Here is a 72,089-nt window from a genome sequence, read left to right on the forward strand (position 1 = left end):
CGGGCCTTGAATTTGAGCAGTGTGCTGCTTTCGCTGTTTCTGTGGGTTTAGCTCTGAGGTTCTCAATCCCAGGTTCAAGAGCGAGCTAGCTGCTGTGTTTCACTGACCGGCAGTTCACTGGTTGCTACAACCTGCACCGGCTTCTCTTTAGAAGAGGATGTTGTGGACAGGTCCCTTGACTTGTGGACCAGGCTGACAGGATGCTCCTGAGCCGTGGCCCCGCTGTGTGCTGGTTATCCTTTCTTCTCACCATCTCCAGTGTGCTTTGAGACTCTGCACGTGATCCATGTAGAGCTGAGATGGTTTCCCAGTTATCTAAGTGCGTCCTTTCCCAGAGCAAATCTTGTGACTGGGATAATTTGCTTCAAAACATGTTTTCTGAAGTCTGTGATTTTACCTTGAAAGAAGGTTGCAAACATTGTGTGGGAGACTGTCTTTCACAGTGAAGTTGTCGGTCATAAAAAAATTCACACCACTTCATTTTGTATGACTAAAAAGTTAAATTATGGTTTTCCTCATCATGGTTGATGGTAAGAGTATAATGTTGCTATAGTCAGTTTAATCGTTTTCATCAAGAGTGATCCACCTATGCTACTCAAGTCTACAGTGGCAAGCGTAAAAAACACTAAAAACATGTTTTCTACAGCAGATCTTGTACCAAAAAATCAATTTGTATCAGAAAAGACATTATTTACCTAATCATTCATAACTGAAAAGAGCCACATGAAAAATTGCCGTATTTCAAAAGGCAATCATCAAGGCTTCAAAATATGTATAATCTCATTTCTCCACTCTCGTTTTATCTGCCTTCTCTCCCTGAACTGGAAAACTGCTGTCATAACTGTATCTATTTCCTGTATAAGCTATTAGTCAGTAGCATTACATCCGCTTAAATGTGATCACTTTTCTTTTCTGTATGTTACTGATATGCTATTATCATGTAATACTGCTCATCCATCAGAGGTTGCCATGTTTTCTGCGCTGATTGTAGAATAGGGGAGAGCTGAAGCGTACTCTAAAAAAAAAGGTTCAGAGATTACAAAATATTTCAGTAACTCTCTCTACGTATATTATGTTACTCATGTATGTTACAGAGCAAAACCTTCTCATGGTGTATTTCAAGGTTGTAAAGTGAAATGTTTCTCTGCTTTTAATTCCTAAGCAAAAGCACTTTAACCATCAGTTTTGAGCATAACCATCTCAATTCCTCTTTATTTAAATGGCAGATTCAATAAAAACTCCATCTGGCTTCCATAGGAAGCTTGCACAAGTCCTTGGAAATTGATTTTTTTTTTTTTTTCGTCTTTTTTTTTCCCCCCGCCCCTTCTTCCCCAGGACACAAGGAACTCTGGCCAGGATTAGAACCTCTTCCTGCAGCATACTTGCCAGATGGCAAGTTTATTGAATCTGGTTTTAACTTACTAGGGCTTAAAGGAATGAACACAGCTCAGAGAAGTGGGTGCTATGTTTCTACTTCAAAGGTCTCCTTCAAAATCAGCCTCCAAAGATTTATATGCACAGTGTGGTGGTGACCTGGGCAGTCTGTTGCATACCTCTCATCTCTTTCAGTGCTTGAAATGGAGTTAGAGAGTGACACAAACCACTTTACAAAATCCCAGTAATTTCAAGAGCAGCAGCATTGGGTGAATCTTGTTACATGGCTAAATCAATTTTTTTTTTTTTTTTTAACCATCTAAGTTTCTACAGTGTTGTAAAGTCTCTTCACTTGAAATACTTGTTTTCTAAGTAAAACATGAAAGTATGTCAGATACACTGGCATCACTTAAAACTATCCTTAGGTGTCGTCCTTCATATAGAAGTATGCTCTGTACTAAAAGCTAACACTTTTGATGGATGGAATTTAGTTTCAGCAGCTTTTAGGTTTGAATCAGGGAGAAAAAGATCTTGCTTCTACTCAAATCTCTTACAGCGGCTTTTCCTAATTTCTTAAAGTGGCTTTTGTGAAAAAACATTTCTGGTTAATTAGTGATGCAAATTGTAAATTATTTTATGAAGGAATCCTCTTTTCAAAATACGAAGCATTGTTTTGCATTTGTTATCTACAGAGAAATCAGATTTTTATATGACAGGATTTTTTCCCCTTTTTTCTGAGAATGGAGAAGACTGCTCCTGTGAACTCATGCCAAAGAATTTCAGAGAGTCTGCAGCATAAATACTAACTTTTTATTTCAAATGCAGAGCAGTCAGGATGCTGACCTCTGCTGACATGTAGTTGCATGCAAAGTTTTGGACATTTAAGTGACAATGTCTGTCACAATTATTCATGTGCCTTGTTAAACACTACTGTGTACATACTAGCATGCAGTGTGGGTCCAGATTTGTAGAGCAAAGCATATAAAGATTAACACCCTTGTTTAAGACAAGGAAATAAATAATTACAACTCAAAATACCCTGGCTTTCCCTTTTCCAGTTTCACGCTTTACACATCAATACTGTTTATATGTATTCTACTTCCTACATGCTCCTTTTACAGGCGGTGATTTCATGTCTCTGCTATGGTGCCAGTTCTTGCACCGTGTGATGTGTTTGTGATGCTGAGCACATGGCATCACTCACATTAGAACTGTTCACCCAAGTCTTACAAATAAGAAAATAAGTAAATATTCCTCTGTCCTATTGCTAATGTTGTATAAGACTCATTTGTATGCATCAGTGGGTTAATTTTTTAGTTTTGAGCACTGAATTTCCAGTGTTGAATTTCCCGTGAGGAAGTTTTCATAATTCTAGAATGAAGATTTTATAAAAAATACCTCAAGGAAATCTATTTGCCTGCACTGGGACTGGGCTTGCTATTTGGATATCACCTTAGCCCTCTTGTTAATGAACCAGTTCGTCAGGACTTCTAGTGGTTCATATTCACCAGGTTTTCCTGCACTTCAAAAAAGATAGACAGAGTGACTGGAAAAATACTTGAAATTTATTACAAATGTTCAGGAATCTAACTCTTACAAAAAAGACGGTGATAGCACCAGAATCAGAAGTAATAGTTTTCTTCCAGGCAGGGGATGTCAGGAGTTAATGCTTTTCTAAGACTCTCAAAAAGATTATTGTGGGCTTCCCTTTGAATTAATTACTTTGGAGCAAATTCACCTACCATATTACTTTGCCACTTATTCATATATTGCAAAGTATATGTAGAAAAAATAATGGGCCTCTGTAAATCTCATGGATGTAATTGCATCCAGGGATGCTGATGATGTCATGAATCATTGCAAGGTACAGTGGGTTCTGTGGTATTTCCAAATGAAATTAGAGGTCTCTTGTTTACAGTTTGTTTGCGATCCTTTCCATTCAGTAGACCAGTGTATGGATCCAATAATAATAAAAAATAAATACATGCTATAGCCTGATGCTGTTTTGAAGATGTTTTGGCATTATATCCTCAATTTTACTGCTGTATTACCATCGTTTCCAGTCGTATCTGGCTTGATTTAAGCTAAGATAGTCTTATATTAGTAACATATGGAGATTGTTATTATTTTAATTTGTTCAGCAGATGTGTGAGCCTTTTATATGCCTTACTCCTTATCAAATCAGATTAAATGAAGCAAAATTCTGCAATATGCAAGTATTCTTTCGTATGGGAGCAAGTGCTGACTGTCAGTGCAGGTGAAGTACGAGAGTGATAGTGCCAGTATTTCAGTGCGCATGAGTGCAGTGAGCATCACTTTGTACCTTCCTTGCTTGTCAAGCATTCCACTGTGATCATATTTGCAAGCAGTAGAGTTGGACGGGAAGCACTGGAAAAGGGATAGAGAGACCATGGCAAAGTGACCTGGTAAGACAAGATCAGCTGAAGAAACAGGCATCAAGGGACAGCTGAGCACTCCTAAATGTAAATGTCTGCAGTGTCAGAGGGGGAAAAAGTCAGAGAAGAATAATGGGTCAGTCACAGCCATTGTATTAAAAATAAATGTACATTTCCCTCCCCGCTTCAGGCAAGTCGGTTCACAGCTTTCCCGTCTGTCGTATTTGAAATACTTATAAGACTTTCATATCAATGTTATTTAAACAACTCCCATTTTCTGTACCAAAAGTATCATGCAGGCCTGTTTAGAAAGGCAGGGAGCCACAAAAGGACTCCTACGTAAGAGAGTTTTTACGTAATCTGAGGAAAAGCGTGCGAGCCATTGATACGTTTGTGTTGTCTCTAATAGAGAGTGTGTTTAGGCTTCTAAAGCGTGTGATTTCATCAAAGTGTTTTTCCTTCTTTGAGTATCATCTGTGAGATAATGGAATTACAGCGGGGAGCTCCAGATATGAACTTAAGTAAAATTTGGCAAGCAGAGCTTCATTAAATGTTCTGCTTAAGCTGGGCCATGTTTACAGCAAAGCAGTTTTGCTTTCAACAAGCAGATGATTCTGTAACTTGAACATAAACTATAGGCAGAATTTTTGGTGGCTATGTCCCTGGCTTGAGTGCAGTAAAATTATATTTATTTACACCAGATGATCTGCCTTTTTCCACATCTCTTTTAATGCTTCTTTAATCCTTAGAGAATGAGGCCTTTGGTTCTTTGGAAATGCATCTCTGAAGAAAATGCCAGTGCAAAAATCATTTAACTGGGAGCAACTCTCCTCTTGTGTGCCTTCCTTTGCAGCTGCCTTTGGTCTCTACTTCCCCAGGAAAGAATACTCAGAGAATGTCTACATTGATCAGCCAGCAGGTACGCCGCTCCTGCGCATCCATGCCTTGAGGGATTCACATGGGGAAATGGCCCACTTTCATCTGTGCCAGAATCTCGTAATTTCTCGAGCAAGATCCCATGAAAATCATTGGTTCCAAATCAGAGAAAAAACAGGACTTCTCTACCTCAGCAAAAGCCTGGATAGAGAAGACTTTAACATGCTGTGTAAGTATGAGAAGACCAGCTTTTTTTGTTGAAGTATCTGCTGTTAAAGGAAAGTACATTCAGATGATGAAATTTATCCACCAGCATATGAATATGAGCATCAAATTTGGAAAAAACTACATCTGCACTTTTAAAATGAGGAACCAGACCCAACGAAACCCACAGCAAATGCAGGGAGCCATATGCCAAAGTAAACAGTGACCTGGGACAGATCCAGTTGCTCACACTGTGGATTCCAATACGGTGGGAAAGCTGGATTACTTGAAATATTTTTTTCTCTATTGCACAGCTGTATAAGTCACAGCTTTACATTGAGATTTGCAGTTTGTTCATCTACTGATGCAAATTAAGCCAATTCCACTGTGTTAGTCTGGGTGCTTAATGCCCAGACCAATGCAGTTAGATTAGATCAAACTCATATAAATGGTCCTCGAACTCTGGTAACGTGGATTCACGAAGTACATTTGCATGTAGCACCAAACAGCCCTTGGAAGAAATGGTTAAGTGTACCTCTCTCCCTCTCTTGAGATTTGGCTTTGTTAGAGAAGCTTACTATTGAACTACAGAAATGAATTATCTCAGTTTTTCCCCCTTCTTTTATGCTCTAGGAGTAAATTGGTTTTGGTGATTTTGATCTATGAGGAAATTAGGTATCATTAGATGGTGAAGGAGGAAATGGGTGAGGAGTTAATGGCATACTGCTGCGATCGGTTGCAGAAGTTCTGCTGTTGCAGAGAGTCTGTAGTAACTGCCTTGAGTTTGTAAAAGCCATATATCAACGCTACCCTTTGACTTAAGTGCCTTGATGTTTAAATGTTCAACTGCAGACACTTACTGCTTTATTTTTTAAGTGCTGAGTGCTTGATATCTTACCCATTTTTGCTGCTTTTTTGGTACTCGGTGTTCATGAATATCAGATAGCTATTTGTAACTGAGCAAAGGAAGAACAGCTATCCAGAACTTGACAGTCTTGTTTTGTTCATATGGATCAAAATGACCTAGATCATCTTTTCAAGTGAATTAGATCTGTTACAGAGATGCTATCATTCTGTCTGTAGTCAAAGCAAGGTAATCAAAATAATTAAGGCTTGAGGCTGTATTAGTAGATGCCACAGGTTGATTTTAACTTCTATGTGATCTTTCGACCAGCTCTTTATATTTTAAAGTGATGAAGCAGTTTGTTCTCTAAGCATAAACAATTTGGGCATATCCTCAACTGGTATAAACTATCAGGACACTGTGACTTAAATGACAGCCCACTCTGCTCTAGTCCCTCCAAAACCCAGTCCTATCAAAAAGCTGATTGCTGATAGTGACCTGGTTTATGTTAAGTGTCTTGCGGACAGAATGCTAATACTGTTTTGTGAGGTTCTACAATGTAAAATTGGTAGTAACACCTACAGTTTTTTGGTCTTTACTGGGGTCATTAAGATTAAGATTTAAAGTCTTCCAACCAGCAGATGATGTATTCAAGAATTGTTTTATTACATAATACGATGATATGGTGGTTTGTGGAATAATGGACTAGAACGCAAAACGGGTAAAAGAAATGTTGGCTTGCATTCTGTAAAATACTTCTTCTGGTGTTTTTTCTCTGAAGCTGTAGGAAACTCAATGCCATTATCAAAGGTGATGCTGTATGTCTTCCTTTCGTCCCACCCTTTCCAAGAGAAGGAATGCGACTCTGCTACGCGCACCACGGTTTTCCTCTCCTTGATCAATGCTACCGCACCAGCTTGCAGTTCCCTGACAGCAAGGCAGCTTTGCTTCACAGAAATGGATCTCTCTTTTCACATCAAAGAGAATAAACCACCTGGCACATTTCATCAGCTCCAGTTACCCTCGGTTCATCATCTGTGTCAGAATCTCAGCATTTCCTACAAACTGCTGGCAGGTAAAACTGGGACTGAGCCACTCACGTACCAGCAGTAGATGTAAACAGCTGCACTGTTAAGATCTCTTTTATAGTAGATCCTCTAGATTGACTCTCTAAAGGAAATTCTTTTGCAAACGTGAACTGAGCCCGAAGATTTTGCCTTTGAGATATACAAAGAGCATGGGAAGGAGGACTATCTCCTTCCCTAAGAAAAAAAGATTGGGTTTACGAGTTTGCACCTATTAAGAGCAGACGGGGAATATCCTGAGCTTTAAATTGTGCTGCTTCTAGACTGTAGGATCTTCCCATCTATTCTATGTTTTCTGCCTACCCTAATATAGCCCCACAACTTCCTTCTGTTTCACTTCTGAGCCTGCCTGTTATCATGCAGTCATGATGTCCAAATGGATTTACTGGATTGCAAAAGAGTATTAAAGAAGAAAACTATGAGAGTCCTATAATGGGAAGCAATTGTCCCTATTTATACTGTGGCTATGTTTTTCAGCTGACGGTATGCCCTTTCGATACAATGAGAACACCACTGGCGTGAGTGTGACGCAGCGCCTGGATCGAGAAGAGAGAGAGAGATATGAGCTGATTGCCAAGTGTACAGTGAGAGAGGGCTTCAGGGAAATGCAGGTTGAGGTGCCCTTCCTGGTGAATGTGTTAGATGAAGATGACTCTCCTCCCTTCCTTCCCAATGGCACTGATACCACAGATGCAGTCGTGGAGTTCAACAGGAAAGAGGTAATATTCTCCTTTATTTAGTCCCTGAAGTAGGAGCGCAGCGGCGGGAGGCAGGATGACTGGGAAATGCCATGCTTTGGGTAACGGATCTCAGCAGCAAGCACATTGACCACACCGTGCTCTTCCGAGCTGTGACTGTAGAACTCTGAGTCTGCAGAATTCTTCTCCCCTGAGTTATATTTTATTCAGACCCCAAAGTAGGAAGGGTTTGGGTCAGGATGCGTTAGCAGTTCCTGAGGTCAGGATGGACCATTGCTAGGACTGTGGTCAGGATCGCTATATCTCCCCATACTGAGCTCTACTCTGTATTTGTTACAGTATGTCCTGGTTTTGGCTGGGATAGAGTTAATTTTCGTCCTAGTGGCTGGCATAGTGCTGTGTTTTGGATTTAGCATGACAATAATGTTGATAACACACTGATGTTTTAGTTGTTGCTAAGTAGTGCTTACACCAGTCAAGGACTTCTCAGCTTCTCATGCCCTGTCAGCAAGAAGCTGGGAGCCTGGACAGCCAGGCCAGCTGACCCAAACTGCCCAAAGGGCTATTCCATACCATATGGCGTCATGCTTAGTACAGAAACTGGGGGGGGGGGGGGGTGTTGGCTGGAGGGGCAGCGAATGCTGCTCAGGGACTGGCTGGGCATCAGTCAGCAGGCGGTGAGCAATTGCATCATTCATCACTTGCTTTGTGTAGTATTATTAGTAGTAGTACTACTACTACTATTTCACTTTATTTCAATTATCAAACTGTTCTTATCTGAACCCACTTTTCCAATTCTCTCCCCCGTCCCACCGGGAGTGAGCGAGCAGCTGTGCAGTGCTTAGTTGCTGGCTGGGGTTAAATCCATGACACGGGGTTGCTTCCCCCAGGTGACTAAAATTGAGAGTTGTTACAATGGATGTATGTGTGTATCCTTCCCAAATATGCAAATCCATATAAGATACCAGAACTACATTCAGGACATTTATTAGGAAGCTGTACCAGTTAACAGAAAGTTAGGAGGAGCGATGGTCTGCTGCAGACAAACATTGCACCTGCAAAGGTGTTAAAGTTTCCAGTGTCAGGCTGTCAAGGGAGAGCTCCAGGATCTTATTTAATGGTGGCCTCCCACTTTTCCCTTACCGCCCTAAGGTGATCTTTCAAGAGGTCTAAACCCTTGGATGTCTTGGTCTGTCCCCTGCACTCATACACTGCTTGCTTCAGTAAAGAAGTATACAAGTGGGCTCTGGCTCTTTCCACCGGAGCAGCAACCCTTTGTAAGTCAATGGTATAGAGAAGGCACTTCTTTTGGGGCCTAAATGATACATTTTTCGTGAGAGGACTTCTGTTTCACAACAGCGGCATTTTTTTTACAGTCAGATTTCCCTTCGAAGTATGTTTTGCTCGTGTTTGTGTCTGGAAGGGAAAAAGGAATGCTTTTGGGAGTTTGCTGCCACCTCCTGACTAGAACAAGTGTTGACAAGACACCTATGAACACATCCCATTTGCCTGGTCATAAAGTAATTGGTTTCTACTTTTGAAAATTTTGAGATTTGGGAGTTTGATTTAGCCCTGGATGATAGAAAGTGAAGGTCTCATAAAAATGTTTTATAAAGTAAAACATTCTCTTTGAAATTACATGCCTGCAAGGCATTCAGAACATAGTGAACCTCACTGTCATTTTGCAGTGGAAAAAAAGCATTCTGTTTGGAAACTTTTGATCTTTTCTAGTAACTAAGTGAACTTGAAACAACAGAATTGGTAATAAAAATTTTAAAGGCCTTGTGGCTTCAGTGTCCAGGTAGAGAACAGCAATCTAGTAGACTAAGCAGAAGACAGCCAACCCAAGCCACTTCTGTCATTTCAGGTAATGAGTTTGACCTGTCTGAATGTATTTCCTTGTCTTTTAAGTGCACATATTACCTTCTTTTTTAGTAGTATTGTAAAATAACATTGATTTAAAAAAAAAAAACCAAAAAACCAAAAAACCCAAGAGCTGTGCATGTGCACTCATTTCCTACCTCAAAACTTTAGCACTCTGTTTAGACATAGACTCAAATGATTATACGACAAGCTCTTTTTCACTGCCATCTTCTTTTGCGTTTCTAACTCAGATCCAAATAGGTGTGAAATAGCAGTGACCTGAAGCTTAAAATGAATTTGAATGAAAGTGGGCTCGAGTGAAGGTTGTAAGGTTTTATTTGACCAATATTTCAATCTGCTAACGCGTATCGGGAAGAAAGCTTAAAGGTCATTCAGCAATGTCATTTATTATTTCCTTCTAGGGAACTGTCCTTGCAACGCTAACTGTATACGATGCAGACACCACACCTATTTATCCCCTTGAAAGCAGCAGAAAGAAATACACAGGAACCATCATTACCGATGATCCCTGGATAAGTGAAACATTTCGGGTAGAGCACGTCTTTGATGAAATCCACTTCAGCCCAAATGGCAGCCAAGTGAGGGGAACTCAACATGAGTACAGTAAGGTCTCTTTCTTCAAATAAAGCAGAAGTTGCTTGTTAGTAACTGACCAATAAGCTCTTGAACTTTTCCAAGCATTTTGTAAATATTGAGCCAAGGAAAGCTGAGAAATTTCAAGCCAAGCAAATGCTGAGTTTTAAACATATACTGAAAACATGGAGCTTGTGCATCTCTGGGATAGGGATTGTGTGGGATGATATTGTGTATGTTGGTAAGCAAGAGGTTCTGATTGTAGGATTCTCAGCATGGCAGCTGGAAGGGAAGAGGACCTCTCCAAACATCCTGAATGGTACAGAGCATAACCCCATAGGAGCACGTTTTTGTATTTAACTTGCTTTCTGTTTCCTGTTAGGATTAACTTTGATATGTATCATTTTGATATAATTTTGTTGGGATTACAATATCAAAATATACATTTGCAGATATTGTGGGTCACTAATAGACTAATCTTTTCTTTTGCAGAACTGGTACTGAATAAAAGTATTTCAGTCACAGAGCATCGTTCCTTCCAGTTAGATGTTTTGGTGAATGACACAGAATTTCATGGCCCAGAAAGATCAGTGATGCTGCATTTCAATGTCTCCATCCTCCCTGTCAGCATTCAGTTTCCAAACATGACTTACCAGTTCACGGTGAACAGAAATGCTGAACGTTTTGCACAAGTAAGAACTGTGTTAATTATACCTTCACTTTCTCTTAGAGACAGACCTTAGTAGATAGATCACTGGGACGAGATGCGTTAAAGCATTGGTTGTTGCTGTTTTAAGTAGAATCAGTGAAAAATGTGGTATCGATATGACTGCTGCTGGATGCAGTGGATAGCAGGTAGACTGGACACTAGCTCTCCCATCACATAATAACAGAAGAGGGGCTACACAAGGGAGTGTTAATAGAGAGAAACAGAGGCAGAAGGACTTGCAACCGTGAGTGGTTTAGGCATAAATAACTGGAAAAATATCAAGGGTAAAAAAAGAAATTTGTCCCAGCTCTACGTATTCCAGTATGTTAATGGCTTTTCTCTAGATAATGGCTAGTTAGTAATTAATGTATTTCCTAATTTAACCCTCATTTTAGCTTAATCACCACCATTGCCATTAATAATGCCTTCCAGAAACACTTTCTAACAGGTTGACATTAATCAGATAAAAATTACAATGTAATTCCTATGGAACATGTACATTAATAAGGAACTAGTTCAATATAATTAATGTTATGGTAGTGAATAATATTAAAAACATCAGTGATGAGCCATTTTGGGGGAGGTGCTGGAAAGTATAGCTCATAACTAAATAAAGCTATAAAACTGCTGCTGTATTTGTAGCAAAGAGAAGGATTGAAACTAAAATATGATCATCCCAATTGCAGAGAAAACCAATTCATTAAAAGACTTCTAAGGGAGAATTTAGTTTTATTCATCTTTAAGCCTCTGGCTAATTGTAAAAAGAAAGAAAAAGGAAAGTTAGATGTATTGCATGTTCTTATGTTTAATCTGATGAAATGCAGTATGGCCTGATAGCTCGTCAGAGTACAGAACAGGCCTTACACAACCAGTAAGAATGCTACTGCTTAGTCAAGGGACATTTTACCCGTAGTCTGCACTGAATATCCTAAATGAGAAAAAGATACCAAGTGTGCTCACACAGGCTCCCGACAAAACGCTACTTCTTTATGACATTTTCTGATGCCTTGTGGCTACAACTTTTAAATTTGCAATCCATTAGAAACTTCAGAGCATATTCTGTGCTTTTTTTTGCAGATCACAATATTTTTGATGTTAGGTTTGTTTTTTTTGTAGCACCAGATTGTGAAAGCTTTATTCTCAGCAGTTTAAGAAACTCTTGCCTGGAGATAGGGTGGAATCGGTGGGTTTCCCCATAAAAGAAATAACGGCATAGGTGTGTAAGATACCCATAGTCTAACATCTAGAAATGGGCCCCAACTGTATGTATGTCACAACTCGACTGTAATTTTAAAAAGTGTGGAAACTTAACTGTTAGGTGTGTATGAATATGTATGAATTAATTCATTTTTATGTGTGTGTGTATATGTAAGTATACATATGCGCACAGATTTTACATATAGGTGTATGCGTACAATATTACGAATTAATTAATTCCAAATTATATTTGGTTAAACCATGTTTATCTGTGCATACCCTAGATTGCCTGAATGCATTTGTTTGAAGTCTGGCAGTATATAGTTTTCTAGTTCCAGAATGCAAACCAACCAAACAAAAGAACCAAAGAAAACCCCAAAAACCAGTTAACTTTTAAAGCTGCTAGTTTTGCTTGTTGTCAGGACAGTCAAACATCTGAAAGGGCATTTTAGGGTTTCTGGAAACAATGGCACTTTCCCACTAACTGTGCAGTTTCACTGGGTGGCAGTAGCAGCAGGGAAAACTGTTTCTGGCAAGAATGTCTCCAAGTCTGTGGGAAGAGATCTCTCTTTGTGCTGCCTAAACACAAATTCACAAAGAGATTTTGTTCTGATTCTTGACCAGCAAAATGCAAAACTCATCCTGCCTCTGGTCTCAATCAGTTACTGTCATCCACTTATTTCTGAGGCTGGGTTTGAATTTACAGTGTGCTTAAGTTGAAGCACAAGTCAATGGAAGCAGGTTAGTCCTCAGCACTTCACATTATTAAAGTCATCTGCTTAATTATCTGTGATGTGCCAGAGCAGTAAGGAAAAGTACTGGGCCAAATCAATATGAAGGCTGAGCTGTCTCTTGCCCTAAGGAAAACACAAGAGCGTGAAGAAATGATTAACTGCTGGGCTGATGCCATTTGTCTATTTGAGCAGCTAAATGAATTGAGTAACAGAAGCATGGCCTGATGGTACAGGCTTGCCCAGTGGCATTTAACTTATCAAAGGACTTAAAGCTCTATTGACATTTACTGAGGCAAATGATGAATAACATCAGCTGAGATTTTTAGAGAGGTTATATGTCCAAATGTCCCTGGAATTCAGTGAAGAAGAACGTTATCATTATCATTATCCAGACTTTATTAAACTCTGGAGCAAAAAAGGTGTATTTTTCCGTTCCTATTTCTGATAATGGTATTTCTGTGTTAACTATTGTGTGTCTTGCAAAATGCACCTTTGTAGGTTCCTCCCCTCTGTATATTAATGTTAAACCTGATTACCACGCTCTTTTTCACCCTCCTCATGAGAAAGAGGAGCTGGCTGCTTCTGCCCCCTTTCCCTGGTGCTGTGCTCTGCTGCATCCAAAAGCTGTGCTGACTCCAGAACCTGCAATGCAGGGCGAAGTTACACGCTTGGGCTTTACCTAGTGGAATCAGGAAAAAAGAGAAAGCCCATCTTTCTTGTAGAAACTTCTTGAGGAGGGCATTTTTCGTGTCTCCTCAAATTATACAGAGAAAGCAAAATTGGCCCATGCATTACTCTAAGGAGAATCTGCTCTTCAGGGACCCTGAATTTATGGGGTCTTCTCCATCCCCTTTGCAGGAAATTTCTGTTCATCAGAAAGGTGCCTGGAAAAAGCAGTTACAACAGAGTAGGCAGAAAGGACAGTTTAGTCTATATAAAGGTTAATGCCATGGAACATCATTATGTTCTCCTACTGCCTCAAAGAAACACCATCTAAGCAGTTGCAAAACAGTGCCAGTTGCAACGCAGCACCAAAGCTTAAGATGATGTGGTTCTGGAAGGGACCTGTCTAGACCTTGTGTCTAGACAGATTTTATGAACAGTTGAAGTCTTTACTTCTTTTTCTTCGTGCCAGTCCCAGCGTGCTGTGGAGAGGAGTCAGCATGGAAGAAATGGCCTAGCTTCTGATTGCTTTAATAGTCTTTGTATGTTATCCTGCCACCAAAAATACCCAGCAAAGGGTGCCAAGTGGCCAGTCAGTGATGTGACTGGGAATAAGTTAGATGAAGTGGGACTGTCCTATGAGAAAGTATGCTTCTAGGACTGTAAGAGCTTCCTCTGATTTTAAATAGTCCAGGTATATAGGAAGAGGTCTTAGTACAAAATACTTTTTTTTTTTTTTTTTTTTTGACATTCTTTAATAAGAATGCTAAAACCAAGATGTACAGATATGCTTTTACCAGCAGTGGTGTTACTTGAAAACACATCTTAACTGCAGCATTTGAAAAGAATCCATCACCAAGTTCCCTTAAATAACACCCCACCCTTCACATTGTGGTTTTCCCTGCAAGGAAAGCCAGTGCTTCTGGGGCTGATCCGAATCCCACTCTTGTAAATGGAAAAACCAAAGTGAGCTTTGGATCAGTTCCTATAGGAGCTGGACAGGAGACGGGGCTTTACATTCCTGTGCATCTTAGATAAATTGTTTCAGACTGAAGAGTGCTCTAGCATAGATATTCTGGCAGGCAGAAGTTCAAATATGGCAAACCAACATATTTTCACTTCTAGATAAAAATGTTTAAAAAATTGCAAATGGCAAACAATGAGGTTCTTATTCCTTTTAAGGCTCTTGGAGAATTCTGCCGGCCAGAACTTTTTGACTGTATTATTACGAAAATTATGTATTAGCAATTTCTATTTCTATCGTATTTGAAAAGAGTCTCAGCTTTGTTCACACTGAGCTGTTTGCTTTCTCAAGCAAAACCAAAGTTTTTCTCACTGATGAGCCTGGGACAGAGCAGGGACTGAACTCAGACTTTCCCAAATCACAGGGTCTTGTTCTCACTGAACACTGCTGACTAACACCAGTAGACACCAAATATCACCAAGTCTCTGGGTCAAGGCTTTTTGCATTTCCACTGCTAGCCTGAAGACAATGGTAATGCTTTACCTCTCATTTTTACTGAGAATAAATCACATTTGAAGCATTCATGTACTGCATTGATGGTAAAATATCAAATCTGTAAACACAAGATAAATGCTGAACTCTGGAAGTTGTAATATACTCAATTTTCTTTCAGATATTTTTGGGAAGCACAGAATATTTTTGATGTATAGTTTTGTTTCTGTTGTCTGTGATTTCTTTGTTGGTGTTTGAGCCTAGATAGGAAAAATCTGCATCGAAAACTGTATGAAATTCCGTGGTGTGAACATCACCTACAAGTTACTGTCCCTCAACATAAGCTGCTATCCTGTCAGCATACTTCAAGGCCGAGAAGACAAATGGGGAAGCCTTTATGTGAATGATTCGTCTGTGCTACGCAGACCCGAATGCAAAGAAATACAATACACTGTTCAAGCTACAGACAAGCAGAGCAGGAAACATACCAAAACCCTCCTCACTATTGTATTGGAAGGAACTCGTAAGTACCCAAGTCAATTAGAACTATTTACTATTTACAAGAGTTATGAGTGTTAGGTGATGCATTAGTAGGGTGTCTGTAAATGGGCGGCATTAACAATGAAAACGAGTCTGAGTTACAGATCACAAAGTTTGCATTTTGAGTTCTGAATTACACCTGCCTGTAGCAGGCATTTGTTTGAAGAACTAATGTACAGAAAGGTGGTGTATCGTATGCAATTCCTAATGTTCATGATGACATTTGATTTAGAAGAATCTTTTCTGTGTGTCTGTGTGACCTTTATTTTGTATTTCACATATTCCTGTGGAGGAAAAAAAAAAGTGTGTGTATATATATATGAAACCACAAATCTCTGACCTAAGTATATTTATTCAATCTTCTTTCTCCCCGCTTCTCACTCCAATTTTTCCTTTTTTAAAAATTTTTTGTGCTTAACATTCATGTAGCAATTGCATTGACTTCTTTTTACTGAAAAGTTCATAAGGGCAGAATGTTAGAAATATTCTACAACAGCCACAGCAGAGGAGGATTACACTGGAAAGGTAATAATTTCTCTCCAGACCATATCGCACTTTGTGCAGAACCTTACAATTCTATCCGACAGTTGCCTCCGTTCCCTTGTGTCATATCACGACTCCTGTGCCAAGAGCGAACAGGTTGAGGATGAAGGAACAAAAGCCTGCAGTGGACTTTTCTTTTTGGAAGAACCTTGTGCTGTCTGAAATCACACATTCCTAGCTGTTGCTCCTTGGCCTACTACTGCATTAGCCCAAGTACTCACTGTTTTCCCTTAATTAAAAGCTTTGTAGGAAGCTCTAAGTACTTATGGTCCCCATTTTTCTCTTATCAGTATGTTAGCACATTTCTACAGTTCTAGGCCTTGACAGTGTGCTATCAAGGAAAGATAACCATGCCATCATGTTTGTCCTTTATTTCACAGAAGAGAAACACCTGGACTTTCCTTTAATCGTTATCTAAGCTTACTGATAGTTGGGTCAGTCAGCGTTCAGTCTTCCTCTCCTCTCTCCATCTTTCTTTCCTTCCTATCTACCCCTAAGAATGGAGTTTTCCCTTCTGATTTGAGCTGACTTGCTTGTGTATTCATCTCCCTTGTCCTGCACTGACAGCAAACACTCTTCCCAACAGTTTTAAAAAAAGAGGAGGACTGCCCTGACTCTTGTGCTGTGAGTAAGCACCATGCTGAATGTGAAGAGTGTGGTGGCCTGGGAGTGCTAACAGGAAGATGCCAGTGGAGACAGGGGAGTGGAAAAGGTACATTTCTGTTGTGTGAAATCAAGCTTCTGTTTAGTCATAATTTTGCATTTGACTTCCATAGATATAAACTGAATTATTCTGGCTGGACAACATGGTATAGTAAACTACACAGAAGCTGGGGCTAAAAAAAATTAGGCATAATACCCAAATGAAACATGTGCTAGGAAGGAAAATGAGGTTAAGTCATTCTTGATCTTGTCCCTGGTGATGTTGAACACGATATGTAAAACACCAGGTAGTGAATTGGGTTTGCAGCAGTATAACTGGAATGGGTGGCTTATGACTTGCAAGATAATCTCTGCGACCAGGAATTGAGTTTGCAACATGCCTCTGAGCAGGTATGCCCCAGCAGACAGTCAGCGAGCACAGAAGCGGTGTCTCTGTTTTCTGTGGTCTGTAGCACAGATCTGATGGGTCACAGCACTCTTGACTCTTCCAGAACAATGCTTCTGTGCCGATGCTTTATCCCGTCAAACTGCATGAGTATCACAAATTCTCTTTGGCTACTTGTAACCTTCATATTCATGTATGTGTGAAATTGCGTAGAGACATCCATAGTTGTGAAAGCCACTCTTCAGTCTCAAAATGGTCAGCTGGCTCTTTTTCGAGTAATACTCACTGTAACTGGAAATGACATGCCCAAAGGGCTGTCAAAAGCAGAAAACATAGTGAAAAATATATTTCTTCCAGTTGCTTTTAGCTGTTGTCTTGCCTGTTACTTTAGCAGATGGTATTTATAATCATAGATGTTTATTTTAAAAAGTAACCTGTGCTTTGGTGTGTCAGCATGCACTGAGAAGCTGCAATGTGCTTTCCTTCAAAGCCTCATGGTATTTGTGCAGCTGTCTGTTTCTGTGTTAACAGGGATCACCACAAACTATTCCACGTGCACCCCAAGTATCAAGACTTGTCCGGATGGCACCTGTGATGTGATTGAGAGCAAAGATCCGGCTGTGTGCCCCCAAGACTGCACAAGTACGGAAATGCTTTAGGATGGGCTTTTCTGTGTCACCGCTGATCGCTGTTCAATGTTCCACTTTCTTGATCCCAGCTACCTTTACAAGCTCAACATATTTAGCATCTCTGCATTGTCACACCTGCATTTGAATCATACAAGAGAGTTAAGGTTATGGGGACTAATCTTGTTCTTTTTTTAAGCCAGTCAGCCAACATGTATTGGCTGACAGTGATGGAAAGATAAGCTTTTCTCAGTAATTCTCATTCTGCTCCCCCTGCTAATTCGCAGGTAGTGTTTTTCAGTGGAGGTATTTGCTGAAACAGGTATAGGTTTTAGGCAAGTTAATGCCCTATTTCCTCTAGCACAATATGATAGAAACCATGCCTATTTGAACTCCAATTTAAATAAGTAAGAAGAAGCAAATATCAATTTAAAATAAACGTGCTTACAGAGAACCATTTGAAGAAATGCACCTGGCCTTGTTTGACAGGTTACCATCAAAATGATCCAATGCCTTATCTATTTGAAGATACAGGCAGAGATTCATATGAACAGCATTTATGAAGGAAGAATTGAAACGCATTTGTGTTTTTTCTTTTCACATTTTTCTACATTCCACTCGTATACCTGCAAGTTCACAGTCACCTGAAGATACAAAGGTTAGAGAAGCAGTGTACAGCACTTGAGCAATTTCAGTCTTCGATGAGATGATAATTTTTAAGTGGATCTTTTTGTCTACCAGTATCTAATTCAGGAATAAAGACATAGATGTTTCTTGAATAATTCTTCTGGCTCTGACACTGCATATTCCAAGTTTACATTTTAAAATGAAGTCTTAGAGGAACTAGCATTTTCTTAAAGGCTGGGACTTTAAGATGTTCTTCTATAAAATGAATGAATGAAGAGGCATCTTTGTATTTCCTACAAGCAAGAATGTGATTGTGTATTGTAAATGACTTCTATCGCAAAGATAATTATCTCACTAGAGTGCATAAAAACAATCCTTAAAGTGACAGAAACGTTTGAAGTGAATGCAAGTAACTTCTCTAATAATCTGAAAAGAATTCTTTATTGGTAATAACTGCAATCAGTTGTCATTCTAAAAGTGGAAATATTTGTGCCGGAGGCTGCAATGCTAAAACATGTAATGTGCAACATATGCAGCATCAGATGTTTTGCTCAACAGAAACCTGAAAGAAATAGTGTCTTATTAGATAATAGAAGCAGGCAAGTAAGACAAACTTTCAAGATGTTATATATGCCTTCTTAATGCCCGAGTTGGATAATTCTATACATGATTTGATGCAATTCAGAACCTGGGCTGGTGCCCAAAAGCAGTATATTTACAAAGAAATTGGTGTGTTTTGGGAGCTCGGAGGTGCAGGAGTATATTATATCAGCTTTTACTGGCAGAAGACATTTCTTTGGGAATGGCAAGCAATAGAAAGTCCCAGATGCTTTAAGATCAAGGATGTTCTTTAGATACAGGCAGTTGCTAAAATACTTATTTTTATAATTCATCTATCATTATGATGGCCATGTACTTGACTCCCAAAATTGCTTTCTCACACTAACACCATGAATATTGCATACAAGGGCACTCAGCTGAAACAACTGGTGCTGTGGCTGTGCCTATCAAATAGAGGCAACCGAACTATTTCTGAGCAAGAGGCTTTCTTGTAGTGAGTAACTGCTTCAGGGCTGGTTGCAGTGTGTGAATCTGGCAAAACATTTGTAAATGACTGATTTTTGTAGGTTCCTCTGAACTTTGGCTTTCTGATAATAGGAAAAAAATTACAGTGCTTAGGCTTCTACCTTGCTTTGCATGTCTTTGTTTTCAGCAGTAGTTGGACATGGTCTTTGGTTTTGTCCAACAACCAGTGTTCTTACTTTCTGAACTTCTGGAGTTTCTGTGGTGTGTGGGATAGGGCCAAGGTTTTTCCTTTTTCCAAATTATCTTGAAGCAGGGAAAGCTCTTTCCCACCACAGGGCAATGGAAACAGCTGATGATTTAAAACCGGAGCATGTGAAACACCACACAATTCAACATGATACTGATAATCCTTGGAATTTCCCTACCAGCAACGCATTGGTGAAAAATACATTCTTGGGTCTCTGGAATGCATATAGGAAGCCCAATGTTTCCAGTGTACACCTGCAGTGAAAATGTACTACTTCTTTCCCTGCCATGTAAAACGCCTTTGTCTTCAAATCCCTCGCCCAAGAACAGTTTAGATAGGACCTGCTCATCCCCTGCTTCCCCCTTCTACCAGGTGCTCAAACATAGGCAGATACAGATAAATACATATGATTTTTCTGAGGCTAATGGAAATTTTGTTTCATCACCTCTCACAACGGAGTAAGTTGGCTGGTGGGGGGGGGTAGTCAAGAATTTTGGGGAACACCCATGCTTCTTCAAACAAGTATCAGCTCAGAGAGCAATGACTCAGCACAGTCTCTTCCAAAATAACCAGCTGAGCTGCATATAATTTAGTAGGTGTGGCCTCTCTAGAAGGATGGTCAAAATCTGTCTACTTTACTTAAATACTCAAGTCCCTGTTTCACTTCTAAAAAAGGATGTTGCCTTTATATTGCCAAAAAATAGCCCCTTCCTCAATTTGTGTTTACACATCCAAAGAAATGTAAAAGAAACAGTCATTTACTCTACTGTCAACTTAGATGGGATGGAGGAAAATGAGTTGAAATAGAGACAACTATATTGAAAATAACTTGTTCATCTTTTGAATTCCTTTATGGTTTAGGAAATTTTTCTGCAAGACAGCTAAACTTGCAGAACTTGATTGACTTCTGTCTATACAATGCTGTTTGTGATTAAAGGCAGTTTATAGATTAAAAATGTCGCAACTGATGGTCATTAATATATGCAGCAAAAAAGTTACTTGCTTGGAAATACAGTTGCAGTTACTCTGCATGAAGAGCTCCTGCTTGAAATCAAGAGTAGTTCTGTATGAGTTGCTGCACTTTTCTCCTAATATTAAACAATGCATTTTTAGATAATGAAAGATTCATTTTTTTATCACTTACACTTGGCACTTACTCTTAGTGCTTTCACTAGACTATCCCGTGGCATTTCACAGATGTGATTAAGTATCGTTATCTCCATTTGACAACGGAACAAATAATATCTAGAACAGTATGCTGACCATTCCAAGGTAAGAGGAAATTGGCATCAGAACCATGAATGGAACTCAAGTCTGTAGATCTGGTCTATACCACTGGACTGTACATCATCTCATGCATAAAAAAATATCTAAGACAATGGTGGAGAAAACCTAAAATAAGTAGGCTAGAGAAGGTATTTTAGGGAGAATTTTAAAATGTAAGATGACCTCACTTACACAGAACTGTAATGCTTTATGAGGAAACTGAGTCAGGACACCCATGAGATGGCAATTTGAGGTAGATGTTTGGTATTAAATAATGGGATTCTATATAAGGTTTTAAGGGGTACATGAAATGAGGGAAGTATCCCAACTGTGCAATGCAAAGAAAACTATTATATTTTTATTACAGCTAAATTTTAATCCAGAGTCTTCCATAATGGGAATAACTGCTAATCAGGGCTAATGTTCAAGCAGTCCAAGGTCCTCTCATTTCAGGATCTCAGAAATTTCAGAATTTAGACTTGTTCCTAATTCTCAGGAATCCCTGTCTTTGTTGCTGCACTGTACTGCCCTGTCAAATTTCAGATGCATAGTAGGATAAACCCATGGAAAACTTTGAGCTTTATTCTTTGTCCTTTAAATACATGTGAGAATCTTAGCTTATGTCTGTATTTGATTAGGTGGAAACATTATCGGTGGTCATGGGAAAGGCATTGGAAATCTTGGAATTAAGTCAGGACATGGGATTTGTTACTGCTTCCCAAGACAGAACTGTTATTGTGAGAAAGATGATATCAAGGGTAAGTCTAAATATTATCTGCTGTTCTCATATTAATCTTTTCCTCTGTTTCTACCATCTGTATATACACAATGATCTAAACTTGTGGGCATGTTAATAAGCAGTATCTTTGGTCTGCTAGAGAGACTAGTCTCTGCTAGAGACTGCTGGAATAAGATTAATTAAGAATTGGCACCTTGACTTCTACTATGGAGCCTGAAAACCTCCAGAGGGAGGTTATTTCTATCCTTGGCTAAAGATTCGTTTTTATCCATTACTACATGACAAACAGGCTGGTTGTCCTTTGATTTCTAGCAGCATTTGCATCTCAGTGAGGCTCACCTGATCTTTGCAAAGACAGCTAGGTGAATTAGAATAACAACTTCTATTACTTTCAAGTAATTCCAGCCTCCTAATCATTTCTGAAAATCTAGGCTTCAGAATGCCAGAGATAGCCAGCACCCATTGTGTTAGGAGGAGGAGTGGATTGCTTTTTTCATTGATCTTTCTTTAAACAGAAAAGCACAGCTGTTTGAAAAAGATTGATGAGGATTAAATACTATTTGGGTTTATTTCAAAAAATTTGCTAATTAATAAAAACTAATAACATGAAATATTTTGCATCTTTAAAACTAAATTGTTTGGAATATATCTCAATTTACTCTTTTGAGTAAATTTTCTATAGGCATAAGAAAAGGAAGCATAAAGCTTCTTGCTTTTGCTCTTTTTTGGTTTTGGGTTTTTTTCCCTAGAAAGAGATTGTGCTTTTCCACTTATTTCTGGGCTACAGGTTGCAGATGTAGCTAAGTTAACTATGTATCTGAAGTCAGGATTATCTGATGAACAGCAGTGCAAGGACTGTATTTTGAATCTCTCAGTTTCTTCTGGAAGCAGCTCCCTAGGAATGCTGTCTAGGGGTATATAGGCTTAAAGAAACTTTAGTTTCCACAGTAAGATACTAAAAGTGCTTCTGCAAGAGAGGGGAAGTAGTAAATGGGGAGGGAAAAAATGCATATTACTTTAGAAGCAGTTGCAGCATTAGGCAACGTTTTCAGAAATAATTATTTTGTTAAATACAAAGCAGAAACATACTAAGTCTTCTTATAATCTAAAAAGTTGAAGAGAAATATTCTTTAATGTCTAACAATTGACATAATGAATTAAATTCACATTTGAAGATTTTATTTGATGGGTTGAATGGCTCTAGCATAAACTGTTGTGCACAAGCAAAATTCAGTCATATGTCTCCAGAGAGGTAAGTGGTATCAGAAGATCAATATATGGTAGGCTGAGTCTTAAAGAAGAGTGTCAGAAGTAGCCTACGTCTATAAAGATAAGGAATATGGGGTCAAGCTGTCTATAGATATACACAGGCAGTTAGGCAAACAATTACCTGCTGGTGTCCAAAATGAAAAAAAAATTGGTAGGTGCAGTGGCCATATTTGCAAATTCTCAAATTTCATTGAGAAACAGCTATTAGGTTTTCCTCTAGGTTTTTAAATGACTTTGAGTTTGTTTGTGTCACACCTGTGTGTGTCATGTACACTGCTAGATTGGAAGTAGGAGACAACGAAGTTCTAAGAAGCTCTTCTTCGTCCACAGAGCAACTCTGTGATGATGTATGCAAGACTGTGATAGCAGGGGCAGTGCTGCTGTCCTTCATCATCTCTGTGCTGCTTTCTTCCTATTTCATCCACCGTTACCACAAGAATTCTCCAAAGCCACCTATTGCCTCTGCAGAAATGACGTTCCGGCGCCCAGCCCAGTCCTACCCCATCAGTTATTCTTCCACTAATGTCCGCCGGCCTTCTTTAGATTCCATGGAGAACCAGGTGTCTGTAGACACCTTTAAAATACCAGTAAGCCTGACATCATTTTGCATGCTTTTTTTCTATGTCTGTCTTGTTCCTAAGGGATGTTGTTTATCCATGCAGAAAATTATGGAAATGCAATCCATTCACAGAAATATCCAACTCAAATAACTAAAATGGAAATCATGTGTGCAGGCAGGGAACTAAAGATACATAATGAGTAATGGGACAAACCATATATTCTAGTTTTTTTAGAAATTTTATTTCTATTTTTATGTTTTAATATAATGTAACATCTTAGGCCTACCTTGAGCCAATGTTACAAATGTAACTCTACATTTGACAATAGCGTGAATTTACTTTGTCCAGTTAAATACTAATAATCAGTAGGTTTGTAGCCTCTGTGATGAGCCACAGTATCACAACAAGGGTAAGTTTAAAACAAAACAGACTGTAGGTGTCAGTTGGAATGTGAGTTTTACCCACATTTTAAGGATTTTTGCCCAGTCGCATTATCATACCTTTAATGTATGTTTTTCTGTGTTGAATCACATGCTATCTGGGATGCCTGCCAGCTGGTGCATTTTCATGGTCCGACACAGTACAGAAACACTGCCACTTTATATGACATATGTGGCAACATCAAATCTATTTGGAAGTTAGATATTGAGGTCTTCACAGACCTTGTGCTCCATTTGCTTTAATCTCTTGTCTGGTTTGCACATCTGTTGTCATTTTGCAACTGTAAGTCTTAACAACACTCATTTCCTAAAAGGAGGTTTGTTGTCTCTGATGAACTCTTAAGGGAAAGCCTTATTCTGTGAATAAAACTGATTTACTTCTCTGTGAAGTCCAAGGTTGCATATTGCTAGTTATTCTGAAAGCAAGCATTTATCCTGTATCACTTCATGTTTCATTTGTATCTGATTTCCCAGACCTGTAAATATAATCCGTTATCCATAGAGTACATGTACAGCCTGTTTTGAAGTGATTTCAAGGTAATGGAAAATCACTTTCAAAATACCTAGAGATTCAGAAGCTTTTATAGGAATACACCAATATCGATAAAAAGAGCGACCAAACATTGTACACCAAAAGTGTACCTATTCCTGAAGAATGTTCTCCTATTGACCATTAATGCTTTGGGTGCAGCTAGCCACTCCTTTTCTTGCTTCATCTTATAGGATTCCTTTTCTCTCCTGCAGGAAGATCCAAAGTGGGAATTCCCTCGGAAGAACCTGGTTCTGGGCAAGACTCTTGGAGAAGGAGAATTTGGAAAGGTTGTCAAGGCAACAGCATTCCGACTCAAGGGAAGAGCTGGCTATACCACTGTGGCAGTGAAAATGCTAAAAGGTACATTCACATCTGGGTCTGAAATGATCTGAAAACTGTTGTAACTTCTGAATGGATTTTAAGAGGGGCTAGCGTGAAAGTAAAAGGTCAGCTAAAACCAACCATTGTCACAGCCTCCATTTTTTCCAGCATTCTTTTATATTCTGACAGATTTCTTACTTTAGGAGCTAGCATCACATTGATCCAAATAAGTAATTTCCACGAATTCTAATTCATTATATGCAAGAAGCCTCTGACTTAACATAGCAAATGTATTTAATTTTGTTTGGTATTGATGGAAATATTGCAAGGGCTTGTTAAAGCTTTCTGATCCCCCCCCCCCCCCCCCCAGTTTTCTTTGACAAAGCTTTTTAAATAAAACGTATTGTAATTGTATCAAGAGTCATAATAGACCTATTAAGTTACTTTTCTGATTGAGAATTCCATCTACTTTCATACTTTCTGATCTGCTTTTCAATTACTTAGGAGCTCTGCCAAACTGGCTTGAATAGCCCAGTGCTGTCTCCTGGTGTCTTCAGTTTTCCCTAAGACTTTAAAGCTAGGGAAAAAAAAGTATGCCTCGATAATGTTCAAATGATAATGTGAGACCTTGAGCTCTTGTTCCCATCTCTGTTCAGTAGTTTTCAGCCCCAAATATACCTGCTTCTTTCCCATATGGAAAAAGAAATTGTACTGAAAGAAAAATGTGAAAAAAATCATGTTTCTGCTTGGTCTCTGAAGTAGGAAGTCTCCAGTATTACTGTACATTTCAGGTGGAAGCTGTTGTAATGCACAGTATTTGCCACCTTTACAGTTATATATATGAGTATAGATTTTACATATCTAATGCCTGAGCCTGGTTTCTAATAAGAACTGCACTAGACCCGCAATGACAGTGAAGGTCAGTGGAAATGCCGAAACCAGTTCCTTCAGAAGGCCATTTATTCACCACAGCCTGAAAGATGAAATAGATATGAAAAGATTGTGTTCTTCTTTACCGTCTTGCATGCAAATTCTTATGTGCATGTAGTCCCTAGATACCAGGCATCTAGGAACATATGAGACAAGAGGGGAAACAACCTTCAGAAAGGCTTATGGATACAAGAAGATTCCTTTAGCTGGGCTGCTAGCTTCAGCTGAATGACCTCAACCATTCACTGCTGCTTATAAGTAAAAACATGTAATTATAGGAAAATGTTATACTACTTACTACCATTTCTATTATATGCAAGGTTGGTTTTTAAACAAAAAAAAGCAAACCCAACATGTCATCTGCTGCTTGAGAGCAAAGATGCTGCGTATCCCATCGTTTTACCAAAGAAATAAATGCGTTATGACATGCATGCCTGCACTGCAAGAGGTTCAGTGGAGAACAGGTCATATGGAGGAAATCTAGGAACTAAGTCTTTTCAGAAGTGAAGACTAGTTAACCATTACTTGTAATACTCAAGTAACAACCTCTATATCATTATCAATAGAATAGTCTTAGTAATAATTTAATTTCGTATTTATTTGTGCACTTAATGTCACCGATTTTCTAGCACATTTTCATCAACGACTGAGTTAAGATTCTAAGACGTAGTGGTAAAAATGTTGCTTTTACTTGCAGATAATTTTACATTCAGCTTTCCCTAGCTATTATGAAGGAAAGAATTGACAATGTGAAGGACTAAGCCTTTTTTTTAAGCGTCTTATTTAATAAATTGATCTGACATTTACAGTAATACTTCAGGCTCTAATGAATCCCTTTGTAATGTAAATTGCATTGCAGATAGTCACCTGAAATTCCATTTTCCAACTTGACTGTGGAGAACATTTGTCATGCTGCAAATATTTGTCTGTTGTTACCAGTTTAACTTCACTGTTAACCCATGACAACTCAAGTATAAGAAACACATTAGTGGACATTAGTCCACAGTGGTCTTTATAATGCTGACAGGAAGTATAAAGGACAGTTATATTGGATCAGGCCAACATCACCCATTCTCTCCCTGTAACAGATGCAAAGGGAGTAATTCCTCCAAGTATTAGGGTCTCTACACCGCCTGATCTTTAAAAGGGAGTAGCATGTATACCAGTACGTTAATGGCGAAAGCCTCCTGCTTATGGCATAAAATGTATCTCCTGCCTGAGCTGTGTAGATGGGCACAATCTGTGGTTAAGAACAGACCAGGGTAGGACTCTCCCTACTTTGTCAACTGGCGTTACGTCCTGGGGAGGGAACAAGGAGCAGTAAGTAATTAGCTGAGCCAAAATAGTCTTGAAGCTATGGATGGAGGTTTAAAGGAACAGAGGGATAATTTTTTCAGCCCATTATTACCACTTTTCTCCTATGAATTGAATCTGACCTCCTGCATGATACGAATGCCCTCATTACAATAAAATTAAAGGGGAAAACACCAACCAATACGTAAATAGACATTATTCGCAATTTGTAAAAACAAGGGGCATAAAGCTTCAGAGCTAATTGTCTCCACTTGTGCACTATCAAAGGTTATTTTTCCAGCAAACAGGCATGGTACATGGGGAACTTTGTTCTGTTCTTGTACATACTACGCAGTTCCAGAGCTAGAAAAATAGGACTTTCTCACAGGCATTAAGTTGATGTTGTTCATTTTTGTTTTACATAAATGTGTATTTTTTGCAGTCCCTATCAGTAGTGGGAGACCATCCGATCTTGCACTCCGTGGGGTAGAAGACTGAAGTCTAAGTGGAGGTTCAGACTATAATATAATCTATGGCAGATACAAACATATAGTAGAACAGAATAAAAAATTATCATGACCAGGGTAAATTATTAGCACACGTATTTTAAATGGATATGTAAGTAAATCTGCTCACAGCCTTTATAGAAAAACATACAGTACGGTACCAAAGATCAGAAGCTGAGCTTGGTTTTTATTAGCCTTAAGTAAACGTAACCACATACTTGTCAACTCTCAGTAGTAACACTTTGTAGGAACTATCCAGGGAGGTTCTGTGTGTTGGAGAGATGAAGGACAAGGTAGCAAAAGGGTTCTCTGACATATGGTGTCTTTATGGCTAAAGATCTCCTTCAAGCCCCAGTGCGTTCAAAGAGGAAGCTTTTTAGTCAGAAGAGTTCTGCAAAAACAAAATGCTTGAAAGGCTAAGAAAGCCTCTAGGGGCTATATGTTGTCATATGATTCCCACTGACATCAGCAAAGTCTGCATACATGTCTCCCAGTAAAATCAATCTGAACTGTATTTTTAGCTTCTGAACTCTAAATCTGGATGTGTGCTACAAGTGTAAGCCAGTAGATCAGTGAATTTTTATTCTGTCAGAAAATGTATTTAGGAGGAGGAGAGCTATATCATGGCAGTTAACTGAGCGAGTCTTTTTTGTTTGATCAACATAAAATCTTACCTTTCATATGCTTCTGAAGCTTCAATTCCACTGATTCACCCTAAAAAGTTGCTTTAGAACACTAGAAAAGGTTTGTAATAATTTCATGGCATCTGCAAGGCATTACAGGCTCTGGTCCTGATTTCTGGCTGACCTACTCTTTCTGCAGTCATTTGTATCAGGACAGAGTCATAATTACAGCAGGTTACCAAGCCAGAACAGCATCAGTCCCATTCACTTGGTTCTGACATGAATGACTGCAGGACATTTCTCAGGGGAAACTTCTCTCTTCTGGGAAGTATGGAGTTTTCCAACCTCTTGCCAATTCCACGGCTGATCTCGCACTTCACACGGTACGTAGAAAACTCTTGAGTAATGCTTTCCTAACCACAACTGTGTGTTTGGACACTTTCTGCAGAAAATGCTTCCCAGAGTGAGCTGCGAGATCTACTTTCAGAGTTCAACCTTTTGAAACAGGTGAACCATCCTCACGTCATCAAACTTTATGGAGCCTGCAGTCAAGATGGTAAATATTAGAAGCTCATTATTAAGATGAAAATGTCAAGCAAGGAAATAAAGAGCAGTTTGTTGACGGTTTTGGACCACTGCTTATTAATTGCTGAGCACCTTTTAAATTTGCTGCTAGCTGAAAAGATGAGGGACATATAAGAAAAGCAATGTTTGAAGGCAAGGGGAAATGCTAATTCAGTGTAACTAAGCATTCTTCCTGTGGTTTTCTTCAATACACATTTTGATTCTCAAGCTATTTTAAATTTAACCAATCTACTACTAATTCTCTTCCGATCAATATATTTTTTACGTTATGTTGATACTCAGTAAGTGTTTTCAAATATGGGTTATGTTTAAAGTTTAATGGGGTTTTCATTATTGTTGTTGTTATTCATACTAAAATAATGCTTTGAGGCCTGAGCCAGGGCGTGAGATCTCCCTTTGAAAAAAACAAACAAACAAACAAGACAGGTGCAGATCTGTTTGTTAAAATATAGCTGGATAGTTAGATTGATACTCAGTTCTTCTCCTCTGTCACAAAATGATAGTTTCCCTCTTGCTGTGAAATATTCGCTAAAAGCCACAGTCATTGAAAGGTGTATTTCAGGGGGGAAAATTTTCAGACACTCGTATTATAAACTACCAATAAAGCAAATTTTCATTGCCGTGCATAGGAATTGATATGAATAATTTCTGTTCGCGTTAAATGAAGTCGCATTGCAGCATCCTCTTCCTTTTGCATCTGTAATTATGCAGCCTAAAATCACAGTATGTGTGTTGCAACCTTGGGCAAAGGCCTGCCTCTTTGCCCACCCAGTTCTGTTGCAAGTGGCACTTTTAGTTGTAGACAGAGAATATAATTCAGGACTGAGTCATCTCTGAGTCTCAGTAAGGTAATGAACTAGTAGGGTGGGATTTTTTTTTTTTTTTTCTTTTCAGTACAATGTATTTTTTCATCCCAAAGGAAGTGAATTGTTTCTGAGTCACAGGCTTTTAATAAATAGCAAGTTAATTCATTAGCTGTATAGGGTGGGAGGGCTTTCATACAGCAGACAAATGTATTTAGCATTAAAGCACTGAGTGGATATTATTCATGTGGGTAATGGAGAGGAGAAACTAATGGATTGAAATGTCAGAATGTTTCTAAGTGCTCTGAAAAGGCACCTTAAATACAATACTGGAATTAGCAGATGATTTGTGAGCTCAGTATCACACACTCCAGAAAAGTATTTTGATTTTTTTTTTTTTTTGAAGTTTCTCTAAGTTGGACTATTTCACAGATCTGATTTGTAAGAGGGTTGTCTCTTTTTTAGTCTCAAAATACCTAGGTGAGGGAACATAGGCAAGAGCCTGAATTCTGCTTTGATTTAGGCTGAAACTCACTCACTTTGCATAGAGGGTGTAAGCTAAAAATATTCTGTGATTCCATGTCTGATTTCAGTGCCTTTTATGTAAAGGCCAGAGGCGTCTAGAGCCTCTGACTGTTCAAAAGAATGTGTTGATTAGAATAGACTTTTTTGGAAAAAGAAATGAAATGGTTATCTGTTAATTGTTTACTTATCAATGTGTTTGTTTATTTTAGGCCCATTGTATTTAATTGTGGAATACGCTAAATACGGCTCCTTGCGCAGTTTTCTCAGGGAAAGTCGAAAAGTAGGACCAAGCTACGTGGGTAGTGATGGCAACAGAAATTCAAGTTATTTGGATAACCCTGATGAGAGAGCCTTAACAATGGGAGATCTGATCTCATTTGCATGGCAGATATCACGAGGAATGCAGTACCTTGCAGAAATGAAGGTAGGGCAGTGTAATAGTAATCTGAGCATGTCCTTGTGACAGATGGACGTGTCAGAGGTCGGTTCCTCCTCAAGAAGCATAAACACTATTGTTGGTTTCTTCCAAAAGCTTGTCCATCGTGATTTAGCAGCCAGAAATGTATTGGTGGCAGAAGGGCGCAAAATGAAGATTTCCGATTTTGGCCTCTCCCGTGATGTATATGAAGAAGATTCATATGTCAAGAGGAGTAAGGTACAGTGGATATTAAAAACAGTAGTGGGAATTATTACCTAATCAAGAGAATGAATTTATACTGCAGGACTTGAGCACAGAAGACAAATACCTGTTTTCATTAACTTAGAATAATGCTCCATTTTAAAGAAATAAAAATTAAGATGAAGCAAAATTATGAGCTTAATCAGTGGGACAGTAATATATATATATGTGTGTGTAAAAAATATGTCATAGTTAAGTCACCATTACCTCCTCCACCTCTTTTTGTTGACTTGTCAACAAAACCAATTTATTTCTAATACGTAAAAGTTAATAAAAAAAGGGTCACTATGATGATTAAGGCCTTGGAGCATCTGACATGCAAGGAGAGGCTGACAGAGCTGGGTTTATTTAGCCTGGAGAAAAGAGGGCTCAAGGGGATCTTATTGATGTATATAAATACCTGATGGGAGGGAATAAAGCCAATAGAGCCAGGCTCTTCTCAGTGTGGCTCAGTGACAGGACAAGAGGCAATGGGCGCTATTTTAAATATAAGAAATTCCATTTAAGGAAAAGAAAAACTTTTTTACTGTAATTGTGATTGAACACAGGAACAGGCTGCCCAGAGAATCTCTATCCCTGGAGATATTCAAAACCTGGCTGGAAAATGGTCTCAGGAAACCTGCTGTGGCAGACCCTGCTCTCAGCAGAAGGGTGAGGTCCCTGCCCACCTCAGTGGTTCTGCGAGCCTGTGAAAAGTGGCAAGACAGTATCTAAAGAGTAGGATGAGATCTGCTGTTTTTTAAAAGCAATGTGCCAAATAGTCTGTAATAAATTATTTCTTTTTCTTAAGGCTAGAGAATTCACACAGGATGCTTAAAAATAATATGTGTTTTGTTAATGTGAATACAGAAGAATGACACCTTTTTTCATTGCAGGAGCTTTTAACCTATTAACCTTTTCAGCGGTAGAGGGCAGCCCATTTTTAAGTGAGGTGGGCCCTCTCATTTATCCAGTTCCTCATCACACTGCTTGAAAACACAAACAAAAAACCCCATAATTTTTCTGTCTCCTTTCCTACTTAAAATTAAAAATAAAAAAAATCCCAAGGAGTTGAAAAAAAAAATGCAATTTCTATAAAGATCCTAATTTCAGGAATTATCACATCTATGCAGAAGACTTGAAGCAAAGCCCTCCTACAAATACTTCCAAATGTATGAAAGATACCAAATCTTAATCAAAATGGTGCATCACAGCTCGGGGTAGATTAGGAGCTAATGCTACCTGCTAGAGGTTCTTGAAAGCAATTCTGTTTTGCCTGCCACAGTAAATTATTGTCAGGTGCCTAGATACAGTTCTGTCTGCTCGCAGTGCTCATGGCAGGATGCAGCATATGGAACGTTTCACCTGTAGGACTGTGCAAAGGAAATTTGATAGAAAGATGAGTTGTTTAGTCACATCACTACTTCCCTGAAAAGAAACGCTTGAGCATAACAACTTTGAGACTAAGAAGATAAGTTAAGGCTTGTCATTTATTTATTCTTGTAAAAAATACTGTCAAATACAGCAAGCCACATCCTGCTTTCTGCTTGTTTGCATCCACCTGTCACTGACATCAGCAGAACTTTTACAAGTCAATCCCGGGCCAGACTGTGATGTTCACTAACATTACTTTCTATTGACTCTTTCTAAGATGAGTAGTGTTGGTTCAGTTCCCTCTATGACTTAAAATGAAAGAGTTGCCAACAGAATTTTTTGCATGTGAAAATTTTAGAATTTTGTGAAAAAGATTACGAAAGATACTGTGAATCTTCAGTTTAGCTTTCCCTGTTTTTTCAGGCCAGTTTGTATAAATGTTTCGTACGTCAAAGTAAGTTGTGAAGAAAAAAAACCTTTTGGAAGATGTGACGATATGTGAAAGGGCTTTGCCACGTTCATTTAGCTATCTTGTGATGCATGTGTTTTACACTGATCTGTACCAGTTGCTCTGTATTTTAAGAATGATGCATTTACATAAAGGCAGCTTCATTTTATTTGGCGGGGTGTTCATGTACTGAATGGGTATTTTCTCTTTACTTCCGAGACACTCGTCACTGTAGTATTCTTCAGAGCTTAACAAGCATCTGTCTGCTTGCACAGGGAAACGGAAAAGAAAAAATTGAGAGGAAGGAAGAAGGATAAGTTTCAAATCCTACTGAAACAGTTGTTGCATATATATATGAATTTCACGAGAACAAGTAGTAAGGCATATGAATGCTAGTGATATTGTGAAGGTTATGAAACATCTTGGAAATTCTGCAAAGCTAGATTTTTCATGAATATCTGGGGCAGATTTCTCAGATTTTGTCAGTGAGTTTCTGCCAGTGGAAAGTGGCAATTGTAGATTCAATTTAGTAATCAGTAACGGAATATGACTGTCTAGGTACGGTTCTGAAACCTAAGGTGTCTTAACCCCTAGGTGCTTCCATTTATGCATCATCCCTGATACAAATGAGATAGCCCTCCCTCTTTAATCATCGTTCCCCAGCATTTGTACATTTCCCAAAAGCAATGGGGTGTATCCTGTTAGAAGACAGACATTCATGTTTGAAGAATATAACTCTTTGGATGGTCTTCGTTAAGAGGAGAGTTGAGTTTATCTGACTTAAACTGTGACCATCTGGAAAAAAAACCACCTTATTGTACATAATTAGATTACTGAAGTGTGTGGAATGAAATGAGTGATTTTAAAAACTCTTACAATTGTTCTCCTCATTGTTTTTCTTATGAAATGCACTGAAAAAAATTGGAGTATGGATAGAGTATCTGTTACAGTTTTGAAGATAAACACCTTGGTTTTCCACTCGGAAACTTAATTTTCTGACCAGTAATTGCATTGTTGGTTTTTTTTCCTCCTAGGGTCGGATACCGGTTAAATGGATGGCCATAGAGTCCCTATTTGATCATATCTATACAACACAAAGTGATGTGTAAGTGTAAATTCTTGCATTCTTTATGGTTTATGTATTTGTTTAAGGAGATGAGGGAGGTAGCACAACAAGGTACATTGTAAGAGTAGCAGCTTTGGCTACTAAGAGACATGGACAACACAACCTGGATGGCACCATCAGCTGGCAATGATACGTAAGATTTTTGCTGTTGAATTAAGACTGACAAAAAGATTATCAGAGTTATTTACATACATAATTCCTGCTGAAATCAACAAGGGTTGGATCTGTTCATGTGCCATGGTTGCCTTTGAATATAAAGACACAAATTATTAGTCTTTGCTAAAGTTAATGGTCATACCCAAACTTCCAAGTTCCTGTTCATCACTTGTCTGTAACACTTGCTGGCAGGTGAGGGATGGGGTGGGAAGAAGGAAGGAAAAATTTAACAGTGAGCCTGGCCTCACTCCTATTGAAATCAATGACAATCTCCAATTAATTTTAATGACAGCCAGCTCAGACCTTAGGGGAATAGTCCAGTTCGAGTGCCAAGCTGCACGTTCATTTGCATGACTAGGGAAACAAGAGATCCTGAAGATGGATATGCTCCTATCTCCACCTGTGATGATTAGGTGGCAAAGCAACCACAGCTAAGCTGTCTTCGCGTCTGATAAGTAAGGAGCCAGGCAGAGGAGGGTGTGTATACATTGAACTTGGGATAAGATATTTTCATTTTTTTCTCTCGGGGATGAATGACATTTGTGACTAGTCACCAGGCAGACACTGTAAAACTAAGTATTATTTATTTAGAAGAAAAACCTCTAAGGGGACTGCAAAAGCAGCAGTATGTATGCCTGATTTTCTGCTAGGTAGCGTTTTGGGTAGCATTTTGATACCATCCAAGTTTCCCTTGCAAGAGAATCTGACGAAAGTAATGTTTGCATTAAACTCAAATGGACTAAAACATGCTAATCTCAGTGACTTTGGGAGAAAACACTTTGATAATAGCAGTATGTGCAAATAGGAACCTTTTGATTCCTTCCTTGATAGAACCTTCTAAAATGATTTGCATTCACTTTTTACTCTTCTCTCTGCAGGTCAGGGCAGTTTGAGTGAAATAAAATATTTTACTTGCCTTGGAAATTCCTTACAAAATGAATTTCCAAAATATTTTCATTTACTTTGTTTCACTTGGAGTAAGAGAAGAAAAAAGATTGGTCACTCTTACTTAGGTCCGCTTACAGGTTTTTCTGGGTCTCTTTATCCTCCTCAGTATCGGTTGTGCTGACCGGCTCCTCTACAATGACTTTTCCCAGAGAATTGTTAGAATTCTTTTAAAAACTTCTTAGCATATTTTTAATTTCTTCATTTTCTGCAAAACAGATTTGTTACTATGGTTTGGGGCCAGAACAGATTGTGTTGTCATGTAACTGCCTCTTCTTTGATTGTTGATTGATCTTCTGGATCCAAGACCATTCCCCGCTGTTTGTTTTCCTGATGGGCTGCTATTAAGCCCAGGAGCCCATCTCTGGTACCTGTGATGCAGTGCCATGCAGAGATTGCCCAGCTGGTGTCAAACAAGCTAGCTCAGAGCCCTGGGCAGCACGCTGGTGCTGTGTAGCTTTATTGCTTCCCAGATCTGGATTAGTATCTCCACGTAAAGCCACGCTGATTTACCAGCTTTCTTGGAGATGCATCAGGTAGTCTCACCAGAGCATTACATTGTGCTTTGTAGGTCCGCTTCAATACAATGGCATCAAAGGTCTAAATATCTGCCACACATACACAGTGCCTTTGACTCACTGGTGATGTCACCTTCACTGTTCATGTCATTATACATGAAGTAATGTAAGAGTGTTCTATAGCAGCTCCTAATCTAGCCAAGTCCCTCCAGAACAGTGCTGGGGGACACACAGAGAGTCGCAGAGCAAATCCTCTCCAGTGCTAGGTTCCACGAATGCCATTCCAACAGCAGCAAATTGATAAGTGAAGTACTTTTTTGCAGCACTGATTGTTATTTTAGATAATTACACTCACTGAAAATATTATTTTATGAATATTCTCTCATTTGTGGTGATGCAGTTGTATTTTAGGTGAACATATATATGAATATACTCAAGAACCATTCCAATATGGTCTTTTTTCTGGTACTCTGTGTTTCTATTTTCCAGCCTCTTCCTTCTAAAGCCTTTCCATATAGTTAGTGGTTAGTAGTGCTTAATAGCAGTACCACTTGCCAGCATTTACAAAACCCTTTTTTGCTTCAGAGGTTGATGACATCAGTGGAAAGCTAGCCTGCTGAGTTCCTCTTCACATTATATTTTTCTTTCCTAGCTTTTTCTGATCACATTTTTATTCAGCAATAAACATAGCACAATAGAAAATTTTTCATCTCCCATTTCTCCTCCCATAGTACTTAATTTGTATAATGATTTGAAAGCATTGCAGCATTCTATAGCATTCTGTTCTAATATGCCCATTTACTAAACAGCTTTAATTAAGAAATTACTCATCTGATCCCTCCTTCCATATTCTGTAAAATTCCTCTTAAGCAGAAGAGGTGGATTTTAAAAATAAAACCTGCCATGCTGCAAAGTTTATTTGAATTAATCATGGACAGAATTATAACCTGATGGCAGAGCATAATTGGCTTCAAAAAGGGTATGAGGAGGTATATTAATAAAGTATATGAAAATGCTATAAGTATTCATTAGCTTTCAAGAATGTGCGGAGTGATTAAAAGTTAATTCAATGAATGGCATCAGGCAGAAAAACCGCAGCATACCACTTAGGACTGCATGAGACTCAGTTTGGCTTCTCTGCCCGTTTTGGAAGTTTTATTGCTGTATTTCTGGGGTTACCATTGTTCTTTAAAATGTGAGCAGCACAGGTGGAATGTAGTCAGATAGGTGGTGAGGTTTGTGGCTAGCATTTTGAGATGGAGTTTTCGAAGAGAATTAGACACTGCTGTTTGGTTTGGTATTAGGTGTGTAGCACTTCCTAAAATCTTCTTAAAAGTGGATTTTGCACAGAAATTACCCAATGATGAGAGCACAAAAGCTAACATTTGTCATAAATTGTATGTAATTTTGCTTCCAGATGCATCCCATTGAGTATCCCCTTTGAGTGAAAGAGTGTTGGCTGGTTTCCTTCATTTTGAACATCCAGATTTTGGCAGTTCTGTTAGTTGAGCAGATTCAGAGTAATTTGTAGCTTCTTTATGTCTGGAAAAAGCCTTCCACTAAGGAAAGAAAAACATTTTTGCCTCTTGTCTCGTAGCCTGCCCTCCAAAAATGGACTAATTTAATCTATCTAAATATTTCCAACCCATTGAGCAAGGTCTTTTTGTTTGAGCTCGTCAATAAAGTAGGTTAAAAAAGTCACCATTTCTTCTGTTCATTTCAGAAAACAGTTTCTTCTGTCTTCTGTTCTATGTTAAACTATATTTTAGGCATTTGGTATTTCCAGAAAAAATTTTTCCCTCTTCTTTCATCAACTCTAAGAACAACATTAAGTCCTGAATCACTGGCATGGCCCAACAGACCAGGTTAAATCAAAGGTGTTGCTTATGATTAAGATAAACACATTGCACATATAAAGAAACATAACCTCATAGTCGAGACAGCAAACCAGTCCCTTGGTAACTGGTTGAGCCAGCCTGTGTAAATTTAGACAATTATTTCTGAATAGGACTATAAGGGCTAATTAGGGAGGTTAGACTTCCCCTGTAGCCAAAGGAAAAAGAGAGGCACCTCCAGGAGCACTGTACAGAACAGGAACAAGCCTTTGGGTTGGGCCACCATGGGAAGGACTTTTTCTTTCTGCTGTCTGGATCCCGGATGCCTTCCCAGGATACAGTTAGCTTTTGTCAATGGATAAAAGAGGAGTACCCCTTATCTCTACTGTCTTTGGTCGCTACTCTTTTTAAGATACGGTTTTGGGGAATAAGGATGGCCCTATACGCATCTGCATGGCCACTCTGGCTCAGCAATGTCTTGAATTTGGTTGGGTTCTCAAAACACTAGGAAGAGATTTGCTGGGTGAAAGCCACACTCAGCTCTTGAAACCTACCACTCTAAATAAAAGCTCATTCTCTCTTTTTCAGATGGTCATTTGGAGTTCTGCTGTGGGAGATTGTAACTTTGGGAGGCAATCCTTACCCAGGTATTGCTCCTGAAAGACTCTTTAACCTCCTAAAAACAGGCTATAGAATGGAGAGACCAGAAAACTGCAGTGAAGAAATGTAAGTAGCAATTCGTCTGATTAGATTCATAAAACATCTCTTGAATAAATACATTAAAAAAAAAAAGGTTTAAATAAATACCACATAAATACTATTCTGTATATCTCAGAGGTGTAATCAAAATATGTAGTGCTCAAAAGAATGTAATGAAATTAGTGAACAGTACAGTGCAGGAAAAGAATTGCCAACTGAATGCTTGCAGCTACATCCGAAATATTTGTAGGGTATCAAATAACTCACTTGCCAAACAATTAAATGACTTTGAATATTCAAAACTTTTGAGGGTGGGGTGAGGAGTAGAATTTCATAAAACACAGTGCTAGCTGAAATATTCAAGAAAAAGCTTCAGTACTTTTCTGCGAATGAGATAGATGTTCCAACCACACTCACTGTCTATTTGTTGTCCTGGCATTACATAGGAGATAGGATACCTTGGTCCAGAAATCTATACCCTAGAAGACACAATTTTTCTGTGACATCATAAGCGCATGGCAATTTCTTTTCTATTTGGAGACAGTTCATAATTTATTGGCTGATTTATTAAAACACTCTCAATGTGAAATATCTTCTCTCTGTGGTTCTTCCAGAGGATTTGGAGATCACAGAATCACAGAATTGTTTAGGTTGGAAAAGACCTTTAACATCATCAAGTCCAACCGTTAACCTAGCACTGCTAAGTCCACCACTAAATCATGTCCCGAAGCACCACATCTACATGTCTTTTACATACCTCCAGGGATGGGAACTCAGCCACTTCCCTGGGCAGCCTGTTCCAATCCTTGACAGTCCTTTTGGTGAAGAAATTTTTCCTAGTATCCAATCTAAACCTCCCCTGGTGCAACTTGAGGCTGTTTCCTCTTGTCCTGTCACTTGTTACTTGGGAGAAGAGACCAACACCCACCTCGCTACAACCTCCTGTCAGGTAGTTGTAGAGAGCAATAAGGTCTCATCTGAGCCTCCTTTTCTGCAGGCTAAACAACCCCAGTTCCCTCAGCTGCTCCTCATAACACTTGTGCTCCAGACCCTTCACCAGCTTCCTTGCCCTTTTCTGGATACGCTCCAGCACCTCAATGTCTTTCTTGTAGTGAGGGGCCCAAAACTGAACACAGTATTCGAGGTGCGGCCTCACCAGTGCCGAGTACAGGGGGACAATCACCTCCCTGCTCCTGCTGGCCACACTATTCCTGATACAAGCCAGGGTGCTGTTGGCCTTCTTGGCCACCTGGGCACACTGCTGGCTCATGTTCAGCTGGCTGTTGACCAACACCCCCAGGTCCTTTTCTGCCAGGCAGCTTTCCAGCCACTCTTCCCCAAGCCTGTAGCATTGCATGGGGTTGTTGTGACCCAAGTGCAGGACCCGGCACTTGGCCTTGTTGAGTCTCATACAACTGGCCTTGGCCCATCAATCCAGCCTGTCCAGTTCCCTCTGTAGAACCTTCCTTCCCTCAAGCAGATCAACACTTCCACCCAACTTGGTGTCATATGCAAACTTACTGAGGGTGCACTCAATCCCCTCATCCAGATCATTGATAAAGACATTAAATAGAACTGGCCCCACTACTGAACTCTGGGGAACGCCACTTGTGACTGGCCGCCAACTAGATTTAACTCCATTCACCACAACTCTCTGGGCTCGGCCACCCAGCCAGTTCTTTACCCTGTGAAGAGTATGCCCATCCAAGCCATAAGCAGCCAGTTTCTCCAGGAGAATGCTGTGGGAAACAGTGTCAAACACTTATACTAAGTCCAGGTAGACAACATCCATAGCCTTTCCCTCATCCAGTAGGCAGGTCACCTTGTCACAGGAGATCAGGTTGGTCAAGCAGGACCTGCCTTTCATAAACCCATGCTGACTGGGCCTGATCACCTGGTTGTCCTGTATGTGCCACATGATGGCACTCAGGATGATCTGTTCCATGAGATGAGGCATGATTCAGCCTGCAAATCTGGTCATGGTCAGGTTTTTTTAGAAAGTCACCAGGCTATAATCTCTGACATCTCTTTTGACTGATTTTTTCAATATGAAGGATGCTTTGGCCACATCTGGGCTGAGAAAATACAGTATAGATAATACAATTCTAATTTTTTTAATATTGTATACAGAGAAAAAACATCAAGGGTTTCTGAATTTAGGGCAGGGTAGAAGTTTAAAAGTGTCACTGGCAAATAACCTCTAGCAAATACTTAACATGTCCAAGTTTCTTTTTTTATTCAAGCCACATCATGGTTTTCTGACTGGTTTAAATTTTTTCTGCTTTACTTGGACATTTTTCTGACAGCCTTTGAGAGCCTGCTTTAAGGACCATTTTTCTTAAATTGTATTCTCCACTTTATCCAGTCAAGTAAGAGAAAGATCATGGATGAGGGCAAAAAAATGCAATGCTTTTCAATAGCTTGCTATAGTTCTTGCAGCCAACTATTTCCACCATTAGAGCACTTCTGTGACTAGATCACTTAGTCCTGAGAGCTAGAAAAATAACAGGAATGGCACAGGTTGGAAAGTTACACGTCCAGAACTTTGCTCATGTCTGTCTCATAGTCACTCAACTATAAAACTTCAATTCTTCTCCCTTTTATTTCTATGCTGTATGCTATAGAAGGCAGTTAAAGACAGAATAAGAATAGATATAATCAAAATAACAATAACAGAAGTAATCAGAAGAATGTTAGTTTGTGCAAATAGTCTTAGGTTGGGCTTCGCTTTGAAGAAAAGTTTACAGAAACTTTTCAGAATTTAAACAAATGAAGAACAAAGTTCTACTTTCTGATATAGCAGCAGAGTTTTCCAGGTTGAGAGATGCACATCAGTGATGATATACAAATTTCTTCAGTGTCATATGCAAACAAAATCCATTAGAAATCTGGCATGCTGCCTACACATGAGGTGGTCCTTTGAGAAAGTGAAAATAATGAAAGAAACCTACAACTACAGTCCTTTAAGGACAGCCAAGTGCACCATCATTTAAACTCATAAAGACTCATGAAAATAAAAGCCCGTTCTTGTGAATGTCAGTTGTTGATTCAAGGGAATGTTTAACAGAGCACTCGACAAGAAGATTGATGTACTTGTGGATGGCCTTCATGCCACAGTTAAACTTCAGTACTATAAAGTTTTTTTGAGCAGAGGCATGACCCACTTCTAACAATTTTTTTTTTTTTTTCCACCTTGCGGCGGGTCACAGGTACAACCTGATGTTGCGCTGTTGGAAGCAAGAACCCGATAAAAGACCAACATTTGCTGAGATCAGCAAGGAACTAGAGAAAATGATGGTGAAGAGTAGGGTAAGTGTGAGAATGCATGAGTGTTTGAAAGTTTTTGTGATCATCTGAATTTGAATACGCAGAAATAATGATTTTTTTTTTTAATAAAAAAAAGAACAGTAATTTACTTCTCAGCAAATTTTGAAGCATTTAAATATCTAGTTTCTTCCAAATGCATCCAACTTTTTGAAAACAGTACTACTTCATATGGTGGCTTTGGTGACTTCAACTGTAAATGCAGATGCATTACCCTTCATCTGTCTAGCTTCCTTAAACAAAAGAAAAATTAAAAATTACTGTGAAAAGTTACTCCTAAATTGCACTCTTGAATAAATAACGTTAGGAAGCCTAGAACTAGAAGAATGCAGTATTCCTGCAGTCTGATCTAGTTATATGATGAGAGCAACAGAGGTACAAAAGCTGTATGATTCCACTGTTCTCAGTTACTTTAAAACTATTATAATCCTGTGTAGACTTTATTTGAATGAAGGGATGCTGAGGTCTAAAAATAAGTCCAAGCTGCACGTATTTACAAAATGCATACATGTCTACTTGCACATTAACACATAATTAAAAAAAAAAATCTACTAGTTATGGGAAGGGGGAGCAGTTACAAATGAAAACCAGAGGAAATACAGCGACCATTATCAGATTTGAGAATGTAATGGCATTTACATTGGGTGCAGAAAGGACTAATAAAAAAATGGGAACAATTTTGTTCAGAATGTGAATGTAAAAATAAATTCTAAATTAAAAATGGCAAAGTGAAAGTTCTAGGCTGTACATTAAATCACTCTGACTTGTCAACCACTAAGTTACAGCTGCTGAGAATCAGTATGCAAATGATCTGCGTGTCCAGTGACAGACTTGTAATACAGAGGCTGGCAAGTTTTCTGAAATTTTCATCATAATTAAAACCAAAGCCAATCCAAAATAGAGCTTGACAAATTAGTCTTTTTTTCTTCTTGCCTTTCTGCATGAAAAATTCTGAAGATTTTTCAATTTATAAATTTGGGTAACTTTACTTTTTTAAAGTTTAATTTCCATAAATTTCCAAAGAAAAGGCCACTTTGAAAGGAAAAAATATATTTTAGATTAGTTGAAAATGTTTCACATTTGTTTTTTGCATCGAAGCAATTCAGCAGCATAGATGAAAACCTATGAATTCTTATGGTTGACCTAAATATTTAGTTTCGGAACAGCAGCAGCAAAAGCTTTTTTTGGCAATGTTTACACAGCTAATTTTATACATGATTATGTAATAGCTTTTGTAAAATTATGACATCTGAGTACCTTCTTCTTTAAGCCTGTGTATGTATCTATATATATATTTCAGGCATATGTATACATCAGGCATAACAGAAACTGCATGTCAAACAAACCAGTTAGCACAGCCCTTTAACTTCTTGGTTATTTTACTCATGTGCAGAATTAAGTAAGGGAAGTATTAATATGGCTCTAGCCTGCCTAGTGTTCTGGCAAATCAAATACTTCCAAGGATGCTATGGTTGCAGAAAGGGTAAACCTACTCAGGTGCTAGAGGTACTACCAACAGCCAAAGGCAGTGAGGTCTGTAGTTACTTGTTTTAAAGAAACCAGATGCAGGTTTAGCCTTTGTACGCAACCAGCAACACTGCCACATACGTTAACCCATCTTTTTCTCTGTTCACTTCTTAGGACTACTTAGATCTTGCGGCTTCCACACCTTCCGATTCCTTACTTTATGATGATGGGCTCTCAGAAGAGGAGACACCACTCGTGGACTGTAATAATGCTCCCCTCCCTCGAACCCTCCCTTCCACATGGATTGAAAACAAACTCTATGGTAGAATTTCACATGCATTTACTAGATTCTAGCAACACAAAAAAAAATGATTTTTCTTCTGCACTGTTCTCAGACTCTGTAACCCCATTACAGTGTTTCTTGTCTGAATGAAGCCAATCAAAATTTGCTTGGAAGCTTCTTTTGGGTTTTTTTGTTTGTTTGTTTTTTCTTTTGGTAAATGTCAAAGTTTGCATCAGGATCATCCTTTAGTCATTTTGCAGCTGTGTTTAAAATAAACGTTTTTAAAAGGATGTGAAAATAAGTAAAATGACTAGATATCATGCAGTAAAATCAAAAAAAAGATCAGGGAAGTATTCTCAGGGGAAATATAAAATGCTAATGAGTATCTAATTCAACTATCTTGTTGGGGGGGCTAGGAACATTTAAAGTATGTTAGATTCTGCACCTCTAATTTAAGCAATAGACTTCTTTTTTTTAAATACTGTTTTTTTGCCACAGTTCAATGATAGGACCCGTTTGCAACATTTTTCATTTATCAAGATTAATTTCTAAATTTCAGCTGCTGTTAATGCATTCTGGATCCATAAGCTGAAATGTCTGTTTAATGTATCATAGAATGAAACCAGAGTATTATATACAGAAGATAGAAATACTGTATATAAGTATTATATACAGATTAAATCAACTTGTGAAGTCCTTTGAAAATTGAATTAACAATGGGCATTTTGAAAATACACTCAGCTGTTTTCACGTCCTTTGATTTACTATAAAAATGTCAGCACTAAACCTTGATTGAATGATGTAGCAAGTGTTTTTAAAAAGAACATATGCTTTCATATTGTGATGGTGAGATGGACAGTAAAAATGGTTCTTGCCAAAACTCCTACATTTTGTCTCCTGATTAAATATTCTACATGGTTTTAGATATTTACTAACATCACAGATATTTTTTTCATTCTTCAAGCAGTATGACTTTTGAAAAGTTGGATCTTTTAGCTTAAAAGTTGCCATTAATACATGGCTTTGGGTCTATTTTTGATCTATAGCCTAGCTATAATTTTCTTTAATAGGTTCCCCCAACTCACGTTCACTTTGGGGCACTTAGTGGCCAGATTGTTAAAAGAATGCAGTAACAGAAAAAGTTGCCACCGAGGCTGATGACAGATGCTGAATGCTTAAGCAACAAAATCAGATTTCTGTTTTTGAAAATCTTGACCCTGGTATGGTTCTCTGCTTGTACAGCTGGATCAACATGGTGCTAAGCACTCTGCTTCCGTTTTGCTGATCACTTGTGCCTAAACTGAGAAGCAATTACTGGACTCAACGCAAATAATTACATGCCTGAAATACATGTTTAAGTGCTGAATCAAGACAAGAGTGCTCAGGACTTTGTTGGACTTTACTCAGTTGTGCTCCTGGGATTTCCTAAAATTAAGCAGGGGATCCCTGGTGAGGGTGTGAGAGTGTCCCCAAAACCTCACCGAAGCCAAAGGAAAGGCGCCCATTTAAGTAAATGGAAATACTCTCAGTCATTGGAATGGACTTTGGATCCTGTCCCAAACAGGTTTATTAATTCTTGGGAGCACTTCCTGTACAGCAAGAACTTCCTCTTGCAAAGCAATATATTGCCACATGATTGTTAAAAAAGAAAATTATGGAAAGTTGGAGGCTCATCAGAAGAGAAATTATTAGCTTTTTATCATGCACGTGTGCGTGCGTGCACACAATTTTTTATCAAGTAAGCACTTTATTTTTTCAGGGTTTTTGCCTACATCTGAATTTGTGCTTCAGGGCTTTCGAAACATCATTGATACGAATTGATTTGGGACAAAATCCAGTGGACTGACTTAAAATATTGAAGGGAGTTTTGCCAAGGGCCTTACTGTCTGCACATGAACTTATGGTTCTTCAGTGCAGAAAAAATTATCTGTTTTCATTTTTAGGCATGTCATACCCGAACTGGCCTGAGGAGAGCCCCGTTCCACTCACAAGATTCGATGGCACTAACTCTGTGTTTTCAAGATATGCAAATGATAGTGTATATGCTAACTGGATGGTTTCACACTCAGCGGCAAAATTTATGGACAAGTTTGATAGCTAAAATTTTCTTTGTGAAAGGTAATGGACTCCTGAGGGGGACAAAGATGCAAAGAATGGAAAGTCCATTGGCTCGTTCTTTGTACAATCAACAACAAACTTTTAAATTGGCAGACCCTTTTACTGGTAGTTTCTAAAGTGTGTTCATGCTGAAGACTATAATTGGTGATTTCCCCTTTCAGAAAACATATCAAGCTGGATAAGAGTTGTAGTTCCAGTACTTCTTTCTAGATTGCCATTTTGCATATGGTTCCATTTGGCAACTTCCTACTGCAAATGGCCCCACACTTCATTTTCACTGTTTTTTAGACTAACCATCCTGTGTTACAGCTTTCTTGGATGGGAAAATGTACTTGAACTGCTACTTTTATAGTGGCTGTTAGCATATGACCACTTGATCTAAGCAGGAAGCACAAACAATATATGGAAGGGAGGGGGGAAACATGCTCCCAAATTACTGAGCTTGCTATCAACTAAGAAGTGTTACGATGATGTTGGCACTAATGAAGCCTGTATCTTGGTTTGGAAGCAAACATTAAGTAACTCAATAGAGGACTTGAGATTCAACATTTGAAGTCTTGTAAAATGTATTGTCTTGTTTTAATGAGAAGAGAGTTTGTTTTATTAGTCTTAACTTCTCTTACCTTTAGCACAATGGAGAAATTTGATAGAAGATAAGCTGTATAGACTGATGGCAATCAAGAGTGTTCATCTGACACAATTTACTTTCCATCATCTACATCTTACTAACGTTAAAATGTACAACCTTGGACAATCATAATTCCTCTTATGAGTTCCAAACAGACTGTACAGGATTTTTAGATTGAATTCCAGGAAAGAGATTTTGTTTGCAGTCATGTTCAGTGAGTTGGAGTCCTCCTCTCAGCTCCAAATTGGATACACTGCCATGCACAGGACACTGCCATGACATAGTTCCAAATAAACCTATTACCTTGAAAGTCACGAGTTAACAACACTTGCACAGCAAAATTCGTCTAAAACTCTACTGTTAATGAAACTATACAAGGAAAATGTCATCAGAATTTGTTAAGGTGAAATATAAAAATGTGTTTACAACACTGACTTGATATTTGGGAGAACTATCTAACTGTGGGTCATGTGTTCTATGTGGAAAAGTAAATGATCAGCACTACTTTTGTCTTTATTTGTAATCTAATATGGTTAAAGATAACTTTTTTGTTTGCTACAAATGTTGGGACGTAAATCCCGAGTGACTCGTTGTTAGCGTTGTGGCAGTTATTCTAAATAATCCAATTCTACCAAAGCTTGCTCCTGTCACTTACAATCCAATTTAGCTGTTTTCAGATGTTGTTTTGTGTACCAACTTTATGTTTCCATTAAAGTCTGTGATTTCAGAAACAAGAGAGTCAGACTGCCAAAACCCAAACACAGATTTTTATTCTATAAAAAGTGGGATATGAAGTGCTGTGTTGGAGTTTAAACACCTTCACTGTTGGATATCATACTCGATCCTGTCCGGGTTTTGGACAAGCATGAAGCAGAGTGACTTTTTCTTTGTACAAACATTTGCCGTGTTGTGTAATGTTTATGTACAGTATACAGATATAGCTATGTATACAGAAGGGGTTCAGTTGTGATATAATGGTGAGCTTCACTGGCATGACACAACTGTCAGAATGCACACTTTTAAAATAAATGGCACTGAAAATTAAGCCCATTATATGGGCTTTTTTTTCTACTGAGAGATCTATGAAACAAGGAGAAAAAAATGGCACTTGTGGTAACTTTTTGCTTTGTCCAGTCCTTTTCCTATATTTTATGTCTGTAAATGGGAATTCTTTATTTGCCATGAGCAATCAAGACATCAGGATTTTTGGGGTTTTTTTTATTCTTCCTTAAATTAAGAATTTCTTTTTATCAGCTATCTTCAGCAACAGTATTCAACTGGGAGATGTGAACAGCCCAGTTTCTAACCTGAAAAGCCCTGCGACAACATTGCTGTACAGTAGGTGAGTGGGATAGTAAGTGATGCTGAAATAACCAGTGGATGCAGAAAAGTATTGTGTATTTTAGACTTCCAGCGTGAGTCAGTCTTGTTCCAACCATTAATTCCTGTGAAGAATTTCACTAACAGTTATTGTCACCTATGTTACTGGATACAGACTCTGCATATTAAACATACACAGTTCATAATTATAGTCGCCATACACAATTACCTCCATTAAGTGCAGTTTAATGAATAATTCTGAACAAGTGTTTCCTGATCCAACTAATTTTGACTCCCTTCCTGCTCATGAATGTTGGTAAGAAATAGATTATTACTTTCAAGTATTCATAATATGAAAGCTGCTTCTACTTCTGTGTATGCTATTTTTGTAAGTATTTCCCTTGAAATGTTTCCTACTTGTTCTGTATTGCCATTAGTCAAAATGGTGACAATCTTTTTTTCAGTTCCCCATTAGAGAGTAAATGTACTTCCCATGTGGGGAAAAAGTGATACTGCAGACGATTATTTCTATCGGTGCCAGAAATACTTGCGCACTTGGCTGCCCTGAGGAAAGTGAATTCGAAGGGAACAAATGACTCGCCTAAAATGTACAAGTTGGAGGGAATAACTTTAAAAATTTCTGCCAGCCTTTTCTAAATATCTGCAGAGATGACATGGTTTACCTGGTCTGTGGTTTGAGTTGTGACAGATGGGGGAGAAGGTCAATCTTGTATATCTTTCTAGTCATTGCAGCAGCACAAGGAAGTTATTGTAATACTTGTTTCTACAAACTTTTCCAGAGATATGATACTCGGAAAATCTACTGTGAGGTTGCAGATTTTAATCTGCAGACATTAACCTGTTTTATATAACAGAAATTAAAAAAAATCTTGTCCCATGAATATGAGGTCCACAATATTTAAATCATGTGGTTTTATCTACAATTTGTCATGCTAAATGTACATGAATCTCTATGGTACACTCAACTGGACCTGTTTTAAGTAATTCTCAAACATACAGTAAAAGCAAGTTTCTGTTCCTTGATGTTTTATAATCAATCTTATATGAATAATACAAGCCTCAAACTATATCTAAAAAGGCCATTTCTACTGTAACTTTTGAAAGTTCAAAAAAACCTATTTATAATTTTTAAATGCTTTGTTTCAAAACCCAGCCCACCTACAAGCTGTGTGTCTCTCACTGCAGCTCCAATGGTTAAATTTGTAACAGAATACTAGAGATGACATTCAGCAGCACCAGCTCCTAGGTAGCACCAGGCAACGCTCCCCATAAACAAGGTGCAGATTGTCCACAGTGAGATGAATGGTTTGACATTTTCAGCCTAAGCTATCTTTCTGAAAAAGTAACCCTATGATTGCCTAAAAATGTAAACTCTTAATAGGAAAACCTAAGCTGTTCAGGTCCACTGCATCTAACTTCATATAATTTAAGTAGCCCCTCTGAAGTTAGTGGGATCATTCACGAATAAATTATTCATAAACATTTGCTGGTCTAAAATCAAATATCCCAATAGTCTGCTAGCAAAAGTAGAAAAGATATTATCAAAATATGGACAAAGTAGCAATAGCCCAGGGTCTACCCATCCCTAGCACAACATTGTAACTTGTCTGTCTAGAGGCAGTATTTAGAAGCAGGTACTAGACACTAGCAGATAAACACAAATATATCGCTAATGTATATCTAGAAGCGACAGTAAGTGAATTATTTTTCAGTATTTATCAAGTTCTTAGGTTAAGTACGAGTTGTTCATGTAAGCTGCGTTTCATATTTGTTTCTGATTTCTAATTCTTTGGGACAGCAACCTGTGTCTCCCAGTTATGATAGAGATATATACACTCCTAATGTATTTTGAGAAGATGAATAGTTCCTCTCTTTTCATGGTGTGTTTTTTTGGTTTTACCTGCTTTTATACAGGGTTGCATGCTATCTCAACACAACAAATTTCTTGCTAAAAACATATTTCTTTGAGCTGTTATGAAAGTTCATTTTGCTGATAATGTTCTGAAATTAAGTAAAAAGCTTTTGTCTACCCGAGTACAGACAAGTATACCTCCCCTTAAGCTCATCTGAAATAATTAGCTCCTTACTTTGGGCTAATAAAGTACATTTCATAATAATCCAGCTTCATCTCATCTGGAAGCTGTTTCATATGTATTACAGGCCAATTCAAAATGGTATGAACAATTTAAGAGCGCTGCAGTTGTACTTTACGTGTCAAGAAATAACTTTCCAAGTTTCTCTATTAGAAAAGAGAATGAAAGAAAAGTGTGTTCATCTCTAAGGTAGTTAAAAAAATTAGTAAGTTTTGAAATCAATGACAATGTAATCATTGTTGTCATTAGGTATCAGACCGAGAGTTTGATTCTATCCTTGCTGATATAAGCAAATGTGTATTAACATATAAGATAACTGGTTTAAGTGCATTTTTACCTTGCCACGAGAAAGAGCTGATTAAATGGAAAGCTAAGCACAGAAGTTTGTAGAGGTTCAAATTATTACACTGATAGCAAGTAATGTGCATATTTTGAATAAATAGTGATGTTTACAGTAGGTGTTTCTCTTTGGTTTTTTTTTTTTTTATTGGCACCTAAATATAAAAATGGATTGGGTTTTCACAAAGCACTCGGCTTTGACCTAGGTTACCTGTCTGATAAACCTTTGCTGATTTTAATAGAAAGTATAGCCAATGGGCAAGTCTTGAGCCAAAATATCAATATAAAAAGATGCTTATTTTATCACAATATTGATGTAGTGGAAAGAACCACTAGCTGCATCATCAGAATTACTGAATATGTCTGTGTAGACACTGTTTTAAAATGTGAGTAGGGTACAAAGGTAAAAGCAGTCACTGTTCCCGCCCACTGTGTAGTTAAGGGGCAGGTCCAATCAGCCTGGTACCTGCAGAAGTCCCCATAGGAAGTTAGGTTAGCCCAGCATTTTGTGTAAATTTCCCCTTGTATTTACAAGGTGATGTACAAATAGAGTATAAAGGTAGAGGCTTGGAGGGGGGGAAAAAAAAAAGCTGATTTATCAGCTTCATTTTCTCACCCTCTCTGCAAGAGATTGTTACTAACATAACATATTATGATTATTTCTTAACTTCAGAAACGTGTTGGCATGTCCCAAAAGAGAGATAGAGGTTTCCTCCTGGAAAGCATGTCCATTGTAGTGGGACTAGGTTCTTTTTTATGTATTTAATAATCTCCTCTAAGTGGAGGACAGAAGAGAATGTAAGCCAACACATCTAGGGCCTTAGTTTTAGAATTATGTTTGCAAAATAATTTATTATTGAACACTGCAGGGACATATGATTTTAATCTTTCACAACACTGGTGCCAAAAGTAGTTGCGGAGTTACTACATACCACACTAGCACTACATCTGTTGGACAAGGAGTCAACAGATGACTGCGCAGAGCAGATATGTGTGGTCTCTTTCTTCTCCGCTACCACCCCACTATTCCCTTCCTCCTGATTTGATCTGATCTGGGTAGGAACACAGATTTGCCCACAGGAGACTTTTCCATATGCTGAAGTCTGCAGGGACAGAAGGATTTGAGATGGTGAGGAGATGGGGAACCCTTCTTCTATTCATATTCTGCAGGATGGGTTCCCTACCTTCTCACTCTTGAAGCTAGTGAACAGACAAACTACTGACCGGACAGAACTGGCGGAAGACAAATGTCCTGTCTCCCAGGCACAGGCCATGCAGAAGGTATCATGTGTGGGCTTGCAGGGAGGCTTGCTGGGAAGCACAGGTCTTAATCTCACACTCAGGTTCATAAACCCTGCAATGTAACAGAAGCAATCTGAAGTGAAAGAACAGAGGTTCGCTTTAAAAGTATAGTCCTGACCTGATCTGAGAAGTTAATGTACACGTACCCCTTGACATTAAGAGAAGGTTGGTACCTAAGAAACTTAGCGTGGTTTGTGATTGTATACACCCAGAGCTGCAAGATTGTTACGAAAAGAGAAAGTTACCCTTATATCCGTGGGGTTGTAGCTTCTTGGCACTTCTAACACTGGGTTCTTGCTGTTAACCAATCTGTTCACACAATTCTCTCTAAACATGCAATTATCAAGCCAAAAACATTTGGATTTTCAGTTTCAGCAAATTCCCAGCAACAAAAGGAAGGCTTAGAAATGCCAAAATAAACCTTCTGCATCTTTAGGGGCTTCAGAGATGTGAAACAGATCCAGTTGGTGTCCAGACACAAACGAAGCCAAGTTTAGAGCATATATGCATTTCCCAAAGTTTTTGCCTCATGCTGGTAGATATCTCATTTAAAACAAGTCAAGAAACTTTGGACTGACAAATTTGAATTTTTTAGCCCATGATATAGCCAGATTTGAATTCCTGTAGAAACTCAGCCTAGATCTGGATATCAATCAAACGTTACAGTTTCCAGTCTGATTTTTCTGCATTCCGTAGATCACGTAAGTACTTGTTAAAGCCCTTATATAATTTTTCAGCTGTTCAGGGCTTTCCCTCCTGACATGATCGTAGTTGAAAGAGCACCGATTTTCATTTGCAACATGTGCCATTTTCATAGCTAGCTGCCAATGCAATTTCCTGTCCGAATTTACTATGCTTAAGGATGGAAGTATTTTAAATTTTTTAATAAAACTAAATCAAATGAACCTGTATTATAAGCATTTTGTTCGCTAAGAATTTTGCTTGCCTATATTTAGATAAATTTTAAGGTTATTTTGGGGAAAAAATAACAATTCCACTTCCACTTTCAGATTTTGTGAAATAAGCTACAGCCCAGTGCAAATCAATAAAACAGTGGGATACACTTATCCTACTTGTTTACCAAATTGCTACCAACGAGAATAGTATCCATTTATTCAAGAGTATTTCACAAAAAAGGAAGAGATTTGGAGTAATTCATTACAACCTTACATCTGTTGGGAAAGAAAATGTCAAAAAGGTGGAATCCCAAGTAAGCAGTGGCTGATATGACAGACGAGGAAGCTGCTCGAGAGGGCTCCTCTTGTTCCTTGAGAAAGCTGGTAACGGGTTCATCTTCTTAAGATGATTGAGAAGTTTGGAAGAGCATTGTAAAGACTGAGATGTAGGAAAAGGCTATGGAAATATCCAGGACATAAATACCAGATTTATAGTATTTTTTTTTTTAAATGTATGTGCAGCTTCAAGAATCAGCCAGCAAGAAGCAAGCAGAGTTCACTGCCCTCCAAGACAGTTTTTGTCTGGTCAGGACTGTCAGTGATTGATTTGACAGCAGAAGACAAGAATGATTCTTTCTGCTACAGGGTATAAATAATTGAGAAAGATTTTAGCTTTGAGTCAGGAAATCATTCAAACACTTACTTAACTGGTTTTCCTGTGCAGAGAGGCTTTCTAAACAGTGGTCTGGTCCAGACATAGCAAATAGAAAGGCATTCAGCTTATGCTGATTATAAGGATTTTTATTTTAAAACATGACAGTTGGAAGTCTCACCCAGTGTTGCTCTTCCAGGATCACTGGTTAAAATGAACTGTGACAATTTGTTAAATACTGAGCAGAAACAAATGATGCAGGGTTTTTAAAAAACACTACTGAGAATATTTTAATTTATACTGAAAGACATTTATCACCATTTTTACATGCACAAAGATAAAGTAAGCAATCAAATTAGATTGCAACAAGTTGTCATCAGAGACAACTTTTGAACCAAACAGAAATAATGTTTACCGAATCATTCTGACTTGCTTAACAGCATCTCCATTATGGTTTAGTAATGTTATGAAATGTGAAATGAATGTTTTGAAATGCTAGGCCTTAAGCTAGAGATTACTTATAATAGTTACCATTTCAAATGATAATCATATATTTATTAGGCAGCACATAACAGAACACTATTCATGTTATTAGACCTTGAAATGCAGTAATATGAATAGCACATATTATCTTTATTGCTGTAAAAGGCATCACACATACAGTAAAGACCTTGTCATACAGGATTTGAACGTAGCTCAGGGGAGCAGAGGGAGAAGGTACAGTACCGTACCTTGCGTATTGACCCTATAATCCACATTACAACAGAAAGCGCACAAACATATCACATCCCCCTCAGCAATGAAGCAGCACCTCCTTATGTGTCACAGGTAAACAAGAGTCCCTAGTTAATCTGGATACTGCAGTTAAGTTAAAAACTGAGATTAGAGCTTTTAGCCTGCTTGCTTATTCCACGCGGTCCCTCGGTGCCCCCCCATCCCCACTGCTATGTTCACTGTGCCCGGACCTCCCTCTGCTGCAGGGAGGTTGCTGCTGGCCTGGGAAGCCGGGGCAGAAAGTTGTGCCAGTTCGTCCCGGGCCGCTGCTGGCAGTTACCCATCTCAGGCAAGGGATGGCCAAGGACCCCTTCCTTTTAGCACCACCTCATCCTTCCAGAACCCCAGCCATGCTGGGTTTTGCCCACGTAAACAGCCTGTGTGCAGAAGCACAAGCGAGCGCCATCCTAATCGCCAGTTCTGCCTCGCATCTCATTTTTAGCTGGAGGACGTGCTGCTTGTGTTTAGCCGGGGTCTCATCAAACCTTACAGCCAGCCTGTACCAGTTGCAGCTATCAAGCAGCAAGCTTGTGACCGAGAGATCAAAACTGTAGATATTTGCCCCACACAAGCATACCCAAAATAATCAGCAGCCTGTTAGCATTCACAGGTTAAGCTATTTTTTTTCACCTGTTACATGTGACCAAATTTTATAAACCAGTCCGCATTTGTAATGAAGATCTTCATGTTCTAAGTACACTTCAGTAACTTTAACACAGTTTCTAAGATGTTTGCATTGCAGAAACAATCAATTTAAAAAACTTTTTATCTGTCCTTATGCTGTCATAGATACGATTTGTTTTCTAAAATAGTACAAATAGCTGCTTGTCTAGCACAGTCAAAGAACTGGTAAGTGACATTCTTGAAATTTAAATTAAAGAGGAAAAAAAAAGGAATTTATATATATATATATATATATATGTATAACCATTCAATTCCTTCTAGTAAAAGCTTCTGAACCTGATATTCCTTAATTTAAATGGGGTGTAGGCTGCCAGATCAGGTCTTTGTCATTCTAGTTCTAAAAATAAGAGCAGGAAAGGAGAAGCAGGAACAAATTTTCCTTGCTCTTGAAGAGAAGTGGGAACAAATTCAAGTGAATTTCAAAGCGTCTCGCTATTCAGCTGTCCTATGATTGCACTTCTAATGTAAAATCTTGCTTTAAATTAATTTGATTTGGAGCTCCATTTTACTGACAGATGTGAGCCATTGCAAAATTCTTATTAGCAAAGCTTTTTCTTAACAAAGATAAAAACAATTGTTACAAGTCAAAAAGTAAAGAGCTTGTGAGACCGTAGGAAGGTAGTGCAGCGATGTTTGATCCTGACCTTACAAATCAGTTCATCTTTACCAATTGGTTTTGTAGCAAAAACAGTCAAATCTCAAGAGCATGCTTTAACACATTTCTCAAAATCAGCCGCTGTTTTTATGCGCCACAGGAACAGATGCTGATTTCCATGAAAATCTAAACAAAGTGTTTTCTACTGCTCAGTTGCAGTATGGTATTTTTTTCTGGTTGTCTGTTGATATTTTATGGTACCCAGGAGGGTTCTCTCTTGAGGAGGTAAAAGGGTACATCCTACCTTCCTTGAGCCGTGTCTTACACTGCTTCAACACTGTGAGAATTTTTCAGTCCTTCCTAGTAAAGTACTACTAATAAAATCAAAGTTGTAATGTGATTTTATTATTACTTCCATGTCATTTTATGGGAGAAATAGTTTACAAATATGGAAGATGTTGTACTTAAAAATGTTGAAATTATGTATATGTAAAAATGAGTGGTACCAGAAACAAGAGAAACAAACATAACACGTTATGAACTAACTGACTGGAGTTTGGACTCGGAGGGAGACTTTTTTGGGCAGTGACACACAAGCCTGTAGCTAACACTGAAAAAAAAAAAAACCCACAAACCGGAGTGGAGTAGATAGATACTGCCAAAAATGGGCCAGCACTGTACAGACAATGAACACGTGAGAAGCTTCTTTGTCTCTGGTCCTGTCTATTGTACAAAGAAATGAACACCGGTTTTGTACTGACTGTTTGCTAACCTGTCAGCGTGGATGACCATCTCTGTACTGCACCTCCCTAGAGCTTTGTCTTCATTTTGTGTGGAAGGTGGTGGTGGTTTTTTTTGCTGCTGGGCAGGCCCAGTGGTACAACAGGTTATGCAACAGGCATATTAAATACTGATATACTGAATATTTTGTATAAAACATGAAGCATCTCAGATTAAGGAAGCCCAAATATTTCCCTCTATAAAGACACTGTATTTAATGTAGATATTTATCTGAATAACTTGAGCTTTGGTGCATGAGATTTCTCAAGCACAAGAAGGAACCCAAGCAGATAACCAACCAAAAGACCTTGATAATTTATACTGTTATCTTCTCAGACAAGTAGTGCTCATGAAAGATTGTCTGGCTTAAATCTCATATATAGAATGATCTAACCTATTTCTCTTTCTGCATCCTAGACAGTGAAATCTACAATTTAAAAAGTAATTTAATAGAATTGATTTAAAATATATTACTTCATAGTTTTAACAGGTTACTGTTCTGCAATACTGGAGAAGGGGGGGAAAAAAAAGGAATGTGTCATTTTTGGTATGTTTTGCATAATATTGAGTCCTCTAGTCAAAGTCCTCCTAATTTGTTTTCCATTCTAGGTACGGAATATGGCTGCTTGGACTGTGTTTCATAAGTGCTTTATAGTCAACGTATTTGTGACAAAATTGTCTTCTCTTTTTAGAAAAATGCCTAAAGCACTTCTTGGTGTCATTAGACAGAAGCTATATAGTAAAGGTGTCCTGGAATAGTCAGAAATAAACCAATATAGAATTCCAGCACTACGTACATGGATTACTTTCCATACGTGTTGTTACTGGTTAGTCTGGTGTGGTACTCCGGTGCAGCTGCAAGTGAGTGGTGGAGCCCTGGGCATATGACCCCTTGTGCCTGCCAGAAAAAAATAAGGCCATGTGGCCAGGAAAAATGATCAGCTACCGCTGCAGAATATTGCCTGCTGCTCCCAGCTGGATCAGGGAGCGGGGTCCGGGCACTTAATGCAGCTTCCTGCAATTCCCCTTCTGTGTTCCCGTTTCTCTGCAGCACAAACCAAAGTGATGCCTGTACTTCTTGTACAGTAATGTTTCTGGGATCCATTTGCTACCATCAAGGAGCTCAGCAAATGCTTGTGGCTAACAGGGACTATATATTGATTTCAAAAGGAAACAGTTATTTTAAGAGATGGTACCCGAACAATTCCGATATATCCTTCCATAAAATTTTCCAGATGCCAATACCATTGATAAACCAAATTATCACTATTCAAAGAAAAAACAAGTGGACTGTAATCAGCATTTTTGTTACCAGAAGAAAGCTTTTTCAGCTAGTAAATTAAATCTTATTTACATTCGCTTACAGCTGTGATTGCATTATCTTTTCCGATAAGGAATGTTTTCTATTTTCATGAATGAGTATAAAAATCACTGCATCTGCTTTAATGTATGAAAGGACTCTATATAAATTTGAAGTTGGTTGATACTGTGGTTGATACCGTCTGTACAGACTGTTTTCTAACGGGAATTTCTGAAAGGAAGTAATTTAGCAACTGTGATCCCAAAACAGCAGGAAAAAGCAATCTATAGCAGTTCATTTCCCAAACATTATACAAATTACATGCTTCTGGGTCCAAAATTCAGTATATTATAATACTAAAGAATTAGTATTTATTTGATATCAAACCACTACATAAATAAATGCAGTCCTTCAACATTCAAAGACATAGAGGCTAAAAGTCTAAGCACTGACAAAATCAAAATGACTCTACAATGCAAAATAAAGGGAACAGTAACAATAAATATAGGAAGATTAGAATACTGCATGGTAGAGTTGCTCTGGTGTGTTGGTACAAAGTAAGTTTACATATGCACTCTCTCCTGAATCTATCATAAGCCAACAGATTATTTCAGCCTCTAAAGCAGCGAAGTAAAATATCTGGACCTTCCAAGCACCTTTAATACTCATCATAGATGCCCCACCATAATGGTAAGACAGTAATGGTGTCCTTTCTACTTCGGGAGGCACACACAAGGCGAGCCCTAGGTTATCCTGTCAGTGACCTGGTTGATGCTCACGCTACAGTGTTGTCCGCAGAGCCTGAGGCCAAGGCTAGCATTCCCCAAAGCAGGCATATGTTAGCTGCTGTAGTGCACCACCTCTCCTATGACCCCTTCTTTCATAGCCCATAGCAACATTGGACCGGACCAGTGACAAAGGGTTATGGAATATAATTTAGAATAAAATCTCAAAATGAGGATTTTAAGGGAAGAAAATATACATCAAGATGATTAAAATACTGTAGGATGGTTTATTTCAGGCTATTAAAAATTCTTCATACTTTTGGTTGCGTTGTTCAATAGCTGTTAGAAATAATTTGCAACAATTAAAACAAGGATAAAGAAAGCAGCTTCACATGGGATCATGTTGGAATTGTGCCATCAGTAAGGCTGAGCTGTGGTATTTGACAAACAGCCCTGTGTCAAGGCAAACCAATGACTATTGTTTGTCAATTAAAGCTCTGAATTTTCAGGCAAAATAACAGGCCATTTTTCTTATTCCACATACACATTTCATTTCGGCTCGAGAGGATAAGAGAACAAAAATATCCACTGTTGGAGGATTGCTTTTTTTTTTTCTTTTCTCCTTTGGTCTCATTTGCATTACTCCTTCACTTCGGCATCATGTTCTTAGATCAGCTCCTCTCTCTTTTTTTCTGTTGTTTCTTCCCCTCCAGCCCACACATGCGCTTAAAAAAAAAAAAAAAAAAAAAGAAGAAAAAGGCAAGGAAAAAAAAGAAAATAAAAAAACCCCAAACCACCAGACGCTGGAGCTAATGCTGTTCTGGAAAACTCTTTTTCAAATCAGCTATTGCCAGCCACTTCCATTCCCCTAACTGTACCAATTTAAGAACAGCGTTTACCAAAGTTTAGCAAAATATTTTTAAAGTCTGTCTCTATGTCTCTACAATAATCATCCTACCATAAGGTTTTAATAAAATTCAAAGCTGGGTAACATATATATATTCACATCCATTGCCTTCAGATGCTAGGAGGTCTGCAGATATGAATTGTGTCTTAAAACATTTGCTAGATGTTTTATTGCCTGCTTTATTCACAAACAAACCAGGAATTCCTCTGTAGGCCTGTAAGACTAATACCAAATAGGAACTACAACATCTGTCAGCATAAATAGAGGTCTGAGTTATGAAGGAATGCCTAATTTTGGAATAGCTCGTTCTGATAGAAGAGTCAGGAAGTTACATGCAACATCACTGCAAAAACATCGTTTTTCCTGTCATGGCAGACCTCTTATACAGAGATGACTATGAATACCCAAGTTGTTATTACTAGAAGACACCCGTTCTTCTTTCCTTCTCTCAAGCTGAAAAAAATAAAAGAATCTTTCTGGAAGTGAAGGAACTCCGGTAAATAGAGGAAACTGGCACTTTTAAGAAGAGAAAGTATTCTGTGGACAGTCTCCCCTAAGGCACTGTAGGGATCTCCCCACATAGCGGCAACTGGCTCTTGTGCAGAAAAGCAGTACCTGGGAAGCCTGACGGACAACATTCAGAGACTGGTTGCTCTCTGTAGACAAACCAGTGGGTGACGCAGGGTTGTCAGAGTTTGTTTGAGATCTACATTGTAGCATTAGTTAATTAAATGAGTAATTTCAGTTATTTCCATTCTGTTATCTTCTTGTACTTCCAAATAATATCATGCCTACAGAACACTGCAGTCTCCAGTATCAGTAAAATAACAGGGTGTCTAGTAAATTCCTACCCATCTACCACAACACAGAAGACAAAGAGGAGCTGAGGAGTACTCAACAGTCATCTGCGATACGCAACACTGAAACTTACACATTGAAGTCAGGTTTAAAATAGTAGTACATTTACATACTGTTCAAAAAAAAAAGAATGAACCCACGTTTACCTAGTTTCAGGAGCGCATATGCGAAAAACCTAAACCTTCTGATATAACTCTCTTCTCGGTGAGCCCTTCAAATATGTTTTTGATGGATACCTAACTTTGAGGATCCAGCCTCGTGACAAGCTCCAAAGGATACGAAAGCACCTGCATGGGTGGCTGGTCACACCAGCCAAGCGTGCTTTCCCTGTTAACGGACCACAACAGTGAAGTGGAGCCTGACAACAGAGTAGTAAGAGGGTTCCCCAGTCCATATAGAAAAAATCCCTGTCTATTTAAAATCACTGTTTATTTCAGGTATTCCCTGGAAAGACCTTTGTTGTCTGAGGGCTTGAAATCTGGACTGAACAGACCAGGTCCTTAGATAACCAGACCCCTCCCAGGCTGTGCGGTGTAGCTACTGATGAACGAACGGGTTTCCGCCTGCCTGAAGACAAAGGGCTGCTCTGTGATAAATGGGGTGCAGACCTCGAGAGAGCAGTAACGTGACAGAGGAGGCGGCCTCTGCTGCCAAGACCGTCTGGGGCTCCGCTCTGGAAAGCGCCGAGTGCCTAATTTTCAGGCAGGTGAGCAGTCACAGGCAAACCAGCACAGTGATGTCAACCGGGGGGCGCAGGACTTCACAGAATAAGCCTTTACTTGCTTTTGAGCGCGCATGACTCCCTTTTTGATGAGCGGGTCCAGAAACATTTGATATATAGTTAGGAAAGAACACTACTACCTCACCCGCTTCCTGAGCTGTTCTTGGCCTTACCCTTTTAAGCTGTTACAGGCCACCCTTCATGCAGACGGCTGAAAAGCACAGGAGATCCTAAGCCTGGCTTCGAGTCAAGCCCTGCAGGAAAATTTAAAACAAAAAAATGAAATGTTCTTCCGGAAATACAGAACTGCAAATAAGTATTTGGGTAGGTAGAAAACAATTACAAACGGCGCAGGGGCGGTCAGGGCGCAGTCGCCGGGCTGCTGCTCGCCGCCGAGGGGCCCCTGCGAGGCGGGCAGCGGCCGCTCCCGGGCCCGGGGCCAGAGGCGCCCTGCCGCCCCCCGCGCCCGAGGGGACGTGCCGTGGGGGGCGCACGCCACGCGTGGCCTGGGGCGATGAACAAGCCCGCCCGGACGACGCTCGCCGGCAGACCCACACGGGTGCCTTTACCACGCTCCCAACACCAGCCCTCAGCCACCTACTCCTCGCCTTTCCGGGGCGCAGCGGAGCGCAGCGCGCCGGCAGCCCCAGGCTGTGCGGAGGGGGCGCTGCGGGCCGAGGGCACCCCGGGGCCCCGCCGCGCCAACGGCCGCAACGGCTCCTCCGCCGGCACGTGCGGGGGAGGGGCACCCTCCCGCAGCGCGGCCGCCGCCGGCGCCCGGTCCCGCCCCGGAGGCGGTCGGTGCCGTCCCCTTTAAGGGCCGCGGCGGAGGCGCCCCGCCCGCTCATTTCCTAGCGCACAGGAAGTGGGGCCGCGGCTCCGCGGCGGGGCCCGCCCGGTGAGTACGGCCGCCCCGCGCCCCTCCGCCGCCTCCGGCCCCCCCCCGCGCTCGGCGCCTCCCTCCCCCTCCTCCGGCCTCCTCCCCGGCTCGCCGCGCTCCTCGCTCGGCTCCTCGTTCCCTCACCTGCCCGCCGGCCTCGGCCCGCCGAGGGGGCTGGCCCGCGGCCGCCTCCCTGCCGCCGGGGGAAGGTGCCGAGCCGGCGCCCCGGGAGCCGCCCGGCAGCGGCGTCGCGGCGGGTGCGTCCCCGTCTCCCGGCCGGGAGCGGGCCGGGCCGCGCTGGGCAGCGCGGAGCCTGTGGCGGGGCTGGGGCCAGCCCGGGCTTGATGCCCGCGGAGGGGCCGGGGCTGGGTGCCCGCTCCGCTCCGCGCCGCGCCGCGCCGCTCCGCCGGTGGCCGCCGTGCCTGGGGCGTGAGCAGGCGGGATCTCTGATCTCGACCGCTCCTAATCGCCCCAGGCCGGGGCCTGACAGACCTAATTCGGTTTTTATCTTAGCGCTATTTCAACAATAAAATTCATCTCTCTTCCTCCTCACGGTTGCGTTTCCATTGTATTAACTACCCTTAAATGTGCCGGAGAGTCCGGTTTTGGACACGGGCGTATCTGGAGCCAGCGCTGGGAATGCAGTGAGGTTTGACATCTCCGCAGAAAGCGGCGTTGCTCGTCTCCCCCGTCGCGTGGCGAGCGGGCGTAATTGGCGATGGTGCAAAGCTGGGTGGTCGGGGTGGCATCTCCCTGTTTCAGTGCATGGGCTGCCTGCGGATTGGGTTTTTAACTTGCTCAGACTGCTAGAAACCCCGATTCCTTCCACCACCACCACCCTCCCCCCCCCCCCCAAAAAAAAAAAAAAAAGGAAATGATGATAAGAGGGCTCTTCATTATTTTCAATGGGATATTTAGAGTCATTAAACTATGGTTTTCATCCGTGGCTTGTTGTCAGCCAGGTTCTTGCTCAGTTAATTCTGTGCTCTTGTAAACTGTGAAAGTTGGATTGTTTTGATACTGAACGTTAAAAATAAAACTGTATCGCTGTTACCAATCTATTAATCTTGAAACTAACTCATGAAAGGAATACTAAAGCAGAAACGGGGGTTGCGATTTGCAAGGCAGTTTTTAAAGCTGAGTATAAACTTGATACTACATGTTTTCAGTGAAGTATAATCCAGATGTGCTTAATTAACATTTGCTTTATTCTGTGGTTTTCTAGTTTGTGTGTTTTTTTTCTCTTCAAGTCCCTCTATCAGGTAGAAATTGAGACACTGATCTCTTCTGCTGAGTTTGTAGATGATGGATAAGGCCAAAGCATATTCTGTTGCTCTAATGGGTAACTCGGAAGAGCTGCAAAAAAAGAGTAAGGTTGTCTTAACACAGAGTGAGTATCCCCCAAGCTAAAGTCATATAGTAAAAATTCTTGGGTTTTGTGGTTTGGGGTTTTTTTTTTTTGTCTTGGAGACTGTAAATGCCAGGGCCCATGAATAAGATGGTTTCTTCTTTCCCAGCTTGCGCTAGCTGAATGTTCCTATCCTGCTTCAGTGTGTTTGAAGGAAACTTCTGGCTTCCCTTTATTTATTAGCTAGATAGTGAGTCCCCAAACACTGTCAAAGACAGCAGCTTGGAAGTATTCCCAGTAGCTGTCAGTGGAGGCAGATGTGTTTTGTGGACGGGGTGTTAGCTGTGGGCCTCAGTTATACCCTGAGGCTTTTATGGGAGACTCTTGCCAGTAAGTTCTTATCGCAAGTATCAGGAGACCCACACTGAGTGTTGCTGCAGCACCACTGTCCTAAACCATCGGTAAGCTGAAAATGGAAGGAAGAACAATGATTTTGAAGTACAGGACTGTACGGCACAAAGAGAAATTGTTTAGCTTGTCTGTTCCTGGAGGAAACCCATGATAACTTGAGTGTGATTAAGATCAGTTGATCGTGAATAGTTCTTTCCCTTACCTCATGACTTTGTTTCAATGTGTTCCTCAGGCTTAAAGGGGGAAGGGAAAAAAAAAAAAAAAAAAAAAACAAACCCCCAAACCTGTCATTAAGGCTGCCTAGATCGTGGTAGAAGTTGCACCAAGTTATTCTTTAATTTAAATTCTTTGCTTTTAAGTTCCAGCCCCGGGATATGGGTCTTCCCGAGTCAGTGAGAAACATCATCTACGGCATACTTAAATGATAAGTAGCTGCGGTCTGTTGCCAAGAAAACCCACAAGTATATCTGGCACAACAATTTCTACCCCTGCAACACGGTCTGCTACTTTCGTGCTTGCCAGAAGTATTCTGTGGACCCCTTTGTAAAAAGGATCACCAGAATGACCTGAACTTTTAAAAGACATAAAACTAATCTTGGGGGAGGGAGGGTATGAGAAAAATGAGGCCAGGTTTTTTTATTGCAGAAAACAAATTGCACAATGTTTTTCTTAACTCTGAAACAGTCTGTCATTATGAAGCAAGCTTCATGACTTGCAGTATTTTCTCTTTAAATAATGCTGAAGCAGAATCATGGAGGTGGGATGAAACTCGGGCTTTGGATAAAGACTTGGGTGGCACTGGAACTGATAATGTGCTTGGCTTTCAGTTAGCTCATCTGTCTTCTACCCTCTTAGAGGACCAGCCCTCCAGAATAAAAGTGTGGGAAGAGACCATAATAATCTTGCTTCTGGAAAAATAAAATAGCAAATAGGCAGGGATTTCAAGCACAAGACTTTATTTTTTAAAAAAAAAAAGTTTTTAAAAAAGGGTTTTCAAAGGGCATAATAGAAAGAAAATGTTTCAGGAGCATACTACCTTTTGTAAAGAAAAAAAAATACTGTGCTTTATCTATGCAACTAATTATGTTCTTGCAAGCTTAGTGCTGGAAATGGGAAAATAAAATCATAACTCATAAGATGTTCATAAAGAAATGTAATGCTTTTTTAAGGGAATGGGAATATAGTTTTATTTCTGAGTTATAGCCACAGCTTGTAAGAAGAATTTGTGGAAAGGCGCTTCTCAATGTCTGCCAGAAGAGTTTAATTTTGAACGATGATTAGAAAAGCCCAGCACTTCCATTGATATTACTGTTTATTAGGAAAATGTGAAAGCGTACAATGACTTTAATACTCTTAATTCTCTTAATTTCTTCTTTATGAAGCTCTTTTGGAAGGAAAAAAAAAATATTTCTAAAGGCAGGAACAGTACTGCAAGTTGCAGCCCTCCTTGTCATGAGTGTCTTCTGGTACAAAAGGAGTGGGACAGGATACTGTCTGAGGCCTTTTTTAGGTGCATCTAGCGGCTGCTTTCATCTAAGCCTGTTGAAAAATTTTTATAGTAAGGCTGTGGGTATCTTGTGTATGCCTAAAAATGTAGACAGGCAGGTTAGACAGCTTAATAGTTCTTGGGTATCTTATACCTTGTTGTGTGTCTAATCTAAATTGGTGATTCTGATGGACACTGCTAGCTGAGAAACTTTTTTTTTAAAAAAAGTAACTAGATAATCATTGCAAGCTATATGTAAGAACTAAAATCAGAGGTTCAAGGGGAAGGGAAAAATTAGCTTTTTTTTTCTAATCCTGGAAGATTTTGCTGCATGTGAAAATATGGCACACTAAAATATGTGTGAGAAGCTTGTACCCTTTCTATGCTGGCACTAGGCTGTCCATAGTGCTTCTCTTTTCTGTATGGTAAGGCTGGCAGGAGACACTTGCTCCACAATTATTTCCGAGTAGAGTATGGTGGGAAGAATATCTTGGAATGAGCTTTGCTTTAGCTTACCTGTTTTTAAAGGCTTTTTCCATTCACAATTCAAATGCTCTAAAACTCTTATTAGCGAGGTGATAAAGCTGGCAAGCCCTTGCTGGTGCTGTGAGTGCAAATGTGAGCGTTGGAAAGAGCATCAGTGGAGTATCAGTGTTTCAAAGCAAAGTTCCAAGCATACAAATATGACTTGAGGCAAGGAAGCTATTGTGTGAGGAAATCTTGCATGTACCTTTTTTTTTTTTTTAATCTAACCGTTTCCTGCCATTCTTAATCGTCTCCAACTGCAATCAAAACTAACTGCGGTGACTGGCCTGTTACTCGTTAGCATCTGCCTGCAGTACATGTGCCTTCCAGCACCATGCTCCTCTTGGATCTAATCGCTTCTTTTAGCCCCCACCGTGGGCCTGGGGAGTTCTTGGTCTGGACCCCATCTGCCTCCCGGCCTGCAGTGGCAGGTGGGCATGTCTCCTCAGGAGGTGCATTTGAGGATCTTCTTGTTGGCAGTTGTGTTGGTGGGTGACAGAAAGGTGTGTTTTTCTTTCACCTTCTTCCTCCTTCGTATTAAACAAATCTTCCACCGGTGGAGTGGGTGGATGATAAAGGGCAGGTCTGTCTTGCTGTTTTTCTTGCTCTTTTTTCCTCCCCCGTACTAAATGGTGCTGCTTCCCTGGTGAAGCAGCTTCTGGAAGAGGATCCACTTTCCTTTATTTTACCGGGCTTTCTGGTAGGGATGTGGCTGAGGGCAGTGACTGGAAGGCCTGGGTCAGCACCCGACGGCCAGCATATGTGTCCTGGTGTCGAAAGTGAGTCTTCCCATCAGCTTCTCTCTTCTCAATTAATGCATTGCTTCAGTAGATGGAGGGGTAAGAACGTTTACCTGTGGGAGTTCGAGTGCAAGTACACAACAGGCGACTGAAGAAAAGTGCGGAACTGAAGCAGCACAGCCATCTTGGCATGTAGGGATGGCTGGACTGGTGCTGGGAGACGGCTGGGTGGGCAGACACATTTGGCACTTGCTCTCCCAAATACTAAGGGAGCTAATTTTACTCTTCTCTGGCATACTGCAGGGAATTTCTGTTAAAGGAAACTGATATTCCAGTTGTAGAACAGAAGTAAAATTCTTTCATGGCTAATGAATCCTCTGGAGATGGGTCCTGCCACATATTTAATGGCTGTCCCAGGCAATAGAGTCCTTTCGCTGAGCTGAACATAACTCAAGATTCTTGTGTGTTCAGAGGTAAAATAATACAATGCAGAGCAGACAGGAGTTAAAGGTAGACTTAGAAATACAATACTTGCTAAATACTTCCAAGTAAAATTGTTAAACAGCTTAGGTTTATAGATATCTGCTTATGTTTAACTTTGATACATGAACATCAGCCACAAAAAGAGGTTAATGTGTCTGCACTGTTAATCGTGCTTTTTGTCAAGGCAGTAGGTCAGCACTTTCATAAAAGATCAAAATTGTAGTTCTCCAAAACATATGCAAAGCTAGGCTAGGTTTTGTATTAACATATTGGGATTTAGAAAGCAGGGTGACTAGTCTCGGATAACCTTGTAAGGAAAAAGGGCCCTAATAATTCTTCAGATGCTAGTTGCAAGAGAAAGACATGGAAGGACAGTTTCTAGCTTGCAGGTGTGTAATTGCAGGAAGCTGTGAGAGTTTGAAGCTGATGGCTGAAATGCTGCTGTAGAGAGTTCTGTTTGTAGATGTTGTGGGTACATCCTATGACATTTAACATGTGATAGTTAATTGTAGCAAGGTAGCTAACCAGGCAGATTTTCTGCTACTCCAGTGTCCCTTTCTGGTGTTTACATCTGTGTATCTTCTCTGTAGAAACAGTAGAAATAAACAATTCCTCGGGGTTGAGTTTGTGTTGCTGTTGCAAGGGCCGGTGTTGAGCAGCGATGCACAGGAAGCAACTGAACACTGGGGAACGCTCCTGCATTAAAGCAGGGGAAATGAGGTAAACAAGCTTGCATTTTGAAGCACACTGAAAATACAAAATGCTAGTCTAGAGCATGGTTTAGAGTCTCTGGGATTATATGGAGGGCTAAGTCATTAGTTTCTATGAAGTAAAATCTGTCCTGGAAGAGTGTTTTGGGTGATAGCTTTCAGATGACTTGTGGTAGCACTTCTGCTGTCTCTTAAAGGTTTCCCCAAGCAATGGTGTCAAAAATAAGACACTTGTCAGCACTGTTGATACTACTCACAGTCCTGGGGCAGCAGCAGATGGCTCGCATGTCTTCCTAGTGCTCTAGTAAAGTGGAAATTAAGAGTGCTAGTGATAGTAGTTTAGTCCATATTTCATGTGATCTGGGAGCTTCTGATACAGATAGAAGTCTTACGAAGAAGAAATGTACAATTTGCAAAGTAGGAGGAGGATGAGTATCGGTTGTGGTTGGCGCCGGCTGGACAAAGGTTGGCATGACTGGTGTGCATGCCTCTTCCCAGTGCAGTCTGGAAGTGGTGCCCCAGTAAGATGTCTGTACTGGGCAAACTCTGCCCCACCGCTCCCGGCGTTTGGAACAGGACTGAGTTTTAATATCCAAAATCTGCATTAGATTCTGCTATTAAGTGCTACTAAGCCCTGTTTATTAAAGTTGTCTTTGTTTGGTTTTTGGGGTTTGGGTTTTTTTTTTTTCAGATTTCAGACATAATCCAGAGACTTTGAATCTTTTGCATTTAACCCTTCAGAGTTGCTCCGTAGTTGTGTAAGGTCCTGAGCTTCTATTTGAGTTTTACTTAGCTAGATGGAGAAGTGGAAGTGTGCTAGGGATTTAAGTCGACTGTCTGAAGGGGCAAGAGGAGAGAGTAACCAAACTTTAAACCAGTGTTAAAATAGTGTAGCAGAAGTTGCTGCCAGTAGGATCATGTGTCAAATGTGGCAATTTGAATAAATAGTTTGCAACAAGTGTCTGTGCTAACAACCTATATTTCCCTTTTGTGAAGCAAAACTAGCAAAAAAAGTTGTGGAATATGAGCACAACGGAAAAAATGGCGCAAGGAACCTGCAAAAACTCAACATGGTTTACAGAAACTCCTGGCTTGTCTCCCCTCCAAATCACGATCACCTTTTCCTGAAGAGGAGAAAAGATGGTCCCAGTGGTCCAAAGACTGATTTCAAGGGCTTGAAAAACAAAACAAAGATGGAGCAAGGAAATGCAGTGTTGAGTGTTTGGTGTTTCTGTTTTTCACAGTGGTGTGTTTTTCAATGCAAGGCAACTTTAAAAAAAAACCATGAATATCAAGATAGATGGTTCTGACAAGCTGCTAGCTTCTCCGCTTCCAGTGAAGCCTGGTATTGCTAGTGCTTTAAGAGTAAGTTAATACTTAGTTATAATGTCAAATTGAAAAATTACAGATGACATAAGTGCATCTAGCTGTGCTTCTACAATGTGCCAGATGTTTCTCAATCGTTTGGCATCCAGCTTTCACTTCTGGTGACATACTCATGGCTGATTTGTTGTGCTGAAAGCAGAACCTAAGCTACTATGCTGATTTTTAGCCATTCTAAAAATATTTGTAGGTTGTGTTCCTTCTGCTGTCTGAGATTCATGGACTGAGGAATAGCAAAGTGAGCCCAGTTTTGAACACCGCATGTGACCTTAAGTTAGCCCATTCAGTTTATTTAAGAAAACTTCAGGGCAATTGATCTTCAAGGCACTATGTTTCTCAGAATTTCTGTATCAGGTTGTATTTTAACTGGTTTTAGATATTTTAAAGCTCTCAAGCCAAGCTACCAGTTGGACAAAATGCACGGAAATGTCTTCCAATGGTCACTTCAGGAGTTTTATTGCTCTTCAGACTTGCAATGAAGAGACTTCTATGCAATTATTATTTGGTCCCAGGTACCCCCCACAAAATTTGGCAATAAATCATAACTTGAATGAGAATGTTGCTGTGGTACTAATTGGTGCACAGTTGTCCAATGAAACTTTTTAATGAAAGCTAAATCAATTGCCTTTATACGTTTCTGCTTTTAAGGCTGATATTAATAGAAGTCTGAAAGTCTTTTAAGAAAGATCCAGGCGCACTTGAGAATTTAACTTCTCAGTATTTTCACTTTAACTGCTACAGCTTCCTCATAACCTGAATTTGTACCTCCTTGAAAACAGTATGGCACTTCCCATAGAAAAATGACAAAGTGAATAAAACTAACTTCTCCACAGGATTACATCTCTGTTTTTTAAAATGGTGGTTAATTAGCTGTGCAACTGTTAGAAAGAACATGCTGGCTAAGGACTGTCCTTCTCCATCCCTTCTTTTCATAGGGTGAAAAAAGAAATCTATGTAATAAGCACCTGTTAGGTACCTTTGAGAGCTTCCAAGGGAATCTGGTTTCCAGATTTGCTTTACAAGTGTAAGGAAACTGGATGCATGACCTCTCTCCTTACCTCCCACAGTGGGAAATCTTCTACTGGCTCTCTTGGATGACAGCTATCCTTTAAAAATAGCACAAGAGTTTACATATATTGGAATATATATTTTCACTATGCTCATGGTACAGTAACTGCGTTGTCTTGATCTCCATACATCTTTTTGAAGACTGCCGGGCATCTTAAGTTTTATTTCTGCTTCTCGCTGCAGCTGTTGCTCTATCATACTGAAAGGAGTATAGAGATTTCACTGTGTGTACTCTAATGGAGACTGCTATGTATCCCTGAAGATAAGCTAAAGTTGCTGTAAGAAATGTGATTTAGTTTTGCTTAAGCTATCCTCCACGGTAATGCAGCTGTCCTTTTGCCCTTGATCGGGTGTGCAGCGTTGTATGCGCTCTTTCGAGATTCTGCCAGCCTTCAGTGAACAGACCTGAGTACTGCCATCAGTTGGGTAAGGTTGCTCGGGTGGCATGCCCTGGACTGGGAACCCACCTCACTGCCATGTTACAGCTGCCCATGTAATTTATACAGTCCCTCACAGAGAGTATGTTGTTAATAAGGGTATTGCAAAGCATGTGGTAAAAGTAGGTCAGATTTTTGCCTAATGCTCATGCGAAAAATAACATTGCTTAGGAGATACTAGGAATACCAGTAGAAAGTGCTTCCCTGATAATTGTGCTAAGGTAGGTGCTTGGACTTTTGTTCCTGTGTCTAGGTTGAACTTTATCAACCAATAGGGTAGGCAAAAGTAAGTGTAGTCATATAATACTGCTGTTCCTTTAATTCCTTTACAATAAGGGGAAGAAGACTTGCTTCTCTAAGTTTGGATGTTGTGGGTTTTTGCCAAATTTAAAAAGGGGAATAGTGCCTACAGCAGTGTGAAAACCCACAAGCTAAATAAACTATAGGAAAAGGTGTGTAAAATAGAAAAGTTATTTATCTTACAGAAGCTGAGATAGTGAGTCTTTCAGGATAGCTAGTCAATAAAAATCATTTTAAAACAAGCAAGCAAGCGAACAAACGAAACCCCTTCAGCTAGTCTTACCTAGGACATTTTACCTAGCTTTTTTCTTGCCAAGCAGATGTGTCTCTTCATAAAAATGGTAAAGTGACTATGAGTTGACTTTTATTTCCTGGCCTTATCTGAAATTGGATAATACTGAGCAGTGTAGTTAAGGTGTAGCTTGGGTTTCAAGTTCCAATTTCAGTTCAGCAGTTTCCAGACAAATGGGCTTACTCTGGCTTCACTGAAGCCGAAGCAGGGCTCCTATTCATAAGCTCATTGCTTACTTTGGATTAGGTATAAAGGAAATAAAGTGAATAATACTGTTGTTTCATTTGTCCACTTAACTATGTAATGGATTTGGTTTTGTGTAGGAACAACAAATGCTGGGACATACGAGAACTGCTTACTTCTTTAATTTATGGGAGATAAAACTGCTTCAGCAAAAGGCCATTTTTTTTTCCTTGTTTTTTTCACAGTAGATTATGTAAGAATTGCATTTAAACCATTTCAGTACAGTTAATGTTTCCTTCATTTGAGGATGACAGCATGACTGCTTTTTCCAGGGACTGTTGTGGCAAAAATACCACCATTTCTAGGTTGTTGGATATCACCTTCTGCTTGCTTTCTCTGCTATGTTAGCTGTAGCACTGACAATGGAGACAGCAAACCCCATATTATTTCCTGTTCTGTCAGCTTGGCATGCTGATTTATCTTTTGGTTATGCATGCAGGGTGGGGAAGGGATATGTGGTGCAGGGGCAGGACGGGTCCTTCGCACAGCCCTGATGGTCTGTGTTGCTATTGTAAAAACCATGCCAGCGAACTTGTTGAAACTGAGGCACAAATTGAAGAGAGGGTTTGGGAAGTGTGTAAAGAGCAAGACCTGCTTGATTGTCCTTCATAGGCTAAACCTAGGTAGACTCAATCCTGCAATGATCAAGCTCCACTATTAAAATGAAACCCTACTCTCTTCTGTGTTTCCTTCTTTAAAGGGGGCTTCCGGTTAGTATAAATTATGCTGCTTTGGTTGCATCTTCTGAAAAGATGCAATTAATAAACAGCATCAGCGCCTTCTTTAGAAGTGGAAAAAGGCAGAATTTCTGATCAATAAAGCCTCTCTCTAGTGTTGAGAGTGAGTTGATGTATTGCGTGAAACAAGGGAGATAAGAAACCCCATCTATATTCCCCATGTACTGGAGTGTCTGATGTGACAGTGGAACCTTGTGGAGGGTTAGTCTTAATTTTATTTTGGAGCACGGTATTTCTGCTGGCAAAACCACGATGTTGCTTTTGTAAAAGAAACCATTTGCTTAGGGAATATTATTTTTTGAGTAATAAATCCTGTGATTGTTGTCACCCATCACTGAAGTAACTTTTTCCTACAGGTTCCCACGCATGAACTACTAGTCCCTGGTGTACTACGAGTACTACTATGATCCTTGTGCCAAAGGCATGATTTTTTTTCATTCCCTTTTAGGAACTAAACAAATGTCTGAAGCTATCTACTGCAGATATGCTTGAGCACTTGACAATTCACTGCAGGCTGTTCATAATGTGTACAGTAGTTCTTGTGTTGACTGTGTGGTGGTTTGTTTTTTTTCCCCATGACTTTAATTAAAAATGAGCTAAGATGCTCAGTGATCAGTGTACAGTCACTGTTGTCCCCCTTCCCTGCCACCCCCGCTCTGTGGGACTCTGGCTTTGGCAGTGTTTACCAGTGGAAGTTTATAACAAAGAAAGCAGAGGGAGACAAAAAAACCCCCAAACCGGTGAGTGAACAGGAGTAGTGCTAAACTGGTAGCTCAGCGTTATCCTGGGTTGTTAGCTGATGAGCAGCCAGGTGAGGCTGGCTGCAGTAATGTAGAGGATTGTATATCTGTTACTGCTTGCAGTCTGCCACGTGACTGATGGACACGGGCTGAATGCAACCTTTTTTCATATTTGTCAACCAGGTTGAGCTTATAAGTTTATAAGAATTAAGGATCACAGAATTTGTGGGGTCGACTTAGATCTGACGGAGAGCTGATTCAGTCACCTAGTCTCCCAAGGCAGATGTGTCTCATTGTTTTGTTTTTTAACTCTTGGACTTCTGGTTTAGATCTGCAGTGTCTGGAAAAATGACTTCCTGCAGAAACTGCTCTGTCCTGTTGAGGAGCGTTGGCGTGTGCTCTTAAAGGTTTGGTCCTATACAGTATTGTCCATGTGAGCATCCCAAGGTTAGTATGCCATGTGATGGGAATGCTGGGAGGACATGAGAAAATTTTGATGAAAATCGTGAGGTAGCTGGAAGAAAAACTCACTTTGGTGTCAGTCAGATAACGTGAGTAGCAAAGCTGCAGTTCTGCACTTACAAAGTAAACTTGCTTCTTGTGATGAATTGGAACAGTGTATTAATGTATTATGCTCTAAACTTTCAAAAAGTTGAAAATAAGCTGCTGCTTGTGCCTGATGCGATTGATTTACCGTGGGCAGTGATTGTGATGTGTATAAGCACAACTTTCAAATTCTTCAGGATTTATTATTAAACTGGTAAGGTCTAAAATTTTGTGATTATTTTCACTTTCCTGCTGGTTTTCTTGAATGTAGCTCTTCTTTCCTTAAATTGATAGTGGCTTTCAGCTTCTCTCTTGTCTAGCACTGTGTGTGTGCTTGTGTGCTCAGGAGGCAGAGCTATAGCTGAAAGCAAATCCGATGGTGGAATTGTGATACAAACATGTCATTTACAGTCAGTCCACTGAGGGTGAGATACTAGACTAAAGATTAGTTTTCTGTGGAAAGTGAGAGCTA

The 72,089-nt window shown here is 39.6% G+C and overlaps 1 protein-coding gene across 1 annotated transcript; it reads left to right on the plus strand.

Annotated features, from left to right (window-relative positions):
• Nucleotides 1-4,562: 4,562 nt before the first annotated feature.
• On the plus strand, nt 4,563-44,676 carry RET (ret proto-oncogene). Its single transcript, XM_075717926.1, has 19 exons — nt 4,563-4,875; nt 6,476-6,769; nt 7,257-7,498; nt 9,763-9,964; nt 10,427-10,626; nt 14,958-15,216; nt 16,363-16,488; nt 17,356-17,466; nt 21,255-21,374; nt 22,955-23,211; nt 24,369-24,516; nt 28,278-28,385; nt 29,952-30,166; nt 30,275-30,397; nt 33,257-33,327; nt 37,391-37,528; nt 40,711-40,810; nt 42,467-42,614; nt 44,519-44,676. Exons 1-19 carry the CDS (start codon nt 4,563-4,565, stop codon nt 44,674-44,676), a joined length of 3,333 nt encoding a protein of 1,110 aa, XP_075574041.1.
• Nucleotides 44,677-72,089: the final 27,413 nt, after the last annotated feature.

Source organism: Pelecanus crispus, chromosome 10 (genome assembly GCF_030463565.1).
Source record: "Pelecanus crispus isolate bPelCri1 chromosome 10, bPelCri1.pri, whole genome shotgun sequence".
NCBI lineage: Eukaryota > Metazoa > Chordata > Aves > Pelecaniformes > Pelecanidae > Pelecanus > Pelecanus crispus.

Coding starts and splice junctions, on each gene's coding strand:
- RET (XM_075717926.1), top strand. CDS start 4,563: ATGCCAGTGCAAAAATCATTTAACTGGGAGCAACTCTCCTCTTGTGTG. Junction 37,529..40,710: donor GAAAACTGCAGTGAAGAAAT/GTAAGTAGCAAT, acceptor GGCGGGTCACAG/GTACAACCTGATGTTGCGCT. Junction 40,811..42,466: donor AAATGATGGTGAAGAGTAGG/GTAAGTGTGAGA, acceptor TTCACTTCTTAG/GACTACTTAGATCTTGCGGC.